At 37.7% G+C, this 72,089-nt stretch overlaps 1 long non-coding RNA gene across 4 annotated transcripts; it reads right to left on the minus strand.

Moving 5' to 3' along the window:
- Positions 1-11,659: 11,659 nt before the first annotated feature.
- On the minus strand, positions 11,660-43,464 carry LOC147336237 (uncharacterized). 4 transcript variants are annotated; one of them, XR_015128236.1, is made up of 7 exons: positions 43,377-43,464; positions 43,064-43,144; positions 41,357-41,538; positions 41,161-41,262; positions 40,846-41,006; positions 40,134-40,290; positions 11,660-13,938 (listed from the first exon to the last, which is right to left on the minus strand). It is a non-coding gene; the product is annotated as an uncharacterized LOC147336237 (long non-coding RNA). The 4 variants fall into 4 exon arrangements; XR_015128237.1 differs by having other exon boundaries at positions 40,846-41,234; XR_015128235.1 differs by having other exon boundaries at positions 40,134-40,285; positions 40,846-41,262.
- Positions 43,465-72,089: the final 28,625 nt, after the last annotated feature.

Below are 72,089 nucleotides of genomic sequence, written 5' to 3' on the forward strand. Positions count from 1 at the left end.
CGCCAAGACAATGCGTTTCTCACGGTTACATGCATTTGAATGGGAAACTCGCCCGAGACAAAGTATAGGTTTTCATTATGTGAATAATTTTAAAATCTTAGCTCAAACGGCTGCAAAACCTGTTTGCCCAGCACGGAGATATTGAGTTTTATAAGATAAAGCCATAAACATGTTTGTCTGAGACCTCTATCAAAAGTTACAGCGATTTATATGAAGTTGTTCAAAAACGCTTTCTTTCGCCAAGACAATGCGTTTCTCACGGTTACATGCATTTGAATGGGAAACTCGCCTGAAACAAAGTATAGGTTTTCATTATGTGAATAATTTTAAAATCTTAGCTCAAACGGCTGCAAAACCTGTTTGCCCAGCACGGAGATCAAAAGTTACAGCTATTTATATGAAGTTGTACAAAAACGCTTTCTTTCGCCAAGACAGTGCGTTTCTCACTGTTACATGCATTTGAATGGGGAACTCGACCGAAACTAAGTATAGGTTTTCATTATGTGTATAACTTGGAAATCTTAGCTCAAACAGCTGCAAATCCTATTTTCCCAGCACAGGGACCTTGAGTTCTATAAGATAAAGCCATAAACATGTTTGTCTGAGTCTTCTATCAAAAGTTACAGCTATTTATATGAAGTTGTACAAAAACGCTTTATTTCGCCAAGACAATGCGTTTCTCACTGTTACATGCATTTGAATGGGGAACTCGACCGAAACAAAGTATAGGTTTTCATTATGTGTATAACTTGGAAATCTTAGCTCAAACAGCTGCAAATCCTATTTTCCCAGCACAGGGACCTTGAGTTCTATAAGATAAAGCCATAAACACGTTTGTCTGAGTCTTCTATCAAAAGTTACAGCGATTTATATGAAGTTGTTCACAAACGCTTTCTTTCGCCAAGACAATGCGTTTCTCACGGTTACATGCATTTGAATGGGAAACTCGCCCGAGACAAAGTATAGGTTTTCATTATGTGAATAATTTTAAAATCTTAGCTCAAACGGCTGTAAAACCTGTTTGCCCAGCACGGAGATATTGAGTTTTATAAGATAAAGCCATAAACATGTTTGTCTGAGACCTCTATCAAAAGTTACAGCGATTTATATGAAGTTGTTCAAAAACGCTTTCTTTCGCCAAGACAATGCGTTTCTCACGGTTACATGCATTTGAATGGGAAACTCGCCTGAAACAAAGTATAGGTTTTCATTATGTGAATAATTTTAAAATCTTAGCTCAAACGGCTGCAAAACCTGTTTGCCCAGCACGGAGATATTGAGTTTTATAAGATAAAGCCATAAACATGTTTGTCTGAGTCTTCTATCAAAAGTTACAGCGATTTATATGAAGTTGTTCAAAAACGCTTTCTTTCGCCAAGACAATGCGTTTCTCACGGTTACATGCATTTGAATGGGAAACTCGCCTGAAACAAAGTATAGGTTTTCATTATGTGAATAATTTTAAAATCTTAGCTCAAACGGCTGCAAAACCTGTTTGCCCAGCATGGGGATATTGAGTTCTATAAGATAAAGCCATAAACATGTTTGTCTGAGACCTCTATCAAAAGTTACAGCGATTTATATGAAGTTGTTCAAAAACGCTTTCTTTCGCCAATACAATGCGTTTCTCACTGTTACATGCATTTGAATGGGGAACTCGACCGAAACAAAGTATAGGTTTTCATTATGTGTATAACTTGGAAATCTTAGCTCAAACAGCTGCAAATCCTGTTTTCCCAGCACAGGGACCTTGAGTTCTATAAGATAAAGCCATAAACATGTTTGTCTGAGTCTTCTATCAAAAGTTACAGCTATTTATATGAAGTTGTACAAAAACGCTTTATTTCGCCAAGACAATGCGTTTCTCACTGTTACATGCATTTGAATGGGGAACTCGACCGAAACAAAGTATAGGTTTTCATTATGTGAATAATTTTAAAATCTTAGCTCAAATGGCTTCAAAACCTGTTTGCCCAGCACGGAGATATTGAGTTTTATAAGATAAAGCCATAAACATGTGTGTCTGAGTCCTCTATCAAAAGTTACAGCGATTTATATGAAGTTGTTCAAAAACGCTTTATTTCGCCAAGACAGTGTGATTCTCACTGTTACATGCATTTGAATGGGAAACTCGCCTCAGACAAAGTATAGGTTTTCATTATGTGAATAATTTTAAAATCTTAGCTCAAACGGCTGCAAAACCTGTTTGCCCAGCACGGAGATATGGAGTTCTATAAGATAAAGCCATAAACATGTTTGTCTGAGTCTTCTATCAAAAGTTACAGCGATTTATATGAAGTTGTTCAAAAACGCTTTATTTCGCCAAGACAATGCGTTTCTCACTGTTACATGCATTTGAATGGGAAACTCGCCCCAGACAAAGTATAGGTTTTCATTATGTGAATAATTTTAAAATCTTAGCTCAAACAGCTGCAAATCCTGTTTTCCCAGCACAGGGACCTTGAGTTCTATAAGATAAAGCCATAAACATGTTTGTCTGAGTCTTCTATCAAAAGTTACAGCTATTTATATGAAGTTGTACAAAAACGCTTTATTTCGCCAAGACAATGCGTTTCTCACTGTTACATGCATTTGAATGGGGAACTCGCCCGAAACAAAGTATAGGTTTTCATTATGTGTATAACTTGGAAATCTTAGCTCAAACAGCTGCAAATCCTGTTTTCCCAGCACAGGGACCTTGAGTTCTATAAGATAAAGCCATAAACATGTTTGTCTGAGTCTTCTATCAAAAGTTACAGCTATTTATATGAAGTTGTACAAAAACGCTTTCTTTCGCCAAGACAGTGCGTTTCTCACTGTTACATGCATTTGAATGGGGAACTCGACCGAAACTAAGTATAGGTTTTCATTATGTGTATAACTTGAAAATCTTAGCTCAAACAGCTGCAAATCCTATTTTCCCAGCACAGGGACCTTGAGTTCTATAAGATAAAGCCATAAACATGTGTGTCTGAGTCTTCTATCAAAAGTTACAGCTATTTATATGAAGTTGTACAAAAACGCTTTATTTCGCCAAGACAATGCGTTTCTCACTGTTACATGCATTTGAATGGGGAACTCGACCGAAACAAAGTATAGGTTTTCATTATGTGTATAACTTGAAAATCTTAGCTCAAGCAGCTGCAAATCCTATTTTCCCAGCACAGGGACCTTGAGTTCTATAAGATAAAGCCATAAACATGTGTGTCTGAGTCTTCTATCAAAAGTTACAGCGATTTATATGAAGTTGTTCACAAACGCTTTCTTTCGCCAAGACAATGCGTTTCTCACGGTTACATGCATTTGAATGGGAAACTCGCCCGAGACAAAGTATAGGTTTTCATTATGTGAATAATTTTAAAATCTTAGCTCAAACGGCTGTAAAACCTGTTTGCCCAGCACGGAGATATTGAGTTTTATAAGATAAAGCCATAAACATGTTTGTCTGAGACCTCTATCAAAAGTTACAGCGATTTATATGAAGTTGTTCAAAAACGCTTTCTTTCGCCAAGACAATGCGTTTCTCACGGTTACATGCATTTGAATGGGAAACTCGCCTGAAACAAAGTATAGGTTTTCATTATGTGAATAATTTTAAAATCTTAGCTCAAACGGCTGCAAATCCTATTTTCCCAGCACAGGGACCTTGAGTTCTATAAGATAAAGCCATAAACATGTGTGTCTGAGTCTTCTATCAAAAGTTACAGCGATTTATATGAAGTTGTTCACAAACGCTTTCTTTCGCCAAGACAATGCGTTTCTCACGGTTACATGCATTTGAATGGGAAACTCGCCCGAGACAAAGTATAGGTTTTCATTATGTGAATAATTTTAAAATCTTAGCTCAAACGGCTGTAAAACCTGTTTGCCCAGCACGGAGATATTGAGTTTTATAAGATAAAGCCATAAACATGTTTGTCTGAGACCTCTATCAAAAGTTACAGCGATTTATATGAAGTTGTTCAAAAACGCTTTCTTTCGCCAAGACAATGCGTTTCTCACGGTTACATGCATTTGAATGGGAAACTCGCCTCAGACAAAGTATAGGTTTTCATTATGTGAATAATTTTAAAATCTTAGCTCAAACGGCTGCAAATCCTATTTTCCCAGCACAGGGACCTTGAGTTCTATAAGATAAAGCCATAAACATGTTTGTCTGAGTCTTCTATCAAAAGTTACAGCGATTTATATGAAGTTGTTCAAAAACGCTTTCTTTCGCCAAGACAATGCGTTTCTCACGGTTACATGCATTTGAATGGGAAACTCGCCTGAAACAAAGTATAGGTTTTCATTATGTGAATAATTTTAAAATCTTAGCTCAAACGGCTGCAAAACCTGTTTGCCCAGCATGGGGATATTGAGTTCTATAAGATAAAGCCATAAACATGTTTGTCTGAGACCTCTATCAAAAGTTACAGCGATTTATATGAAGTTGTTCAAAAACGCTTTCTTTCGCCAATACAATGCGTTTCTCACTGTTACATGCATTTGAATGGGGAACTCGACCGAAACAAAGTATAGGTTTTCATTATGTGTATAACTTGGAAATCTTAGCTCAAACAGCTGCAAATCCTGTTTTCCCAGCACAGGGACCTTGAGTTCTATAAGATAAAGCCATAAACATGTTTGTCTGAGTCTTCTATCAAAAGTTACAGCTATTTATATGAAGTTGTACAAAAACGCTTTCTTTCGCCAAGACAGTGCGTTTCTCACTGTTACATGCATTTGAATGGGGAACTCGACCGAAACTAAGTATAGGTTTTCATTATGTGTATAACTTGAAAATCTTAGCTCAAACAGCTGCAAATCCTATTTTCCCAGCACAGGGACCTTGAGTTCTATAAGATAAAGCCATAAACATGTGTGTCTGAGTCTTCTATCAAAAGTTACAGCTATTTATATGAAGTTGTACAAAAACGCTTTATTTCGCCAAGACAATGCGTTTCTCACTGTTACATGCATTTGAATGGGGAACTCGACCGAAACAAAGTATAGGTTTTCATTATGTGTATAACTTGAAAATCTTAGCTCAAACAGCTGCAAATCCTGTTTTCCCAGCACAGGGACCTTGAGTTCTATAAGATAAAGCCATAAACATGTGTTTTTGAGTCCTCTATCAAAAGTTACAGCGATTTATATGAAGTTGTTCAAAAACGCTTTCTTTCGCCAAGACAATGCGTTTCTCACGGTTACATGCATTTGAATGGGAAACTCGCCTCAGACAAAGTATAGGTTTTCATTATGTGAATAATTTTAAAATCTTAGCTCAAACGGCTGCAAAACCTGTTTGCCCAGCACGGAGATATTGAGTTTTATAAGATAAAGCCATAAACATGTGTTTCTGAGTCCTCTATCAAAAGTTACAGCGATTTATATGAAGTTGTACAAAAACGCTTTATTTCGCCAATACAATGCGTTTCTCACTGTTACATGCATTTGAATGGGAAACTCACCCGAGACAAAGTATAGGTTTTCATTATGTGAATAATTTTAAAATCTTAGCTCAAACGGCTGCAAAACCTGTTTGCCCAGCACGGAGATATTGAGTTTTATAAGATAAAGCCATAAACATGTGTGTCTGAGTCTTCTATCAAAAGTTACAGCGATTTATATGAAGTTGTTCAAAAACGCTTTATTTCGCCAATACAATGCGTTTCTCACTGTTACATGCATTTGAATGGGAAACTCACCCGAGACAAAGTATAGGTTTTCATTATGTGAATAATTTTAAAATCTTAGCTCAAACGGCTGCAAAACCTGTTTGCCCAGCACGGAGATATTGAGTTTTATAAGATAAAGCCATAAACATGTGTGTCTGAGTCTTCTATCAAAAGTTACAGCGATTTATATGAAGTTGTTCAAAAACGCTTTCTTTCGCCAAGACAATGCGTTTCTCACTGTTACATGCATTTGAATGGGAAACTCGCCCCAGACAAAGTATAGGTTTTCATTATGTGTATAACTTGGAAATCTTAGCTCAAACAGCTGCAAATCCTGTTTTCCCAGCACAGGGACCTTGAGTTCTATAAGATAAAGCCATAAACATGTTTGTCTGAGTCTTCTATCAAAAGTTACAGCTATTTATATGAAGTTGTACAAAAACGCTTTATTTCGCCAAGACAATGCGTTTCTCACTGTTACATGCATTTGAATGGGGAACTCGCCCGAAACAAAGTATAGGTTTTCATTATGTGTATAACTTGGAAATCTTAGCTCAAACAGCTGCAAATCCTGTTTTCCCAGCACAGGGACCTTGAGTTCTATAAGATAAAGCCATAAACATGTTTGTCTGAGTCTTCTATCAAAAGTTACAGCTATTTATATGAAGTTGTACAAAAACGCTTTCTTTCGCCAAGACAGTGCGTTTCTCACTGTTACATGCATTTGAATGGGGAACTCGACCGAAACTAAGTATAGGTTTTCATTATGTGTATAACTTGAAAATCTTAGCTCAAACAGCTGCAAATCCTATTTTCCCAGCACAGGGACCTTGAGTTCTATAAGATAAAGCCATAAACATGTTTGTCTGAGTCTTCTATCAAAAGTTACAGCTATTTATATGAAGTTGTACAAAAACGCTTTCTTTCGCCAAGACAGTGCGTTTCTCACTGTTACATGCATTTGAATGGGGAACTCGCCCGAAACAAAGTATAGGTTTTCATTATGTGTATAACTTGAAAAGCTTAGCTCAAATGGCTTCAAAACCTGTTTGCCCAGCACGGAGATATTGAGTTTTATAAGATAAAGCCATAAACATGTGTGTCTGAGTCCTCTATCAAAAGTTACAGCGATTTATATGAAGTTGTTCAAAAACGCTTTATTTCGCCAAGACAGTGTGTTTCTCACGGTTACATGCATTTGAATGGGGAACTCGCCTCAGACAAAGTATAGGTTTTCATTATGTGTATAACTTGAAAATCTTAGCTCAAACAGCTGCAAATCCTATTTTCCCAGCACAGGGACCTTGAGTTCTATAAGATAAAGCCATAAACATGTGTATCCGAGTCTTCTAGCAAAAGTTACAGCTATTTATATGAAGTTGTACAAAAACGCTTTCTTTCGCCAAGACAGTGCATTTCTCACTGTTACATGCATTTGAATGGGAAACTCGCCTGAAAAAAAGTATAGGTTTTCATTATGTGAATAATTTTAAAATCTTAGCTCAAATGGCTTCAAAACCTGTTTGCCCAGCACGGAGATATTGAGTTTTATAAGATAAAGCCATGAACATGTTTGTCTGAGTCTTCTATCAAAAGTTACAGCGATTTATATGAAGTTGTTCAAAAACGCTTTCTTTCGCCAAGACAATGCGTTTCTCACGGTTACATGCATTTGAATGGGAAACTCACCCGAGACAAAGTATAGGTTTTCATTATGTGAATAATTTTAAAATCTTAGCTCAAACGGCTGCAAAACCTGTTTGCCCAGCACGGAGATATTGAGTTTTATAAGATAAAGCCATAAACATGTGTGTCTGAGTCTTCTATCAAAAGTTACAGCGATTTATATGAAGTTGTTCAAAAACGCTTTCTTTCGCCAAGACAATGCGTTTCTCACTGTTACATGCATTTGAATGGGAAACTCGCCCCAGACAAAGTATAGGTTTTCATTATGTGAATAATTTTAAAATCTTAGCTCAAACGGCTGCAAAACCTGTTTGCCCAGCACGGAGATATTGAGTTTTATAAGATAAAGCCATGAACATGTTTGTCTGAGTCTTCTATCAAAAGTTACAGCGATTTATATGAAGTTGTTCAAAAACGCTTTATTTCGCCAAGACAATGCGTTTCTCACTGTTACATGCATTTGAATGGGGAACTCGACCGAAACAAAGTATAGGTTTTCATTATGTGTATAACTTGAAAATCTTAGCTCAAACAGCTACAAATCCTGTTTTCCCAGCACAGGAACCTTGAGTTCTATAAGATAAAGCCATAAACATGTGTGTCTGAGTCTTCTATCAAAAGTTACAGCGATTTATATGAAGTTGTTCAAAAACGCTTTCTTTCGCCAAGACAATGCGTTTCTCACGGTTACATGCATTTGAATGGGAAACTCGCCTCAGACAAAGTATAGGTTTTCATTATGTGAATAATTTTAAAATCTTAGCTCAAACGGCTGCAAAACCTGTTTGCCTAGCACGGAGATATTGAGTTTTATAAGATAAAGCCATAAACATGTGTGTCTGAGTCTTCTATCAAAAGTTACAGCGATTTATATGAAGTTGTTCAAAAACGCTTTCTTTCGCCAAGACAATGCGTTTCTCACTGTTACATGCATTTGAATGGGAAACTCGCCCCAGACAAAGTATAGGTTTTCATTATGTGAATAATTTTAAAATCTTAGCTCAAACGGCTGCAAAACCTGTTTGCCCAGCACAGGAACCTTGAGTTTTATAAGATAAAGCCATGAACATGTTTGTCTGAGTCTTCTATCAAAAGTTACAGCGATTTATATGAAGTTGTTCAAAAACGCTTTATTTCGCCAAGACAATGCGTTTCTCACTGTTACATGCATTTGAATGGGGAACTCGACCGAAACAAAGTATAGGTTTTCATTATGTGTATAACTTGAAAATCTTAGCTCAAACAGCTGCAAATCCTGTTTTCCCAGCACAGGAACCTTGAGTTCTATAAGATAAAGCCATAAACATGTGTATCCGAGTCTTCTATCAAAAGTTACAGCTATTTATATGAAGTTGTACAAAAACGCTTTATTTCGCCAAGACAGTGCGTTTCTCACTGTTACATGCATTTGAATGGGGAACTCGACCGAAACAAAGTATAGGTTTTCATTATGTGTATAACTTGAAAATCTTAGCTCAAATGGCTGCAAATCCTGTTTTCCCAGCACAGGGACCTTGAGTTCTTTAAGATAAAGCCATAAACATGTGTATCCGAGTCTTCTAGCAAAAGTTACAGCGATTTATATGAAGTTGTTCAAAAACGCTTTCTTTCGCCAAGACAATGCGTTTCTCACTGTTACATGCATTTGAATGGGGAACTCGACCGAAACAAAGTATAGGTTTTCATTATGTGTATAACTTGAAAATCTTAGCTCAAACAGCTGCAAAACCTGTTTTCCCAGCACGGGGACCTTGAGTTCTATAAGAAAAAGCCATAAACATGTGTATCCGAGTCTTCTATCAAAAGTTACAGCTATTTATATGAAGTTGTACAAAAACGCTTTATTTCGCCAAGACAGTGCGTTTCTCACTGTTACATGCATTTGAATGGGGAACTCGCCCGAAACAAAGTATAGGTTTTCATTATGTGTATAACTTGAAAATCTTAGCTCAAACAGCTGCAAAACCTTTTTGCCCAGCACGGGGACCTTGAGTTCTATAAGAAAAAGCCATAAACATGTGTATCCGAGTCTTCTAGCAAAAGTTACAGCGATTTATATGAAGTTGTTCAAAAACGCTTTCTTTCGCCAAGACAATGCGTTTCTCACTGTTACATGCATTTTGAATGGGAAACTCGCCTGAAAAAAAGTATAGGTTTTCATTATGTGAATAATTTTAAAATCTTAGCTCAAACGGCTGCAAAACCTGTTTGCCCAGCACGGAGATATTGAGTTTTATAAGATAAAGCCATGAACATGTTTGTCTGAGTCTTCTATCAAAAGTTACAGCGATTTATATGAAGTTGTTCAAAAACGCTTTCTTTCGCCAAGACAATGCGTTTCTCACTGTTACATGCATTTGAATGGGAAACTCACCCGAGACAAAGTATAGGTTTTCATTATGTGAATAATTTTAAAATCTTAGCTCAAACGGCTGCAAAACCTCTTTCTTTCGCCAAGACAATGCGTTTCTCACTGTTACATGCATTTGAATGGGAAACTCACCCGAGACAAAGTATAGGTTTTCATTATGTGAATAATTTTAAAATCTTAGCTCAAACGGCTGCAAAACCTGTTTGCCCAGCACGGAGATATTTAGTTTTATAAGATAAAGCCATAAACACGTTTGTCTGAGTCTTCTATCAAAAGTTACAGCGATTTATATGAAGAGGTTGAAAAACGCTTTATTTCGCCAAGACAGTGTGTTTCTCACTGTTACATGCATTTGAATGGGGAACTCGACCGAAACAAAGTATAGGTTTTCATTATGTGTATAACTTGAAAATCTTAGCTCAAACAGCTGCAAATCCTGTTTTCCCAGCACAGGGACCTTGAGTTCTATAAGATAAAGCCATAAACATGTTTGTCTGAGTCTTCTATCAAAAGTTCCAGCTATTTATATGAAGTTGTACAAAAACGCTTTATTTCGCCAAGACAATGCGTTTCTCACTGTTACATGCATTTGAATGGGGAACTCGACCGAAACAAAGTATAGGTTTTCATTATGTGTATAACTTGGAAATCTTAGCTCAAACAGCTGCAAATCCTGTTTTCCCAGCACAGGGACCTTGAGTTCTATAAGATAAAGCCATAAACATGTTTGTCTGAGTCTTCTATCAAAAGTTACAGCTATTTATATGAAGTTGTACAAAAACGTTTTCTTTCGCCAAGACAGTGCGTTTCTCACTGTTACATGCATTTGAATGGGGAACTCGACCGAAACTAAGTATAGGTTTTCATTATGTGTATAACTTGGAAATCTTAGCTCAAACAGCTGCAAATCCTGTTTTCCCAGCACAGGGACCTTGAGTTCTATAAGATAAAGCCATAAACATGTTTGTCTGAGTCTTCTATCAAAAGTTCCAGCTATTTATATGAAGTTGTACAAAAACGCTTTCTTTCGCCAAGACAATGCGTTTCTCACGGTTACATGCATTTGAATGGGAAACTCACCCGAGACAAAGTATAGGTTTTCATTATGTGAATAATTTTAAAATCTTAGCTCAAACGGCTGCAAAACCTGTTTGCCCAGCACGGAGATATTGAGTTTTATAAGATAAAGCCATAAACATGTGTGTCTGAGTCTTCTATCAAAAGTTACAGCGATTTATATGAAGTTGTTCAAAAACGCTTTCTTTCGCCAAGACAATGCGTTTCTCACTGTTACATGCATTTGAATGGGAAACTCGCCCCAGACAAAGTATAGGTTTTCATTATGTGAATAATTTTAAAATCTTAGCTCAAACGGCTGCAAAACCTGTTTGCCCAGCACAGGAACCTTGAGTTTTATAAGATAAAGCCATGAACATGTTTGTCTGAGTCTTCTATCAAAAGTTACAGCGATTTATATGAAGTTGTTCAAAAACGCTTTATTTCGCCAAGACAATGCGTTTCTCACTGTTACATGCATTTGAATGGGGAACTCGACCGAAACAAAGTATAGGTTTTCATTATGTGTATAACTTGAAAATCTTAGCTCAAACAGCTGCAAAACCTTTTTGCCCAGCACGGGGACCTTGAGTTCTATAAGAAAAAGCCATAAACATGTGTATCCGAGTCTTCTAGCAAAAGTTACAGCGATTTATATGAAGTTGTACGAAAATGCTTTCTTTCGCCAAGACAGTGTTTCTCACTGTTACATGCATTTGAATGGGAAACTCACCCGAGACAAAGTATAGGTTTTCATTATGTGAATAATTTTAAAATCTTAGCTCAAACGGCTGCAAAACCTGTTTGCCCAGCACGGAGATATTTAGTTTTATAAGATAAAGCCATAAACACGTTTGTCCGAGTCTTCTAGCAAAAGTTACAGCTATTTATATGAAGTTGTACAAAAACGCTTTCTTTCGCCAAGACAGTGCATTTCTCACTGTTACATGCATTTGAATGGGGAACTCGCCCGAAACAAAGTATAGGTTTTCATTATGTGTATAACTTGGAAATCTTAGCTCAAACAGCTGCAAAACCTGTTTTCCCAGTGATAGGTTTGTAGCTTGAACCCATCCGCTGGAACGTTGAAGACAATATAATTACACTGCTAAGCAAGACACAAATAGGCAAAGTTCTTCATGTTACTCGTGCGCCGTCCCTTCGCTTGACCCCAGTCGCTCTCGTCCGTCCTCCCGTAACACTGTCCTTTTATTGAGGTTACATGAATATGCATAGGTTCATTAACATACGACGTCTACATACAAACAAAGAGTACCTTGCCTGTGTGTGTGTGTGTGTGTGTGTGTTGCTGATCAAAGGGTCAAACATCCTTGGTCAGGAAGAGGGTAGACTAGACCCCCCCCGGTGAGGAAGTCCAGCAGTTCATCTAAACAGAAAAGCACTTAGACTAGAACAGACGTAGCTACGTTAATCCTACCATAAAACAATTAAGACAAGGTACGAACTTTCCCATGCTCCCAGGATATAGGTGTGCATTCTAGTGTGGAATACACACCAAGCCTCTGTAGCCTGTTAAAGATCACACAACTTATCACTACACAATTGATTATACACCTCTATGCATCTATGGTTAAATATTTCTAAGCATAAATAACAATCAACAATACAAACTCTAACATTCCCCCGTTTTTGACCTTTATGCTAGAAAGTTCCCAGTTATGCATACCTCATGTCTGACAGTTTCAATGCAAACATTTTTTTTACTCAGCATATGTCAAATCACCCTAAATTACTGTAAAAGTTACACAGTTTAATAAATGTATTAGCAGTTACCCCATTCATTGAGCTCATCTCATGGCAAACTGCATCTTACGAGCAACCAAAGAAATTGTTAATTTAATAGTGAAACTAAGAAAGTAACATTTTCAAAAACATCTCAGCTTGGTGATGCTTCCTCCGGGTGTGCAAATCACATGTCTCTCTGCAGAGTGGTTTGAGTTCTGCAGGGCGTCATGAATGTCTCTTCTAGTTGTTTCGTTGTCCATAGGACCAGAGTCCAAATGTATGTAGAATAAACATTCAAACATACCAGTTAGTTTTGTTGTTTGTCAACATGGGTCTCAGCTATTTCCAAAGCTGCAGACCTCTCAGCACTCTAGTTTTATGGCCTCCCATCACCTCACTTCAGGCCTTCATCCTGCGAGGGGGATATTTATGACTCCTTCATTGTCCACGCTCTGCAGAGAAACACCTCTGTGGAAAGGGTGCAGGGTTCAGTTGTCTTACAGCAGCCTTCAGAGTGTCATCGTATGCACAGTATAGTGGCACAGCATTAGGTGATGTTCATAGGAAACTGCTGTCATCACCACCATAGCTTCTGGTTCCTGTGCTTTCACAGAATCATGATGTCATCCTCGAACTCCTTCTGCGCTGTCGATGGAGCTTGGCACGCTCCCCTCATCCCACGAGTTTTCATGTTCCAACGCTGCTGAAGGTTTAAGGCAGAGCACGTCGTACACCTTAGTTGTCTTCCTCAGCGTCAATATTGAATCTTTCATTTTATTTAAAATCTCCTGGAAACTCAGTAGCACAGCTCTCTGTGTGATGTCTGCTGTGCTGAAGATGATCTCTGATCCTCCTGAAGCCTCTCTCCTGGCCTCAGCTCCCATCTTGTGGACGATCCTCTCCTCTATTTTGCAGGCAGTTTCATGGTCCTTGCTGTGGCTCCAAGGTCTGATCTCATGATGGGCCCCAACCAGCTTGACCTTTGACCTCAACCACTGCCTGGCTGTCAGCTATGCCTGGAATGGTTCACGCTTCTCACTGGGCCTCTGAAGATTTCTCAGGAGATTACTGCTGCACCTGTATTTCCTTGCTAAGAAGAAAAACTTCTATTTGGAGAGCATGTCAACAATCATCAAACCACATTCTTTAGTTCAGTGAACTTCACTTATAGGCCATCAAAGCCTCATCTGAACATGGGTGCACCACTTGCATAGGTTTAATACTTGTAAATAAACGGCTAATCACACAAATCACTGCAACAATAATAGTAAACATTGTTTAATGTTAATCCTTGCACTCCACCTCTTGACGCATGGACATTCCCATGCGTCAACTCACCAAACCTGGATCCCTGTCTTAAAGAAAAAGATCACGTCCCAGGCAACATCAGGGCATCTCCTCTGGAGTAGCTCCGTAACCCTGCAATAAAAGATGTTAGCGTGTGTTGCATATTAAGTTTGCTTAACACCTGGCTCTCCCAGGAGTTGTACAAAAACGCTTTATTTCGCCAAGACAATGCGTTTCTCACTGTTACATGCATTTGAATGGGGAACTCGACCGAAACAAAGTATAGGTTTTCATTATGTGTATAACTTGAAAATCTTAGCTCAAACAGCTGCAAATCCTGTTTTCCCAGCACGGGGACCTTGAGTTCTATAAGAAAAAGCCATAAACATGTGTATCCGAGTCTTCTATCAAAAGTTACAGCTATTTATATGAAGTTGTACAAAAACGCTTTCTTTCGCCAAGACAGTGCGTTTCTCACTGTTACATGCATTTGAATGGGAAACTCGACCGAGACAAAGTATAGGTTTTCATTATGTGTATAACTTGGAAATCTTAGCTCAAACAGCTGCAAATCCTGTTTTCCCAGCACGGGGACCTTGAGTTCTATAAGAAAAAGCCATAAACATGTGTATCCGAGTCTTCTATCAAAAGTTACAGCTATTTATATGAAGTTGTACAAAAACGCTTTCTTTCGCCAAGACAGTGCGTTTCTCACTGTTACATGCATTTGAATGGGGAACTCGCCTCAGACAAAGTATAGGTTTTCATTATGTGAATAATTTTAAAATCTTAGCTCAAACGGCTGCAAAACCTGTTTGCCCAGCACGGAGATATTGAGTTTTATAAGATAAAGCCATAAACATGTTTGTCTGAGTCTTCTATCAAAAGTTACAGCGATTTATATGAAGTTGTACGAAAATGCTTTCTTTCGCCAAGACAGTGTTTCTCACTGTTACATGCATTTGAATGGGAAACTCACCCGAGACAAAGTATAGGTTTTCATTATGTGAATAATTTTAAAATCTTAGCTCAAACGGCTGCAAAACCTGTTTGCCCAGCACGGAGATATTGAGTTTTATAAGATAAAGCCATGAACATGTTTGTCTGAGTCTTCTATCAAAAGTTACAGCGATTTATATGAAGTTGTTCAAAAACGCTTTCTTTCGCCAAGACAGTGCGTTTCTCACTGTTACATGCATTTGAATGGGAAACTCGCCTGAAACAAAGTATAGGTTTTCATTATGTGAATAATTTTAAAATCTTAGCTCAAACGGCTGCAAAACCTGTTTGCCCAGCACGGAGATATTGAGTTTTATAAGATAAAGCCATGAACATGTTTGTCTGAGTCTTCTATCAAAAGTTACAGCGATTTATATGAAGTTGTTCAAAAACGCTTTCTTTCGCCAAGACAGTGCGTTTCTCACTGTTACATGCATTTGAATGGGAAACTCGCCTCAGACAAAGTATAGGTTTTCATTATGTGAATAATTTTAAAATCTTAGCTCAAACGGCTGCAAAACCTGTTTGCCCAGCACGGAGATATTGAGTTTTATAAGATAAAGCCATAAACATGTTTGTCTGAGTCTTCTATCAAAAGTTACAGCGATTTATATGAAGTTGTACGAAAATGCTTTCTTTCGCCAAGACAGTGTTTCTCACTGTTACATGCATTTGAATGGGAAACTCACCCGAGACAAAGTATAGGTTTTCATTATGTGAATAATTTTAAAATCTTAGCTCAAACGGCTGCAAAACCTGTTTGCCCAGCACGGAGATATTGAGTTTTATAAGATAAAGCCATGAACATGTTTGTCTGAGTCTTCTATCAAAAGTTACAGCGATTTATATGAAGTTGTTCAAAAACGCTTTCTTTCGCCAAGACAATGCGTTTCTCACTGTTACATGCATTTGAATGGGAAACTCACCCGAGACAAAGTATAGGTTTTCATTATGTGAATAATTTTAAAATCTTAGCTCAAACGGCTGCAAAACCTCTTTCTTTCGCCAAGACAATGCGTTTCTCACTGTTACATGCATTTGAATGGGAAACTCGCCCCAGACAAAGTATAGGTTTTCATTATGTGAATAATTTTAAAATCTTAGCTCAAACGGCTGCAAAACCTCTTTCTTTCGCCAAGACAATGCGTTTCTCACTGTTACATGCATTTGAATGGGAAACTCGCCCGAGACAAAGTATAGGTTTTCATTATGTGAATAATTTTAAAATCTTAGCTCAAACGGCTGCAAAACCTGTTTGCCCAGCACGGAGATATTGAGTTTTATAAGATAAAGCCATAAACATGTGTGTCTGAGTCTTCTATCAAAAGTTACAGCGATTTATATGAAGTTGTTCAAAAACGCTTTCTTTCGCCAAGACAATGCGTTTCTCACTGTTACATGCATTTGAATGGGAAACTCACCCGAGACAAAGTATAGGTTTTCATTATGTGAATAATTTTAAAATCTTAGCTCAAATGGCTTCAAAACCTGTTTGCCCAGCACGGGGATATTGAGTTTTATAAGATAAAGCCATAAACATGTGTTTCTGAGTCCTCTATCAAAAGTTACAGCAATTTATATGAAGTTGTTCAAAAACGCTTTATTTCGCCAAGACAATGCGTTTCTCACTGTTACATGCATTTGAATGGGAAACTCGCCCGAGACAAAGTATAGGTTTTCATTATGTGAATAATTTTAAAATCTTAGCTCAAACGGCTGCAAAACCTGTTTGCCCAGCACGGAGATATTGAGTTTTATAAGATAAAGCCATAAACATGTTTGTCTGAGTCTTCTATCAAAAGTTACAGCGATTTATATGAAGTTGTTCAAAAACGCTTTCTTTCGCCAAGACAATGCGTTTCTCACTGTTACATGCATTTGAATGGGAAACTCACCCGAGACAAAGTATAGGTTTTCATTATGTGAATAATTTTAAAATCTTAGCTCAAACGGCTGCAAAACCTGTTTGCCCAGCACGGAGATATTGAGTTTTATAAGATAAAGCCATAAACATGTGTGTCTGAGTCTTCTATCAAAAGTTACAGCGATTTATATGAAGTTGTTCAAAAACGCTTTCTTTCGCCAAGACAATGCGTTTCTCACTGTTACATGCATTTGAATGGGGAACTCGCCTGAAAAAAAGTATAGGTTTTCATTATGTGAATAATTTTAAAATCTTAGCTCAAACGGCTGCAAAACCTGTTTGCCCAGCACGGAGATGTTGAGTTTTATAAGATAAAGCCATGAACATGTTTGTCTGAGTCTTCTATCAAAAGTTACAGCGATTTATATGAAGTTGTTCAAAAACGCTTTCTTTCGCCAAGACAATGCGTTTCTCACTGTTACATGCATTTGAATGGGAAACTCACCCGAGACAAAGTATAGGTTTTCATTATGTGAATAATTTTAAAATCTTAGCTCAAACGGCTGCAAAACCTCTTTCTTTCGCCAAGACAATGCGTTTCTCACTGTTACATGCATTTGAATGGGAAACTCGCCCCAGACAAAGTATAGGTTTTCATTATGTGAATAATTTTAAAATCTTAGCTCAAACGGCTGCAAAACCTCTTTCTTTCGCCAAGACAATGCGTTTCTCACTGTTACATGCATTTGAATGGGAAACTCGCCCGAGACAAAGTATAGGTTTTCATTATGTGAATAATTTTAAAATCTTAGCTCAAACGGCTGCAAAACCTGTTTGCCCAGCACGGAGATATTGAGTTTTATAAGATAAAGCCATAAACATGTGTGTCTGAGTCTTCTATCAAAAGTTACAGCGATTTATATGAAGTTGTTCAAAAACGCTTTCTTTCGCCAAGACAATGCGTTTCTCACTGTTACATGCATTTGAATGGGAAACTCACCCGAGACAAAGTATAGGTTTTCATTATGTGAATAATTTTAAAATCTTAGCTCAAATGGCTTCAAAACCTGTTTGCCCAGCACGGGGATATTGAGTTTTATAAGATAAAGCCATAAACATGTGTTTCTGAGTCCTCTATCAAAAGTTACAGCAATTTATATGAAGTTGTTCAAAAACGCTTTATTTCGCCAAGACAATGCGTTTCTCACTGTTACATGCATTTGAATGGGAAACTCGCCCGAGACAAAGTATAGGTTTTCATTATGTGAATAATTTTAAAATCTTAGCTCAAACGGCTGCAAAACCTGTTTGCCCAGCACGGAGATATTGAGTTTTATAAGATAAAGCCATAAACATGTTTGTCTGAGTCTTCTATCAAAAGTTACAGCGATTTATATGAAGTTGTTCAAAAACGCTTTCTTTCGCCAAGACAATGCGTTTCTCACTGTTACATGCATTTGAATGGGAAACTCACCCGAGACAAAGTATAGGTTTTCATTATGTGAATAATTTTAAAATCTTAGCTCAAACGGCTGCAAAACCTGTTTGCCCAGCACGGAGATATTGAGTTTTATAAGATAAAGCCATAAACATGTGTGTCTGAGTCTTCTATCAAAAGTTACAGCGATTTATATGAAGTTGTTCAAAAACGCTTTCTTTCGCCAAGACAATGCGTTTCTCACTGTTACATGCATTTGAATGGGAAACTCACCCGAGACAAAGTATAGGTTTTCATTATGTGAATAATTTTAAAATCTTAGCTCAAATGGCTTCAAAACCTGTTTGCCCAGCACGGGGATATTGAGTTTTATAAGATAAAGCCATAAACATGTGTTTCTGAGTCCTCTATCAAAAGTTACAGCAATTTATATGAAGTTGTTCAAAAACGCTTTATTTCGCCAAGACAATGCGTTTCTCACTGTTACATGCATTTGAATGGGAAACTCGCCCGAGACAAAGTATAGGTTTTCATTATGTGAATAATTTTAAAATCTTAGCTCAAACGGCTGCAAAACCTGTTTGCCCAGCACGGAGATATTGAGTTTTATAAGATAAAGCCATAAACATGTTTGTCTGAGTCTTCTATCAAAAGTTACAGCGATTTATATGAAGTTGTACGAAAATGCTTTCTTTCGCCAAGACAGTGTTTCTCACTGTTACATGCATTTGAATGGGAAACTCACCCGAGACAAAGTATAGGTTTTCATTATGTGAATAATTTTAAAATCTTAGCTCAAACGGCTGCAAAACCTGTTTGCCCAGCACGGAGATATTGAGTTTTATAAGATAAAGCCATGAACATGTTTGTCTGAGTCTTCTATCAAAAGTTACAGCGATTTATATGAAGTTGTTCAAAAACGCTTTCTTTCGCCAAGACAATGCGTTTCTCACTGTTACATGCATTTGAATGGGAAACTCACCCGAGACAAAGTATAGGTTTTCATTATGTGAATAATTTTAAAATCTTAGCTCAAACGGCTGCAAAACCTCTTTCTTTCGCCAAGACAATGCGTTTCTCACTGTTACATGCATTTGAATGGGAAACTCGCCCCAGACAAAGTATAGGTTTTCATTATGTGAATAATTTTAAAATCTTAGCTCAAACGGCTGCAAAACCTCTTTCTTTCGCCAAGACAATGCGTTTCTCACTGTTACATGCATTTGAATGGGAAACTCGCCCGAGACAAAGTATAGGTTTTCATTATGTGAATAATTTTAAAATCTTAGCTCAAACGGCTGCAAAACCTGTTTGCCCAGCACGGAGATATTGAGTTTTATAAGATAAAGCCATAAACATGTGTGTCTGAGTCTTCTATCAAAAGTTACAGCGATTTATATGAAGTTGTTCAAAAACGCTTTCTTTCGCCAAGACAATGCGTTTCTCACTGTTACATGCATTTGAATGGGAAACTCACCCGAGACAAAGTATAGGTTTTCATTATGTGAATAATTTTAAAATCTTAGCTCAAATGGCTTCAAAACCTGTTTGCCCAGCACGGGGATATTGAGTTTTATAAGATAAAGCCATAAACATGTGTTTCTGAGTCCTCTATCAAAAGTTACAGCAATTTATATGAAGTTGTTCAAAAACGCTTTATTTCGCCAAGACAATGCGTTTCTCACTGTTACATGCATTTGAATGGGAAACTCGCCCGAGACAAAGTATAGGTTTTCATTATGTGAATAATTTTAAAATCTTAGCTCAAACGGCTGCAAAACCTGTTTGCCCAGCACGGAGATATTGAGTTTTATAAGATAAAGCCATAAACATGTTTGTCTGAGTCTTCTATCAAAAGTTACAGCGATTTATATGAAGTTGTTCAAAAACGCTTTCTTTCGCCAAGACAATGCGTTTCTCACTGTTACATGCATTTGAATGGGAAACTCACCCGAGACAAAGTATAGGTTTTCATTATGTGAATAATTTTAAAATCTTAGCTCAAACGGCTGCAAAACCTGTTTGCCCAGCACGGAGATATTGAGTTTTATAAGATAAAGCCATAAACATGTGTGTCTGAGTCTTCTATCAAAAGTTACAGCGATTTATATGAAGTTGTTCAAAAACGCTTTCTTTCGCCAAGACAATGCGTTTCTCACTGTTACATGCATTTGAATGGGGAACTCGCCTGAAAAAAAGTATAGGTTTTCATTATGTGAATAATTTTAAAATCTTAGCTCAAACGGCTGCAAAACCTGTTTGCCCAGCACGGAGATGTTGAGTTTTATAAGATAAAGCCATGAACATGTTTGTCTGAGTCTTCTATCAAAAGTTACAGCGATTTATATGAAGTTGTTCAAAAACGCTTTCTTTCGCCAAGACAATGCGTTTCTCACTGTTACATGCATTTGAATGGGAAACTCACCCGAGACAAAGTATAGGTTTTCATTATGTGAATAATTTTAAAATCTTAGCTCAAACGGCTGCAAAACCTCTTTCTTTCGCCAAGACAATGCGTTTCTCACTGTTACATGCATTTGAATGGGAAACTCGCCCCAGACAAAGTATAGGTTTTCATTATGTGAATAATTTTAAAATCTTAGCTCAAACGGCTGCAAAACCTCTTTCTTTCGCCAAGACAATGCGTTTCTCACTGTTACATGCATTTGAATGGGAAACTCGCCCGAGACAAAGTATAGGTTTTCATTATGTGAATAATTTTAAAATCTTAGCTCAAACGGCTGCAAAACCTGTTTGCCCAGCACGGAGATATTGAGTTTTATAAGATAAAGCCATAAACATGTGTGTCTGAGTCTTCTATCAAAAGTTACAGCGATTTATATGAAGTTGTTCAAAAACGCTTTCTTTCGCCAAGACAATGCGTTTCTCACTGTTACATGCATTTGAATGGGAAACTCACCCGAGACAAAGTATAGGTTTTCATTATGTGAATAATTTTAAAATCTTAGCTCAAATGGCTTCAAAACCTGTTTGCCCAGCACGGGGATATTGAGTTTTATAAGATAAAGCCATAAACATGTGTTTCTGAGTCCTCTATCAAAAGTTACAGCAATTTATATGAAGTTGTTCAAAAACGCTTTATTTCGCCAAGACAATGCGTTTCTCACTGTTACATGCATTTGAATGGGAAACTCGCCCGAGACAAAGTATAGGTTTTCATTATGTGAATAATTTTAAAATCTTAGCTCAAACGGCTGCAAAACCTGTTTGCCCAGCACGGAGATATTGAGTTTTATAAGATAAAGCCATAAACATGTTTGTCTGAGTCTTCTATCAAAAGTTACAGCGATTTATATGAAGTTGTTCAAAAACGCTTTCTTTCGCCAAGACAATGCGTTTCTCACTGTTACATGCATTTGAATGGGAAACTCACCCGAGACAAAGTATAGGTTTTCATTATGTGAATAATTTTAAAATCTTAGCTCAAACGGCTGCAAAACCTGTTTGCCCAGCACGGAGATATTGAGTTTTATAAGATAAAGCCATAAACATGTGTGTCTGAGTCTTCTATCAAAAGTTACAGCGATTTATATGAAGTTGTTCAAAAACGCTTTCTTTCGCCAAGACAATGCGTTTCTCACTGTTACATGCATTTGAATGGGAAACTCACCCGAGACAAAGTATAGGTTTTCATTATGTGAATAATTTTAAAATCTTAGCTCAAACGGCTGCAAAACCTCTTTCTTTCGCCAAGACAATGCGTTTCTCACTGTTACATGCATTTGAATGGGAAACTCGCCCCAGACAAAGTATAGGTTTTCATTATGTGAATAATTTTAAAATCTTAGCTCAAACGGCTGCAAAACCTCTTTCTTTCGCCAAGACAATGCGTTTCTCACTGTTACATGCATTTGAATGGGAAACTCGCCCGAGACAAAGTATAGGTTTTCATTATGTGAATAATTTTAAAATCTTAGCTCAAACGGCTGCAAAACCTGTTTGCCCAGCACGGAGATATTGAGTTTTATAAGATAAAGCCATAAACATGTGTGTCTGAGTCTTCTATCAAAAGTTACAGCGATTTATATGAAGTTGTTCAAAAACGCTTTCTTTCGCCAAGACAATGCGTTTCTCACTGTTACATGCATTTGAATGGGAAACTCGCCCGAGACAAAGTATAGGTTTTCATTATGTGAATAATTTTAAAATCCTAGCTTAATCGGCTGCAAAACCTGTTTGCCCAGCACGGAGATATTGAGTTCTATAAGATAAAGCCATAAACATGTTTGTCTGAGTCCTCTATCAAAAGTTACAGCGATTTATATGAAGTTGTTCAAAAACGCTTTATTTCGCCAAGACAATGCATTTCTCACTGTTACATGCATTTGAATGGGAAACTCGCCCGAGACAAAGTATAGGTTTTCATTATGTGAATAATTTTAAAATCTTAGCTCAAACGGCTGCAAAACCTGTTTGCCCAGCACGGGGATATTGAGTTCTATAAGATAAAGCCATAAACATGTTTGTCTGAGTCCTCTATCAAAAGTTACAGCGATTTATATGAAGTTGTTCAAAAACGCTTTCTTTCGCCAAGACAATGCGTTTCTCACGGTTACATGCATTTGAATGGGAAACTCGCCTCAGACAAAGTATAGGTTTTCATTATGTGAATAATTTTAAAATCTTAGCTCAAACGGCTGCAAAACCTGTTTGCCCAGCACGGAGATATTGAGTTTTATAAGATAAAGCCATAAACATGTTTGTCTGAGTCTTCTATCAAAAGTTACAGCGATTTATATGAAGTTGTTCAAAAACGCTTTCTTTCGCCAAGACAATGCGTTTCTCACTGTTACATGCATTTGAATGGGAAACTCACCCGAGACAAAGTATAGGTTTTCATTATGTGAATAATTTTAAAATCTTAGCTCAAACGGCTGCAAAACCTGTTTGCCCAGCATGGAGATATTGAGTTTTATAAGATAAAGCCATAAACATGTGTGTCTGAGTCTTCTATCAAAAGTTACAGCGATTTATATGAAGTTGTTCAAAAACGCTTTCTTTCGCCAAGACAATGCGTTTCTCACGGTTACATGCATTTGAATGGGGAACTCGCCTCAGACAAAGTATAGGTTTTCATTATGTGAATAATTTTAAAATCTTAGCTCAAACGGCTGCAAAACCTGTTTGCCCAGCACGGAGATATTGAGTTTTATAAGATAAAGCCATAAACATGTTTGTCTGAGTCTTCTATCAAAAGTTACAGCGATTTATATGAAGTTGTTCAAAAACGCTTTCTTTCGCCAAGACAATGCGTTTCTCACTGTTACATGCATTTGAATGGGAAACTCACCCGAGACAAAGTATAGGTTTTCATTATGTGAATAATTTTAAAATCTTAGCTCAAACGGCTGCAAAACCTGTTTGCCCAGCATGGAGATATTGAGTTTTATAAGATAAAGCCATAAACATGTGTGTCTGAGTCTTCTATCAAAAGTTACAGCGATTTATATGAAGTTGTTCAAAAACGCTTTCTTTCGCCAAGACAATGCGTTTCTCACTGTTACATGCATTTGAATGGGAAACTCGCCTGAAAAAAAGTATAGGTTTTCATTATGTGAATAATTTTAAAATCTTAGCTCAAACGGCTGCAAAACCTGTTTGCCCAGCACGGAGATATTGAGTTTTATAAGATAAAGCCATGAACATGTTTGTCTGAGTCTTCTATCAAAAGTTACAGCGATTTATATGAAGTTGTTCAAAAACGCTTTATTTCGCCAAGACAATGCGTTTCTCACTGTTACATGCATTTGAATGGGAAACTCACCCGAGACAAAGTATAGGTTTTCATTATGTGAATAATTTTAAAATCTTAGCTCAAACGGCTGCAAAACCTCTTTCTTTCGCCAAGACAATGCGTTTCTCACTGTTACATGCATTTGAATGGGAAACTCGCCCCAGACAAAGTATAGGTTTTCATTATGTGAATAATTTTAAAATCTTAGCTCAAACGGCTGCAAAACCTGTTTGCCCAGCACGGAGATATTGAGTTTTATAAGATAAAGCCATAAACACGTGTGTCTGAGTCTTCTATCAAAAGTTACAGCGATTTATATGAAGTTGTTCAAAAACGCTTTCTTTCGCCAAGACAATGCGTTTCTCACTGTTACATGCATTTGAATGGGAAACTCACCCGAGACAAAGTATAGGTTTTCATTATGTGAATAATTTTAAAATCTTAGCTCAAACGGCTGCAAAACCTCTTTCTTTCGCCAAGACAATGCGTTTCTCACTGTTACATGCATTTGAATGGGAAACTCGCCCCAGACAAAGTATAGGTTTTCATTATGTGAATAATTTTAAAATCTTAGCTCAAACGGCTGCAAAACCTCTTTCTTTCGCCAAGACAATGCGTTTCTCACTGTTACATGCATTTGAATGGGAAACTTGCCCGAGACAAAGTATAGGTTTTCATTATGTGAATAATTTTAAAATCTTAGCTCAAACGGCTGCAAAACCTGTTTGCCCAGCACGGAGATATTGAGTTTTATAAGATAAAGCCATAAACATGTGTGTCTGAGTCTTCTATCAAAAGTTACAGCGATTTATATGAAGTTGTTCAAAAACGCTTTCTTTCGCCAAGACAATGCGTTTCTCACTGTTACATGCATTTGAATGGGAAACTCGCCCGAGACAAAGTATAGGTTTTCATTATGTGAATAATTTTAAAATCCTAGCTCAATCGGCTGCAAAACCTGTTTGCCCAGCACGGAGATATTGAGTTCTATAAGATAAAGCCATAAACATGTTTGTCTGAGTCTTCTATCAAAAGTTACAGTGATTTATATGAAGTTGTTCAAAAACGCTTTCTTTCGCCAAGACAATGCGTTTCTCACTGTTACATGCATTTGAATGGGAAACTCACCCGAGACAAAGTATAGGTTTTCATTATGTGAATAATTTTAAAATCTTAGCTCAAACGGCTGCAAAACCTCTTTCTTTCGCCAAGACAATGCGTTTCTCACTGTTACATGCATTTGAATGGGAAACTCGCCCCAGACAAAGTATAGGTTTTCATTATGTGAATAATTTTAAAATCTTAGCTCAAACGGCTGCAAAACCTCTTTCTTTCGCCAAGACAATGCGTTTCTCACTGTTACATGCATTTGAATGGGAAACTCGCCCCAGACAAAGTATAGGTTTTCATTATGTGAATAATTTTAAAATCTTAGCTCAAACGGCTGCAAAACCTGTTTGCCCAGCACGGAGATATTGAGTTCTATAAGATAAAGCCATAAACATGTTTGTCTGAGTCCTCTATCAAAAGTTACAGCGATTTATATGAAGTTGTTCAAAAACGCTTTCTTTCGCCAAGACAATGCGTTTCTCACGGTTACATGCATTTGAATGGGAAACTCGCCTCAGAAGAAGTATAGGTTTTCATTATGTGAATAATTTTAAAATCTTAGCTCAAACGGCTGCAAAACCTGTTTGCCCAGCACGGAGATATTGAGTTTTATAAGATAAAGCCATGAACATGTTTGTCTGAGTCTTCTATCAAAAGTTACAGCGATTTATATGAAGTTGTTCAAAAACGCTTTCTTTCGCCAAGACAATGCGTTTCTCACTGTTACATGCATTTGAATGGGAAACTCACCCGAGACAAAGTATAGGTTTTCATTATGTGAATAATTTTAAAATCTTAGCTCAAACGGCTGCAAAACCTGTTTGCCCAGCACGGAGATATTGAGTTTTATAAGATAAAGCCATAAACATGTGTGTCTGAGTCTTCTATCAAAAGTTACAGCGATTTATATGAAGTTGTTCAAAAACGCTTTCTTTCGCCAAGACAATGCGTTTCTCACTGTTACATGCATTTGAATGGGAAACTCACCCGAGACAAAGTATAGGTTTTCATTATGTGAATAATTTTAAAATCTTAGCTCAAACGGCTGCAAAACCTCTTTCTTTCGCCAAGACAATGCGTTTCTCACTGTTACATGCATTTGAATGGGAAACTCGCCCCAGACAAAGTATAGGTTTTCATTATGTGAATAATTTTAAAATCTTAGCTCAAACGGCTGCAAAACCTCTTTCTTTCGCCAAGACAATGCGTTTCTCACTGTTACATGCATTTGAATGGGAAACTCGCCCGAGACAAAGTATAGGTTTTCATTATGTGAATAATTTTAAAATCTTAGCTCAAACGGCTGCAAAACCTGTTTGCCCAGCACGGAGATATTGAGTTTTATAAGATAAAGCCATAAACATGTGTGTCTGAGTCTTCTATCAAAAGTTACAGCGATTTATATGAAGTTGTTCAAAAACGCTTTCTTTCGCCAAGACAATGCGTTTCTCACGGTTACATGCATTTGAATGGGAAACTCGCCTCAGACAAAGTATAGGTTTTCATTATGTGAATAATTTTAAAATCTTAGCTCAAACGGCTGCAAAACCTGTTTGCCCAGCACGGAGATATTGAGTTTTATAAGATAAAGCCATAAACATGTGTGTCTGAGTCTTCTATCAAAAGTTACAGCTATTTATATGAAGTTGTTCAAAAACGGTTTCTTTCGCCAAGACAATGCGTTTCTCACTGTTACATGCATTTGAATGGGAAACTCGCCTGAAAAAAAGTATAGGTTTTCATTATGTGAATAATTTTAAAATCTTAGCTCAAACGGCTGCAAAACCTGTTTGCCCAGCACGGAGATATTGAGTTTTATAAGATAAAGCCATGAACATGTGTGTCTGAGTCTTCTATCAAAAGTTACAGCGATTTATATGAAGTTGTTCAAAAACGCTTTCTTTCGCCAAGACAATGCGTTTCTCACTGTTACATGCATTTGAATGGGAAACTCGCCTGAAAAAAAGTATAGGTTTTCATTATGTGAATAATTTTAAAATCTTAGCTCAAACGGCTGCAAAACCTGTTTGCCCAGCACGGAGATATTGAGTTTTATAAGATAAAGCCATGAACATGTTTGTCTGAGTCTTCTATCAAAAGTTACAGCGATTTATATGAAGTTGTTCAAAAACGCTTTCTTTCGCCAAGACAATGCGTTTCTCACTGTTACATGCATTTGAATGGGAAACTCACCCGAGACAAAGTATAGGTTTTCATTATGTGAATAATTTTAAAATCTTAGCTCAAACTGCTGCAAAACCTGTTTGCCCAGCACGGAGATATTGAGTTTTATAAGATAAAGCCATAAACATGTGTGTCTGAGTCTTCTATCAAAAGTTACAGCGATTTATATGAAGTTGTTCAAAAACGCTTTCTTTCGCCAAGACAATGCGTTTCTCACTGTTACATGCATTTGAATGGGAAACTCGCCTGAAAAAAAGTATAGGTTTTCATTATGTGAATAATTTTAAAATCTTAGCTCAAACGGCTGCAAAACCTGTTTGCCCAGCACGGAGATATTGAGTTTTATAAGATAAAGCCATGAACATGTTTGTCTGAGTCTTCTATCAAAAGTTACAGCGATTTATATGAAGTTGTTCAAAAACGCTTTCTTTCGCCAAGACAATGCGTTTCTCACTGTTACATGCATTTGAATGGGAAACTCACCCGAGACAAAGTATAGGTTTTCATTATGTGAATAATTTTAAAATCTTAGCTCAAACGGCTGCAAAACCTGTTTGCCCAGCACGGAGATATTGAGTTTTATAAGATAAAGCCATGAACATGTTTGTCTGAGTCTTCTATCAAAAGTTACAGCGATTTATATGAAGTTGTTCAAAAACGCTTTCTTTCGCCAAGACAATGCGTTTCTCACTGTTACATGCATTTGAATGGGAAACTCACCCGAGACAAAGTATAGGTTTTCATTATGTGAATAATTTTAAAATCTTAGCTCAAACGGCTGCAAAACCTGTTTGCCCAGCACGGAGATATTGAGTTTTATAAGATAAAGCCATAAACATGTGTGTCTGAGTCTTCTATCAAAAGTTACAGCGATTTATATGAAGTTGTTCAAAAACGCTTTCTTTCGCCAAGACAATGCGTTTCTCACTGTTACATGCATTTGAATGGGAAACTCGCCCGAGACAAAGTATAGGTTTTCATTATGTGAATAATTTTAAAATCTTAGCTCAAACGGCTGCAAAACCTGTTTGCCCAGCACGGAGATATTGAGTTTTATAAGATAAAGCCATGAACATGTTTGTCTGAGTCTTCTATCAAAAGTTACAGCGATTTATATGAAGTTGTTCAAAAACGCTTTCTTTCGCCAAGACAATGCGTTTCTCACTGTTACATGCATTTGAATGGGAAACTCGCCCGAGACAAAGTATAGGTTTTCATTATGTGAATAATTTTAAAATCTTAGCTCAAACGGCTGCAAAACCTGTTTGCCCAGCACGGAGATATTGAGTTTTATAAGATAAAGCCATAAACATGTGTGTCTGAGTCTTCTATCAAAAGTTACAGCGATTTATATGAAGTTGTTCAAAAACGCTTTCTTTCGCCAAGACAATGCGTTTCTCACTGTTACATGCATTTGAATGGGAAACTCGCCTGAAAAAAAGTATAGGTTTTCATTATGTGAATAATTTTAAAATCTTAGCTCAAACGGCTGCAAAACCTGTTTGCCCAGCACGGAGATATTGAGTTTTATAAGATAAAGCCATGAACATGTTTGTCTGAGTCTTCTATCAAAAGTTACAGCGATTTATATGAAGTTGTTCAAAAACGCTTTCTTTCGCCAAGACAATGCGTTTCTCACTGTTACATGCATTTGAATGGGAAACTCACCCGAGACAAAGTATAGGTTTTCATTATGTGAATAATTTTAAAATCTTAGCTCAAACGGCTGCAAAACCTCTTTCTTTCGCCAAGACAATGCGTTTCTCACTGTTACATGCATTTGAATGGGAAACTCGCCCCAGACAAAGTATAGGTTTTCATTATGTGAATAATTTTAAAATCTTAGCTCAAACGGCTGCAAAACCTCTTTCTTTCGCCAAGACAATGCGTTTCTCACTGTTACATGCATTTGAATGGGAAACTCGCCCCAGACAAAGTATAGGTTTTCATTATGTGAATAATTTTAAAATCTTAGCTCAAACGGCTGCAAAACCTGTTTGCCCAGCACGGAGATATTGAGTTCTATAAGATAAAGCCATAAACATGTTTGTCTGAGTCCTCTATCAAAAGTTACAGCGATTTATATGAAGTTGTTCAAAAACGCTTTCTTTCGCCAAGACAATGCGTTTCTCACGGTTACATGCATTTGAATGGGAAACTCGCCTCAGAAGAAGTATAGGTTTTCATTATGTGAATAATTTTAAAATCTTAGCTCAAACGGCTGCAAAACCTGTTTGCCCAGCACGGAGATATTGAGTTTTATAAGATAAAGCCATGAACATGTTTGTCTGAGTCTTCTATCAAAAGTTACAGCGATTTATATGAAGTTGTTCAAAAACGCTTTCTTTCGCCAAGACAATGCGTTTCTCACTGTTACATGCATTTGAATGGGAAACTCACCCGAGACAAAGTATAGGTTTTCATTATGTGAATAATTTTAAAATCTTAGCTCAAACGGCTGCAAAACCTGTTTGCCCAGCACGGAGATATTGAGTTTTATAAGATAAAGCCATAAACATGTGTGTCTGAGTCTTCTATCAAAAGTTACAGCGATTTATATGAAGTTGTTCAAAAACGCTTTCTTTCGCCAAGACAATGCGTTTCTCACTGTTACATGCATTTGAATGGGAAACTCACCCGAGACAAAGTATAGGTTTTCATTATGTGAATAATTTTAAAATCTTAGCTCAAACGGCTGCAAAACCTCTTTCTTTCGCCAAGACAATGCGTTTCTCACTGTTACATGCATTTGAATGGGAAACTCGCCCCAGACAAAGTATAGGTTTTCATTATGTGAATAATTTTAAAATCTTAGCTCAAACGGCTGCAAAACCTCTTTCTTTCGCCAAGACAATGCGTTTCTCACTGTTACATGCATTTGAATGGGAAACTCGCCCGAGACAAAGTATAGGTTTTCATTATGTGAATAATTTTAAAATCTTAGCTCAAACGGCTGCAAAACCTGTTTGCCCAGCACGGAGATATTGAGTTTTATAAGATAAAGCCATAAACATGTGTGTCTGAGTCTTCTATCAAAAGTTACAGCTATTTATATGAAGTTGTTCAAAAACGGTTTCTTTCGCCAAGACAATGCGTTTCTCACTGTTACATGCATTTGAATGGGAAACTCGCCTGAAAAAAAGTATAGGTTTTCATTATGTGAATAATTTTAAAATCTTAGCTCAAACGGCTGCAAAACCTGTTTGCCCAGCACGGAGATATTGAGTTTTATAAGATAAAGCCATGAACATGTGTGTCTGAGTCTTCTATCAAAAGTTACAGCGATTTATATGAAGTTGTTCAAAAACGCTTTCTTTCGCCAAGACAATGCGTTTCTCACTGTTACATGCATTTGAATGGGAAACTCGCCTGAAAAAAAGTATAGGTTTTCATTATGTGAATAATTTTAAAATCTTAGCTCAAACGGCTGCAAAACCTGTTTGCCCAGCACGGAGATATTGAGTTTTATAAGATAAAGCCATGAACATGTTTGTCTGAGTCTTCTATCAAAAGTTACAGCGATTTATATGAAGTTGTTCAAAAACGCTTTCTTTCGCCAAGACAATGCGTTTCTCACTGTTACATGCATTTGAATGGGAAACTCACCCGAGACAAAGTATAGGTTTTCATTATGTGAATAATTTTAAAATCTTAGCTCAAACTGCTGCAAAACCTGTTTGCCCAGCACGGAGATATTGAGTTTTATAAGATAAAGCCATAAACATGTGTGTCTGAGTCTTCTATCAAAAGTTACAGCGATTTATATGAAGTTGTTCAAAAACGCTTTCTTTCGCCAAGACAATGCGTTTCTCACTGTTACATGCATTTGAATGGGAAACTCGCCTGAAAAAAAGTATAGGTTTTCATTATGTGAATAATTTTAAAATCTTAGCTCAAACGGCTGCAAAACCTGTTTGCCCAGCACGGAGATATTGAGTTTTATAAGATAAAGCCATGAACATGTTTGTCTGAGTCTTCTATCAAAAGTTACAGCGATTTATATGAAGTTGTTCAAAAACGCTTTCTTTCGCCAAGACAATGCGTTTCTCACTGTTACATGCATTTGAATGGGAAACTCACCCGAGACAAAGTATAGGTTTTCATTATGTGAATAATTTTAAAATCTTAGCTCAAACGGCTGCAAAACCTGTTTGCCCAGCACGGAGATATTGAGTTTTATAAGATAAAGCCATGAACATGTTTGTCTGAGTCTTCTATCAAAAGTTACAGCGATTTATATGAAGTTGTTCAAAAACGCTTTCTTTCGCCAAGACAATGCGTTTCTCACTGTTACATGCATTTGAATGGGAAACTCACCCGAGACAAAGTATAGGTTTTCATTATGTGAATAATTTTAAAATCTTAGCTCAAACGGCTGCAAAACCTGTTTGCCCAGCACGGAGATATTGAGTTTTATAAGATAAAGCCATAAACATGTGTGTCTGAGTCTTCTATCAAAAGTTACAGCGATTTATATGAAGTTGTTCAAAAACGCTTTCTTTCGCCAAGACAATGCGTTTCTCACTGTTACATGCATTTGAATGGGAAACTCGCCCGAGACAAAGTATAGGTTTTCATTATGTGAATAATTTTAAAATCTTAGCTCAAACGGCTGCAAAACCTGTTTGCCCAGCACGGAGATATTGAGTTTTATAAGATAAAGCCATGAACATGTTTGTCTGAGTCTTCTATCAAAAGTTACAGCGATTTATATGAAGTTGTTCAAAAACGCTTTCTTTCGCCAAGACAATGCGTTTCTCACTGTTACATGCATTTGAATGGGAAACTCGCCCGAGACAAAGTATAGGTTTTCATTATGTGAATAATTTTAAAATCTTAGCTCAAACGGCTGCAAAACCTGTTTGCCCAGCACGGAGATATTGAGTTTTATAAGATAAAGCCATAAACATGTGTGTCTGAGTCTTCTATCAAAAGTTACAGCGATTTATATGAAGTTGTTCAAAAACGCTTTCTTTCGCCAAGACAATGCGTTTCTCACTGTTACATGCATTTGAATGGGAAACTCGCCTGAAAAAAAGTATAGGTTTTCATTATGTGAATAATTTTAAAATCTTAGCTCAAACGGCTGCAAAACCTGTTTGCCCAGCACGGAGATATTGAGTTTTATAAGATAAAGCCATGAACATGTTTGTCTGAGTCTTCTATCAAAAGTTACAGCGATTTATATGAAGTTGTTCAAAAACGCTTTCTTTCGCCAAGACAATGCGTTTCTCACTGTTACATGCATTTGAATGGGAAACTCACCCGAGACAAAGTATAGGTTTTCATTATGTGAATAATTTTAAAATCTTAGCTCAAACGGCTGCAAAACCTCTTTCTTTCGCCAAGACAATGCGTTTCTCACTGTTACATGCATTTGAATGGGAAACTCGCCCCAGACAAAGTATAGGTTTTCATTATGTGAATAATTTTAAAATCTTAGCTCAAACGGCTGCAAAACCTCTTTCTTTCGCCAAGACAATGCGTTTCTCACTGTTACATGCATTTGAATGGGAAACTCGCCCCAGACAAAGTATAGGTTTTCATTATGTGAATAATTTTAAAATCTTAGCTCAAACGGCTGCAAAACCTGTTTGCCCAGCACGGAGATATTGAGTTCTATAAGATAAAGCCATAAACATGTTTGTCTGAGTCCTCTATCAAAAGTTACAGCGATTTATATGAAGTTGTTCAAAAACGCTTTCTTTCGCCAAGACAATGCGTTTCTCACGGTTACATGCATTTGAATGGGAAACTCGCCTCAGAAGAAGTATAGGTTTTCATTATGTGAATAATTTTAAAATCTTAGCTCAAACGGCTGCAAAACCTGTTTGCCCAGCACGGAGATATTGAGTTTTATAAGATAAAGCCATGAACATGTTTGTCTGAGTCTTCTATCAAAAGTTACAGCGATTTATATGAAGTTGTTCAAAAACGCTTTCTTTCGCCAAGACAATGCGTTTCTCACTGTTACATGCATTTGAATGGGAAACTCACCCGAGACAAAGTATAGGTTTTCATTATGTGAATAATTTTAAAATCTTAGCTCAAACGGCTGCAAAACCTGTTTGCCCAGCACGGAGATATTGAGTTTTATAAGATAAAGCCATAAACATGTGTGTCTGAGTCTTCTATCAAAAGTTACAGCGATTTATATGAAGTTGTTCAAAAACGCTTTCTTTCGCCAAGACAATGCGTTTCTCACTGTTACATGCATTTGAATGGGAAACTCACCCGAGACAAAGTATAGGTTTTCATTATGTGAATAATTTTAAAATCTTAGCTCAAACGGCTGCAAAACCTCTTTCTTTCGCCAAGACAATGCGTTTCTCACTGTTACATGCATTTGAATGGGAAACTCGCCCCAGACAAAGTATAGGTTTTCATTATGTGAATAATTTTAAAATCTTAGCTCAAACGGCTGCAAAACCTCTTTCTTTCGCCAAGACAATGCGTTTCTCACTGTTACATGCATTTGAATGGGAAACTCGCCCGAGACAAAGTATAGGTTTTCATTATGTGAATAATTTTAAAATCTTAGCTCAAACGGCTGCAAAACCTGTTTGCCCAGCACGGAGATATTGAGTTTTATAAGATAAAGCCATAAACATGTGTGTCTGAGTCTTCTATCAAAAGTTACAGCGATTTATATGAAGTTGTTCAAAAACGCTTTCTTTCGCCAAGACAATGCGTTTCTCACGGTTACATGCATTTGAATGGGAAACTCGCCTCAGACAAAGTATAGGTTTTCATTATGTGAATAATTTTAAAATCTTAGCTCAAACGGCTGCAAAACCTGTTTGCCCAGCACGGAGATATTGAGTTTTATAAGATAAAGCCATAAACATGTGTGTCTGAGTCTTCTATCAAAAGTTACAGCTATTTATATGAAGTTGTTCAAAAACGGTTTCTTTCGCCAAGACAATGCGTTTCTCACTGTTACATGCATTTGAATGGGAAACTCGCCTGAAAAAAAGTATAGGTTTTCATTATGTGAATAATTTTAAAATCTTAGCTCAAACGGCTGCAAAACCTGTTTGCCCAGCACGGAGATATTGAGTTTTATAAGATAAAGCCATGAACATGTGTGTCTGAGTCTTCTATCAAAAGTTACAGCGATTTATATGAAGTTGTTCAAAAACGCTTTCTTTCGCCAAGACAATGCGTTTCTCACTGTTACATGCATTTGAATGGGAAACTCGCCTGAAAAAAAGTATAGGTTTTCATTATGTGAATAATTTTAAAATCTTAGCTCAAACGGCTGCAAAACCTGTTTGCCCAGCACGGAGATATTGAGTTTTATAAGATAAAGCCATGAACATGTTTGTCTGAGTCTTCTATCAAAAGTTACAGCGATTTATATGAAGTTGTTCAAAAACGCTTTCTTTCGCCAAGACAATGCGTTTCTCACTGTTACATGCATTTGAATGGGAAACTCACCCGAGACAAAGTATAGGTTTTCATTATGTGAATAATTTTAAAATCTTAGCTCAAACTGCTGCAAAACCTGTTTGCCCAGCACGGAGATATTGAGTTTTATAAGATAAAGCCATAAACATGTGTGTCTGAGTCTTCTATCAAAAGTTACAGCGATTTATATGAAGTTGTTCAAAAACGCTTTCTTTCGCCAAGACAATGCGTTTCTCACTGTTACATGCATTTGAATGGGAAACTCGCCTGAAAAAAAGTATAGGTTTTCATTATGTGAATAATTTTAAAATCTTAGCTCAAACGGCTGCAAAACCTGTTTGCCCAGCACGGAGATATTGAGTTTTATAAGATAAAGCCATGAACATGTTTGTCTGAGTCTTCTATCAAAAGTTACAGCGATTTATATGAAGTTGTTCAAAAACGCTTTCTTTCGCCAAGACAATGCGTTTCTCACTGTTACATGCATTTGAATGGGAAACTCACCCGAGACAAAGTATAGGTTTTCATTATGTGAATAATTTTAAAATCTTAGCTCAAACGGCTGCAAAACCTGTTTGCCCAGCACGGAGATATTGAGTTTTATAAGATAAAGCCATGAACATGTTTGTCTGAGTCTTCTATCAAAAGTTACAGCGATTTATATGAAGTTGTTCAAAAACGCTTTCTTTCGCCAAGACAATGCGTTTCTCACTGTTACATGCATTTGAATGGGAAACTCACCCGAGACAAAGTATAGGTTTTCATTATGTGAATAATTTTAAAATCTTAGCTCAAACGGCTGCAAAACCTGTTTGCCCAGCACGGAGATATTGAGTTTTATAAGATAAAGCCATAAACATGTGTGTCTGAGTCTTCTATCAAAAGTTACAGCGATTTATATGAAGTTGTTCAAAAACGCTTTCTTTCGCCAAGACAATGCGTTTCTCACTGTTACATGCATTTGAATGGGAAACTCGCCCGAGACAAAGTATAGGTTTTCATTATGTGAATAATTTTAAAATCTTAGCTCAAACGGCTGCAAAACCTGTTTGCCCAGCACGGAGATATTGAGTTTTATAAGATAAAGCCATGAACATGTTTGTCTGAGTCTTCTATCAAAAGTTACAGCGATTTATATGAAGTTGTTCAAAAACGCTTTCTTTCGCCAAGACAATGCGTTTCTCACTGTTACATGCATTTGAATGGGAAACTCGCCCGAGACAAAGTATAGGTTTTCATTATGTGAATAATTTTAAAATCTTAGCTCAAACGGCTGCAAAACCTGTTTGCCCAGCACGGAGATATTGAGTTTTATAAGATAAAGCCATGAACATGTTTGTCTGAGTCTTCTATCAAAAGTTACAGCGATTTATATGAAGTTGTTCAAAAACGCTTTCTTTCGCCAAGACAATGCGTTTCTCACTGTTACATGCATTTGAATGGGAAACTCGCCCGAGACAAAGTATAGGTTTTCATTATGTGAATAATTTTAAAATCTTAGCTCAAACGGCTGCAAAACCTGTTTGCCCAGCACGGAGATATTGAGTTTTATAAGATAAAGCCATGAACATGTTTGTCTGAGTCTTCTATCAAAAGTTACAGCGATTTATATGAAGTTGTTCAAAAACGCTTTCTTTCGCCAAGACAATGCGTTTCTCACTGTTACATGCATTTGAATGGGAAACTCACCCGAGACAAAGTATAGGTTTTCATTATGTGAATAATTTTAAAATCTTAGCTCAAACGGCTGCAAAACCTGTTTGCCCAGCACGGAGATATTGAGTTTTATAAGATAAAGCCATGAACATGTTTGTCTGAGTCTTCTATCAAAAGTTACAGCGATTTATATGAAGTTGTTCAAAAACGCTTTCTTTCGCCAAGACAATGCGTTTCTCACTGTTACATGCATTTGAATGGGAAACTCACCCGAGACAAAGTATAGGTTTTCATTATGTGAATAATTTTAAAATCTTAGCTCAAACGGCTGCAAAACCTGTTTGCCCAGCACGGAGATATTGAGTTTTATAAGATAAAGCCATAAACATGTGTGTCTGAGTCTTCTATCAAAAGTTACAGCGATTTATATGAAGTTGTTCAAAAACGCTTTCTTTCGCCAAGACAATGCGTTTCTCACTGTTACATGCATTTGAATGGGAAACTCGCCTGAAAAAAAGTATAGGTTTTCATTATGTGAATAATTTTAAAATCTTAGCTCAAACGGCTGCAAAACCTGTTTGCCCAGCACGGAGATATTGAGTTTTATAAGATAAAGCCATGAACATGTTTGTCTGAGTCTTCTATCAAAAGTTACAGCGATTTATATGAAGTTGTTCAAAAACGCTTTCTTTCGCCAAGACAATGCGTTTCTCACTGTTACATGCATTTGAATGGGAAACTCACCCGAGACAAAGTATAGGTTTTCATTATGTGAATAATTTTAAAATCTTAGCTCAAACGGCTGCAAAACCTGTTTGCCCAGCACGGAGATATTGAGTTTTATAAGATAAAGCCATAAACATGTTTGTCTGAGTCTTCTATCAAAAGTTACAGCGATTTATATGAAGTTGTTCAAAAACGCTTTCTTTCGCCAAGACAATGCGTTTCTCACTGTTACATGCATTTGAATGGGAAACTCGCCTGAAAAAAAGTATAGGTTTTCATTATGTGAATAATTTTAAAATCTTAACTCAAACGGCTGCAAAACCTGTTTGCCCAGCACGGAGATATTGAATTTTATAAGATAAAGCCATGAACATGTTTGTCTGAGTCTTCTATCAAAAGTTACAGCGATTTATATGAAGTTGTTCAAAAACGCTTTCTTTCGCCAAGACAATGCGTTTCTCACTGTTACATGCATTTGAATGGGAAACTCACCCGAGACAAAGTATAGGTTTTCATTATGTGAATAATTTTAAAATCTTAGCTCAAACGGCTGCAAAACCTGTTTGCCCAGCACGGAGATATTGAGTTTTATAAGATAAAGCCATGAACATGTTTGTCTGAGTCTTCTATCAAAAGTTACAGCGATTTATATGAAGTTGTTCAAAAACGCTTTATTTCGCCAAGACAATGCGTTTCTCACTGTTACATGCATTTGAATGGGAAACTCGCCCGAGACAAAGTATAGGTTTTCATTATGTGAATAATTTTTAAATCTTAGCTCAATCGGCTGCAAAACCTGTTTGCCCAGCACGGAGATATTGAGTTTTATAAGATAAAGCCATGAACATGTTTGTCTGAGACCTCTATCAAAAGTTACAGCGATTTATATGAAGTTGTTCAAAAACGCTTTCTTTCGCCAAGACAGTGTGTTTCTCACTGTTACATGCATTTGAATGGGAAACTCGCCTGAAACAAAGTATAGGTTTTCATTATGTGAATAATTTTAAAATCTTAGCTCAAACGGCTGCAAAACCTGTTTGCCCAGCACGGAGATATTGAGTTTTATAAGATAAAGCCATGAACATGTTTGTCTGAGTCTTCTATCAAAAGTTACAGCGATTTATATGAAGTTGTTCAAAAACGCTTTCTTTCGCCAAGACAATGCGTTTCTCACTGTTACATGCATTTGAATGGGAAACTCGCCTGAAACAAAGTATAGGTTTTCATTATGTGAATAAATTTAAAATCTTAGCTCAAACGGCTGCAAAACCTGTTTGCCCAGCACGGAGATATTGAGTTTTATAAGATAAAGCCATGAACATGTTTGTCTGAGTCTTCTATCAAAAGTTACAGCGATTTATATGAAGTTGTTCAAAAACGCTTTCTTTCGCCAAGACAATGCGTTTCTCACTGTTACATGCATTTGAATGGGAAACTCACCCGAGACAAAGTATAGGTTTTCATTATGTGAATAATTTTAAAATCTTAGCTCAAACGGCTGCAAAACCTGTTTGCCCAGCACGGGGATATTGAGTTCTATAAGATAAAGCCATAAACATGTTTGTCTGAGTCTTCTATCAAAAGTTACAGCGATTTATATGAAGTTGTTCAAAAACGCTTTCTTTCGCCAAGACAATGCGTTTCTCACGGTTACATGCATTTGAATGGGAAACTCGCCTCAGACAAAGTATAGGTTTTCATTATGTGAATAATTTTAAAATCTTAGCTCAAACGGCTGCAAAACCTGTTTGCCCAGCACGGAGATATTGAGTTTTATAAGATAAAGCCATAAACATGTTTGTCTGAGTCTTCTATCAAAAGTTACAGCGATTTATATGAAGTTGTTCAAAAACGCTTTCTTTCGCCAAGACAATGCGTTTCTCACTGTTACATGCATTTGAATGGGAAACTCGCCTGAAACAAAGTATAGGTTTTCATTATGTGAATAATTTTTAAATCTTAGCTCAAACGGCTGCAAAACCTGTTTGCCCAGCATGGAGATATTGAGTTTTATAAGATAAAGCCATAAACATGTGTGTCTGAGTCTTCTATCAAAAGTTACAGCGATTTATATGAAGTTGTTCAAAAACGCTTTCTTTCGCCAAGACAATGCGTTTCTCACTGTTACATGCATTTGAATGGGAAACTCGCCTGAAAAAAAGTATAGGTTTTCATTATGTGAATAATTTTAAAATCTTAGCTCAAACGGCTGCAAAACCTGTTTGCCCAGCACGGAGATATTGAGTTTTATAAGATAAAGCCATGAACATGTTTGTCTGAGTCTTCTATCAAAAGTTACAGCGATTTATATGAAGTTGTTCAAAAACGCTTTCTTTCGCCAAGACAATGCGTTTCTCACTGTTACATGCATTTGAATGGGAAACTCGCCTGAAACAAAGTATAGGTTTTCATTATGTGAATAATTTTAAAATCTTAACTCAAACGGCTGCAAAACCTGTTTGCACAGCACGGGGATATTGAGTTCTATAAGATAAAGCCATAAACATGTTTGTCTGAGACCTCTATCAAAAGTTACAGCGATTTATATGAAGTTGTTCAAAAACGCTTTATTTCGCCAAGACAGTGTGTTTCTCACTGTTACATGCATTTGAATGGGAAACTCGCCTGAAACAAAGTATAGGTTTTCATTATGTGAATAATTTTAAAATCTTAGCTCAAACGGCTGCAAAACCTGTTTGCCCAGCACGGAGATATTGAGTTTTATAAGATAAAGCCATAAACATGTGTGTCTGAGACCTCTATCAAAAGTTACAGCGATTTATATGAAGTTGTTCAAAAACGCTTTATTTCGCCAAGACAATGCGTTTCTCACTGTTACATGCATTTGAATGGGAAACTCGCCTGAAAAAAAGTATAGGTTTTCATTATGTGAATAATTTTAAAATCTTAGCTCAAACGGCTGCAAAACCTGTTTGCCCAGCACGGAGATATTGAGTTTTATAAGATAAAGCCATAAACATGTGTGTCTGAGTCTTCTATCAAAAGTTACAGCGATTTATATGAATTTGTTCAAAAACGCTTTCTTTCGCCAAGACAATGCGTTTCTCACTGTTACAAGCACATATTTTCTCTGCTTTGTCTAACCTCTGCAGAGCCTCTGTCAAGAAAAACATATCTGTAAGCATAAAACAAATATACATTTCATAACACGTCACTGGACAAACCTCGGTCAGTTGATTTCCTCTGTGCAGTGCAGACGAACATCAGTCAGCAAGTCAAGGCTGTGAGATGGACTGGTGTCCTTTGTGACTCTGCTGGTTCTTCTGAGGAAACACCACCGTCTCTCCACACCGTCACCATCTGTGAGCACAAACTGCTGCTCTGCCAGCATGTAGGAATCACATATCACACACACAGGGGTGAAGAAACATTAGAGCTCAACTTTGGATACTTTAGATCTAAACAGATCAAACTAGCTCTTAGTTTCAACAATCAGTGAGCAGACAAACAATGATACCATACTGATTCTATATGAATACAATATGGTATTTTCAATACAGGTGTCAAATTAATTTATTAAAACTAATACAGATATATGTATATATATTTTTTTTTGATAAATTCGTTTGCTAAATTATAAGAATATATATATATTTTTTTTCATTTAACTATTGCAACTGAAAGAAATTAAATATTGAACAAAAATATATTGTCACATTCTGAGCATGCTCAGCATGCTGAAAGACTTGAAGTTGCTACAGATTTTAAGAAGTGATAATTATAGGGAAAAAACTTCTCTTTTTCTTCTGTTTAATCAAACATTTGATGCCTTAGATGTCTCAGTCCTATAGCATTCTGCAACTACAACTAAGCTGAAGCTTGGATTTGGCTGCAGGTGCCCCTGTACATCCTTCTCAGCAGCACACATGTGGGTACCATTTAATCACACTTCTTCCTGAGCTTTGCTTCATCACAAGACCAAAGGTGGCATCCCGTGTCACAGTCTTATCATCATCCAGAAGAAACATTTGAAGAAACATCATGGAGAAGAAACATTTACGTGCCTCCTGGTTTTGCTTTCTGATCCTGCAAAAAGACTGAGGACAACAAAGCCCAGAGAACACGAGATACACAACATCCAACATTCAGACTCAACAGCCTCCATAAATGAAGAGCACCAGGTTGGTTCAGTTATAGTAGATATGAGCATACTTCACATTACTGGGTATGAATAATAATCAAGAGACAAACTTTGAAGATGCAGAGCATGATGTCCCATCATCAGACTGTAAACAAACATCCACCAGGCTTCTTTGTTGGATCTCCTATCAGGGATCAGTAGCGTGTATTAACCTGTGGATCAGCAGTCACTGAAATATTACTGTTTCAGATAAGAAATCTAGCACATAAAAGCCAGGGTAGGAGGGATCTCTGCAAACTGACTTACCTCTGCAAGTGTGAAGCTCAACAAAAATCTGACTCTCCAGTCACTGACAAACAAAAACCTCCAGCTGGGAGATAGAAAACGCTGTCTGGGTCTTGCTGGATGTTGCTGGTCAGAGTCCACACATTAGCAGAGTGCTTCTTGGTCCCACTGACCCATGTGGACAGTGACTGTGGAGAACTGTTCTGGAAAACATAAAAGAGAATTAAAATAACAAAAAGCCAAAGAGGATTTCCACAAAGACTATCTTGGAATCAGCAATCAAAAAAAACACTGGTTCATATTTCAATTAAATATGAACAGATTCCTTAAATGTACGCAGTTCAGATCTGATTTAATTTAATTTCCTTCACACAGCACATTCGTCCAGGCTGACAGGTAAACATAGAATTAATCTCAGGTAACATGACTCATAGTAGAGATTCAGTAAGAAAGATTGCAGGCTCTAATATTATTACCACACAATCCAAGGACACACCAACAGCTCAGATTTCTAGAACTATTTAAACAAATGTCTTTTGAATATTCAATTCAGTGGGGTGGGGGGTGTCGTGGAATTTTTTAAATAAAGTCTGCAACACAGAAAGAGCTGTGATCAAGCTATTTATTACTGCGCACAGGAGAGCAAACACACATCAAACATTACAGTTCAGTCATGTCAGCTCTGCCACAGAAGTTGTGCTCCTACTCCTTTATGCATTCCAAGGAAGAGGGAGGAAGTTACAAACTGATCCTACCACACTTCACGTGTCTCGCTATGAAACCTAACGGATCAGTGGTTATGCTGTTTTGTGCCCTTGGCCTTATCAGCACCTGTAAAGGGAGTTGTTTTCTCAAACTGCTGAAGTAAGTTCATCTAGTTTTAGAACCTTTCACTGAACAGTCTATAACAGTGTCATAAGCACTTAAATACTTTAAATGAGAATAACAGAAAATTTCTATTACAGGAGCTAGAGCCTGTCCCAGTAGTCATAGGTAGAGCACACCTGGACAGGTCACCAGTCTGTCAGAGGACTAACACGGATGCAGCCTGACTCAATCCTAAATGTTCAGCACACAGAGACACAGAGGTGCTGTTTAAAGTTTAGTGTTAACTTGAGTCACTGATCATTTGCAGTATTACAGAGTCTGGCAGTCTTTGCATGATGTCCACGTCACTGTACGTTTCTAGCTGACTCTCAGGTGTGACAGGTGTGCCAGCAGGAAAGAGTAATAATAGCCTGCATCCTGAGGTTTTTCATGCAGGATTAAAGGAGCCAGGCTTTGTTCACACAGCTAGGATTGTATTTTACATTGACCCTGGGTCAGTATAAGTATCATACAGTTTAAACGAAGCACTGAAACTTGCACATATTTATTACAGATGCACTGAAGCTAATCGAGATATTTGCTGTCAATCTGTGGCTGCGATTAAACAGTTTACTGGAAACTTTATTAACTAGTAACTTCGTCAGTCATAACAGAAGCTAATATTTCTGTGCTAACATCGTTTAAACAGTAACAGCTTTACTCCAATATAAGCTAACGTTTACACCGTAACTTTAAGCTAGCACCATAAAGACGGTAAAACACGTAATAACATCTACAAATGCATCTTAAAGCTGTTATATTAGCACTCGGTGTATTACTAACATAAGCACATTAACATTATTGACACTCGCTGACTTTTAATAGTCGTTCTATAAATGCTGTCCGTTTAAACGGTCTTACCTGTAAACACTGCTGTATCCACCGGATTCCAGCCAGAGTGAATTCTGGAGTCTTCCCACGCTCCTGTTAGTGATCCTCCATCTGGATGGATGATAACAACCTTCTGAACAATCTAGCAGGAGCTGGTCCATATCTATGGGACTGATTTGTGCTAATAACGCCCAATTGTATGGACTGATAACAGCCGAAGCGGGTGAATAAAGTCACCCAGTCGCTAGCTGTGCCATTACCCAATATACACCAGCACAATATTAGGCACAGCACCACGATAGACATTTTCAGTGGTTTTGAATGCAGGACATGGTTATCTTACCTTGTAAAATGCATGACAATAAAACAGCTAACCACCATAAAATGGTATTGTGTGTGTATGTGCATGTGTGTGCGTGTGTGTGTGTGTGAGAGAGAGAGGGGGGGGGGGGGAGAGATCAAAGGCGTGCGTTTATGTTTTTTCTTGATCAAGAGTGTGCCTCCTCTCTCTTATTGGATATGGTGTAGCATGTTTATTCAGGTGCACCTTTGAAGTCTATGAGAATACTTTGCAGCCTGGTCTGAGTGGTCATTTCTGCACAGACACAATGAAGCGTGCACTCAGTTTAGAGGAGGCTGTTGCTGCAGTTTTGCACTCTCCACAAGCAGTGGAGATACTTCTGACAGCGAAGAAGAATTTTTGCCAGGCACCGAGGAGCTTTGCAGCTCATGTGCGGAGGAGGAGAAGGAGAAGGAGGAAGAAGAGCAGGAGGAAGAGACAAGACTGGAGGATGGCCAGTGGAGATCTAAAAATGGAGAAATCATGTGGCAACCCACACATGAAGAGGTCCTGCCATTTTTTCCTCCTCCCATTTTAACCCCAGGACCAACCCATTATGCAATTCATAGGATCAGCAGCCCTGTGTGCACTTTCCATCTTTTTTTTGCAGAGGACATTATGCAGCTAATCCTGCATTTCACCAACCTGCAGGGCAACAGGTCAGTAAAAGACTGGAAGGACATAGATGAGGAGGAGTTGCAGGCTTACATGGGGCTTGTGATGCTGGCTGGCCTGTACAGGTCTCACATGAAACGACAACAAGCCTGTGGGATGGGGAGACAGGGCTCTTCTGTTTCCTGCTACCATGTCAAAAAAAAAGATTTGAGCAAATTAATCGGGCAGTAAGATTCGATAATCGTCTCTCCCGTCCAGGTCGCTACAAGGGGGATATGGCTGTGGTTTCCTACATCCCCAAGCAAAGAAAAAATGTTGTCTTATTGGGCACCAGGCACCGTGAGCTACAAGTCCAGGACTCTGGGAAGAGAAAGCCCCACATCATCCTGGATTATAACAAATCCAAAGGGGCTGTGGATCATCTGGACCAGGTAAGAACAATTATAAGTCATTTATTTGCCAAATTGTTTATCGTTTCTCATTGTCATAACTGATAAAGTCAGATAATGTGATTATGATAGTTTTGATATGAGATGATAGTTTTAGAATATGAGAGTTTTGATAGTTACAGATAGGAGGGGGGCCCACAGGCGGAAGGATCTATGAAGTTAATGAAAAAACTCTTTATTTCACCATGTTAGTGCGTTACTCGCTATTACATGCATTTGAATGGAGTTCTCGCCAGACGCAAAGTATAAGTTTTCATTATGTGAATAACTTGAAAATCTTAGCTCAAACAGCTTTAAAACCTGTTTCCCCGGAACGGGGATATTGAGTTCTATAAGATAAAGCCATAAACATGCGCGAAAGAAAGCGTTTTTCATCAACTTCATAGATCTTGCTGTAACTTTTGATAGAAGACTCACAAACACATATTTATGGCTTTATCTTATACACTTCAATATCCCCATGCTGGGAAAAAGGGTTTTGCAACTGTTTGACCTAAGATTTTCAATTTATTCACATAATGAAAACCTATACTTTGTTTCGGTCGCATTCCCCATTCAAATGCATGTAACAGTGAGAAACGCATTGTCTTGGCGAAAGAAAGCGTTTTTGGACAACTTCATATAAATAGCTGTAACTTTTGATAGAAGACTCGGATACACATGTTTATGGCTTTAACTTATACAACTCAAGGTCCCCGTGCTGGGAAAAAAGGTTTTGCAGCTGTTTGAGCTAAGATTTCCAAGTTATTCACATAATGAAAACCTATACTTTGTGTCGGTCGAGTTCCCCATTCAAATGCATGTAACAGTGAGAAACGCATTGTCTTGGCGAAAGAAAGCGTTTTTGGACAACTTCATATAAATAGCTGTAACTTTTGATAGAAGACTTGGATACACATGTTTATGGCTTTAACTTATAGAACTCAAGGTCCCCGTGCTGGGAAAAATGGTTTTGCAGCTGTTTGAGCTAAGATTTCCAAGTTATTCACATAATGAAAACCTATACTTTGTTTCAGGCGAGTTTCCCATTCAAATGCATGTAACTGTGAGAAACACACTGTCTTGGCGAAATAAAGCGTTTTTGTACAACTTCATAGATCTTGCTGTAACTTTTGATAGAAGACTCAGACAAACATGTTTATGGCTTTATCTTATAGAACTCAATATCCCCGTGCTGGGCAAACAGGTTTTGCAGCCGTTTGAGCTAAGATTTTCAACTTATTCACATAATGAAAACCTATACTTTGTTTCGGGCGAGTTCCCCATTCAAATGCATGTAACAGTGAGAAACGCATTGTCTTGGCAAAAGAAAGCGTTTTTGTACAACTTCATATAAATTAGCTGTAACTTTTGATCGAAGACTCGGATACACATGTTTATGGCTTTATCTTATAAAACTAAATATCTCCGTGCTGGGAAAAAAGGTTTTGCAGCTGTTTGAGCTAAGATTTCCAAATTATTCACATAATGAAAACCTATACTTTGTGTCGGTCGAGTTCCCCATTCAAATGCATGTAACAGTGAGAAACGCATTGTCTTGGCGAAAGAAAGCGTTTTTGGACAACTTCATATAAATAGCTGTAACTTTTGATACACATGTTTATGGCTTTAAGGTATAGAACTCAAGGTCCCCGAGCTGGGAAAACAGGTTTTGCAGCTGTTTGAGCTAAGATTTCCAAGTTATTCACATAATGAAAACCTATACTTTGTTTCGGTCGAGTTCCCCATTCAAATGCATGTAACAGTGAGAAACGCACTGTCTTGGCGAAAGAAAGCGTTTTTGTACAACTTCATATAAATCAATGTAACTTTTGATAGGAGACTCGGATACACATGTTTATGGATTTAACTTATAGAACTCAAGGTCCCCGTGCTGGGCAAACAGGTTTTGCAGCTGTTTGAGCTAAGATTTCCAAGTTATTCACATAATGAAAACCTATACTTTGTTTCGGTCGAGTTCCCCATTCAAATGCATGTAACAGTGAGAAACGCACTGTCTTGGCGAAAGAAAGCGTTTTTGTACAACTTCATATAAATCAATGTAACTTTTGATAGGAGACTCGGATACACATGTTTATGGCTTTATCTTATAGAACTCAAGGTCCCCGTGCTGGGAACACAGGTTTTGAAACTGTTTGAGCTAAGATTTCCAAGTTATTCACATAATGAAAACCTATACTTTGTTTCGGTCGAGTTCCCCATTCAAATGCATGTAACAGTGAGAAACGCACTGTCTTGGCGAAAGAAAGCGTTTTTGTACAACTTCATATAAATCAATGTAACTTTTGATAGGAGACTCGGATACACATGTTTATGGCTTTATCTTATAGAACTCAAGGTCCCCGTGCTGGGAACACAGGTTTTGAAACTGTTTGAGCTAAGATTTCCAAGTTATTCACATAATGAAAACCTATACTTTGTTTCGGTCGAGTTCCCCATTCAAATGCATGTAACAGTGAGAAACGCACTGTCTTGGCGAAAGAAAGCGTTTTTGTACAACTTCATATAAATCAATGTAACTTTTGATAGGAGACTCGGATACACATGTTTATGGCTTTATCTTATAGAACTCAAGGTCCCCGTGCTGGGAAAAAAGGTTTTGCAACTGTTTGAGCTAAGATTTCCAAGTTATTCACATAATGAAAACCTATACTTTGTTTCGGTCGAGTTCCCCATTCAAATGCATGTAACAGTGAGAAACGCACTGTCTTGGCGAAAGAAAGCGTTTTTGTACAACTTCATATAAATCAATGTAACTTTTGATAGGAGACTCGGATACACATGTTTATGGCTTTATCTTATAGAACTCAAGGTCCCCGTGCTGGGAACACAGGTTTTGCAACTGTTTGAGCTAAGATTTCCAAGTTATTCACATAATGAAAACCTATACTTTGTGTCGGTCGAGTTCCCCATTCAAATGCATGTAACAGTGAGAAACGCACTGTCTTGGCGAAAGAAAGCGTTTTTGTACAACTTCATATAAATCAATGTAACTTTTGATAGGAGACTCGGATACACATGTTTATGGCTTTAACTTATAGAACTCAAGGTCCCCGTGCTGGGCAAACAGGTTTTGCAACTGTTTGAGCTAAGATTTCCAAGTTATTCACATAATGAAAACCTATACTTTGTTTCGGTCGAGTTCCCCATTCAAATGCATGTAACAGTGAGAAACGCACTGTCTTGGCGAAAGAAAGCGTTTTTGTACAACTTCATATAAATCAATGTAACTTTTGATAGGAGACTCGGATACACATGTTTATGGCTTTAACTTATAGAACTCAAGGTCCCCGTGCTGGGCAAACAGGTTTTGCAACTGTTTGAGCTAAGATTTCCAAGTTATTCACATAATGAAAACCTATACTTTGTTTCGGTCGAGTTCCCCATTCAAATGCATGTAACAGTGAGAAACGCACTGTCTTGGCGAAAGAAAGCGTTTTTGTACAACTTCATATGAATAGCTGTAACTTTTGATAGAAGACTCAGACAAACATGTTTACGGCTTTAACTTATAGAACTCTAGGTCCCCGTGCTGGGAAAACAGGTTTTGCAGCTGTTTGAGCTAAGATTTCCAAGTTATTCACATAATGAAAACCTATACTTTGTTTCGGTCGAGTTCCCCATTCAAATGCATGTAACAGTGAGAAACGCACTGTCTTGGCGAAAGAAAGCGTTTTTGTACAACTTCATATAAATCAATGTAACTTTTGATAGGAGACTCGGATACACATGTTTATGGCTTTAACTTATAGAACTCAAGGTCCCCGTGTTGGGCAAACAGGTTTTGCAGCTGTTTGAGCTAAGATTTCCAAGTTATTCACATAATGAAAACCTATACTTTGTGTCGGTCGAGTTCCCCATTCAAATGCATGTAACAGTGAGAAACGCACTGTCTTGGCGAAAGAAAGCGTTTTTGTACAACTTCATATAAATCGCTGTAACTTTTGATAGGAGACTCGGATACACATGTTTATGGCTTTAACTTATAGAACTCAAGGTCCCCGTGCTGGGCAAACAGGTTTTGCAACTGTTTGACCTAAGATTTTCAATTTATTCACATAATGAAAACCTATACTTTGTTTCGGGCGAGTGCCCCATTCAAATGCATGTAACAGTGAGAAACGCACTGTCTTGGCGAAAGAAAGCGTTTTTGTACAACTTCATATAAATCAATGTAACTTTTGATAGGAGACTCGGATACACATGTTTATGGCTTTATCTTATAGAACTCAAGGTCCCCGTGCTGGGAACACAGGTTTTGCAACTGTTTGACCTAAGATTTTCAATTTATTCACATAATGAAAACCTATACTTTGTGTCGGTCGAGTTCCCCATTCAAATGCATGTAACAGTGAGAAACGCACTGTCTTGGCGAAAGAAAGCGTTTTTGTACAACTTCATATAAATCAATGTAACTTTTGATAGGAGACTCGGATACACATGTTTATGGCTTTAACTTATAGAACTCAAGGTCCCCGTGCTGGGCAAACAGGTTTTGCAACTGTTTGAGCTAAGATTTCCAAGTTATTCACATAATGAAAACCTATACTTTGTTTCGGTCGAGTTCCCCATTCAAATGCATGTAACAGTGAGAAACGCACTGTCTTGGCGAAAGAAAGCGTTTTTGTACAACTTCATATGAATAGCTGTAACTTTTGATAGAAGACTCAGACAAACATGTTTATGGCTTTAACTTATAGAACTCTAGGTCCCCGTGCTGGGAAAACAGGTTTTGCAGCTGTTTGAGCTAAGATTTCCAAGTTATTCACATAATGAAAACCTATACTTTGTTTCGGTCGAGTTCCCCATTCAAATGCATGTAACAGTGAGAAACGCACTGTCTTGGCGAAAGAAAGCGTTTTTGTACAACTTCATATAAATCAATGTAACTTTTGATAGGAGACTCGGATACACATGTTTATGGATTTAACTTATAGAACTCAAGGTCCCCGTGCTGGGCAAACAGGTTTTGCAGCTGTTTGAGCTAAGATTTCCAAGTTATTCACATAATGAAAACCTATACTTTGTTTCGGTCGAGTTCCCCATTCAAATGCATGTAACAGTGAGAAACGCACTGTCTTGGCGAAAGAAAGCGTTTTTGTACAACTTCATATAAATCAATGTAACTTTTGATAGGAGACTCGGATACACATGTTTATGGCTTTATCTTATAGAACTCAAGGTCCCCGTGCTGGGAACACAGGTTTTGAAACTGTTTGAGCTAAGATTTCCAAGTTATTCACATAATGAAAACCTATACTTTGTTTCGGTCGAGTTCCCCATTCAAATGCATGTAACAGTGAGAAACGCACTGTCTTGGCGAAAGAAAGCGTTTTTGTACAACTTCATATAAATCAATGTAACTTTTGATAGGAGACTCGGATACACATGTTTATGGATTTAACTTATAGAACTCAAGGTCCCCGTGCTGGGCAAACAGGTTTTGCAGCTGTTTGAGCTAAGATTTCCAAGTTATTCACATAATGAAAACCTATACTTTGTTTCGGTCGAGTTCCCCATTCAAATGCATGTAACAGTGAGAAACGCACTGTCTTGGCGAAAGAAAGCGTTTTTGTACAACTTCATATAAATCAATGTAACTTTTGATAGGAGACTCGGATACACATGTTTATGGCTTTATCTTATAGAACTCAAGGTCCCCGTGCTGGGAACACAGGTTTTGAAACTGTTTGAGCTAAGATTTCCAAGTTATTCACATAATGAAAACCTATACTTTGTTTCGGTCGAGTTCCCCATTCAAATGCATGTAACAGTGAGAAACGCACTGTCTTGGCGAAAGAAAGCGTTTTTGTACAACTTCATATAAATCAATGTAACTTTTGATAGGAGACTCGGATACACATGTTTATGGCTTTATCTTATAGAACTCAAGGTCCCCGTGCTGGGAACACAGGTTTTGAAACTGTTTGAGCTAAGATTTCCAAGTTATTCACATAATGAAAACCTATACTTTGTTTCGGTCGAGTTCCCCATTCAAATGCATGTAACAGTGAGAAACGCACTGTCTTGGCGAAAGAAAGCGTTTTTGTACAACTTCATATAAATCAATGTAACTTTTGATAGGAGACTCGGATACACATGTTTATGGCTTTATCTTATAGAACTCAAGGTCCCCGTGCTGGGAAAAAAGGTTTTGCAACTGTTTGAGCTAAGATTTCCAAGTTATTCACATAATGAAAACCTATACTTTGTTTCGGTCGAGTTCCCCATTCAAATGCATGTAACAGTGAGAAACGCACTGTCTTGGCGAAAGAAAGCGTTTTTGTACAACTTCATATAAATCAATGTAACTTTTGATAGGAGACTCGGATACACATGTTTATGGCTTTATCTTATAGAACTCAAGGTCCCCGTGCTGGGAACACAGGTTTTGCAACTGTTTGAGCTAAGATTTCCAAGTTATTCACATAATGAAAACCTATACTTTGTGTCGGTCGAGTTCCCCATTCAAATGCATGTAACAGTGAGAAACGCACTGTCTTGGCGAAAGAAAGCGTTTTTGTACAACTTCATATAAATCAATGTAACTTTTGATAGGAGACTCGGATACACATGTTTGTGGCTTTATCTTATAGAACTCAAGGTCCCCGTGCTGGGAACACAGGTTTTGCAGCTGTTTGAGCTAAGATTTCCAAGTTATTCACATAATGAAAACCTATACTTTGTGTCGGTCGAGTTCCCCATTCAAATGCATGTAACAGTGAGAAACGCACTGTCTTGGCGAAAGAAAGCGTTTTTGTACAACTTCATATAAATCAATGTAACTTTTGATAGGAGACTCGGATACACATGTTTATGGCTTTAACTTATAGAACTCAAGGTCCCCGTGCTGGGCAAACAGGTTTTGCAACTGTTTGAGCTAAGATTTCCAAGTTATTCACATAATGAAAACCTATACTTTGTTTCGGTCGAGTTCCCCATTCAAATGCATGTAACAGTGAGAAACGCACTGTCTTGGCGAAAGAAAGCGTTTTTGTACAACTTCATATAAATCAATGTAACTTTTGATAGGAGACTCGGATACACATGTTTATGGCTTTAACTTATAGAACTCAAGGTCCCCGTGCTGGGCAAACAGGTTTTGCAACTGTTTGAGCTAAGATTTCCAAGTTATTCACATAATGAAAACCTATACTTTGTTTCGGTCGAGTTCCCCATTCAAATGCATGTAACAGTGAGAAACGCACTGTCTTGGCGAAAGAAAGCGTTTTTGTACAACTTCATATAAATCAATGTAACTTTTGATAGGAGACTCGGATACACATGTTTATGGATTTAACTTATAGAACTCAAGGTCCCCGTGCTGGGCAAACAGGTTTTGCAGCTGTTTGAGCTAAGATTTCCAAGTTATTCACATAATGAAAACCTATACTTTGTTTCGGTCGAGTTCCCCATTCAAATGCATGTAACAGTGAGAAACGCACTGTCTTGGCGAAAGAACGCGTTTTTGTACAACTTCATATAAATCAATGTAACTTTTGATAGGAGACTCGGATACACATGTTTATGGCTTTATCTTATAGAACTCAAGGTCCCCGTGCTGGGAACACAGGTTTTGAAACTGTTTGAGCTAAGATTTCCAAGTTATTCACATAATGAAAACCTATACTTTGTTTCGGTCGAGTTCCCCATTCAAATGCATGTAACAGTGAGAAACGCACTGTCTTGGCGAAAGAAAGCGTTTTTGTACAACTTCATATAAATCAATGTAACTTTTGATAGGAGACTCGGATACACATGTTTATGGCTTTATCTTATAGAACTCAAGGTCCCCGTGCTGGGAACACAGGTTTTGCAACTGTTTGACCTAAGATTTTCAATTTATTCACATAATGAAAACCTATACTTTGTTTCGGTCGAGTTCCCCATTCAAATGCATGTAACAGTGAGAAACGCACTGTCTTGGCGAAAGAAAGCGTTTTTGTACAACTTCATATAAATCAATGTAACTTTTGATAGGAGACTCGGATACACATGTTTATGGCTTTATCTTATAGAACTCAAGGTCCCCGTGCTGGGAACACAGGTTTTGCAACTGTTTGAGCTAAGATTTCCAAGTTATTCACATAATGAAAACCTATACTTTGTGTCGGTCGAGTTCCCCATTCAAATGCATGTAACAGTGAGAAACGCACTGTCTTGGCGAAAGAAAGCGTTTTTGTACAACTTCATATAAATCAATGTAACTTTTGATAGGAGACTCGGATACACATGTTTGTGGCTTTATCTTATAGAACTCAAGGTCCCCGTGCTGGGAACACAGGTTTTGCAGCTGTTTGAGCTAAGATTTCCAAGTTATTCACATAATGAAAACCTATACTTTGTGTCGGTCGAGTTCCCCATTCAAATGCATGTAACAGTGAGAAACGCACTGTCTTGGCGAAAGAAAGCGTTTTTGTACAACTTCATATAAATCAATGTAACTTTTGATAGGAGACTCGGATACACATGTTTATGGCTTTAACTTATAGAACTCAAGGTCCCCGTGCTGGGCAAACAGGTTTTGCAACTGTTTGAGCTAAGATTTCCAAGTTATTCACATAATGAAAACCTATACTTTGTTTCGGTCGAGTTCCCCATTCAAATGCATGTAACAGTGAGAAACGCACTGTCTTGGCGAAAGAAAGCGTTTTTGTACAACTTCATATGAATAGCTGTAACTTTTGATAGAAGACTCAGACAAACATGTTTATGGCTTTAACTTATAGAACTCTAGGTCCCCGTGCTGGGAAAACAGGTTTTGCAGCTGTTTGAGCTAAGATTTCCAAGTTATTCACATAATGAAAACCTATACTTTGTTTCGGTCGAGTTCCCCATTCAAATGCATGTAACAGTGAGAAACGCACTGTCTTGGCGAAAGAAAGCGTTTTTGTACAACTTCATATAAATCAATGTAACTTTTGATAGGAGACTCGGATACACATGTTTATGGATTTAACTTATAGAACTCAAGGTCCCCGTGCTGGGCAAACAGGTTTTGCAGCTGTTTGAGCTAAGATTTCCAAGTTATTCACATAATGAAAACCTATACTTTGTTTCGGTCGAGTTCCCCATTCAAATGCATGTAACAGTGAGAAACGCACTGTCTTGGCGAAAGAAAGCGTTTTTGTACAACTTCATATAAATCAATGTAACTTTTGATAGGAGACTCGGATACACATGTTTATGGCTTTATCTTATAGAACTCAAGGTCCCCGTGCTGGGAACACAGGTTTTGAAACTGTTTGAGCTAAGATTTCCAAGTTATTCACATAATGAAAACCTATACTTTGTTTCGGTCGAGTTCCCCATTCAAATGCATGTAACAGTGAGAAACGCACTGTCTTGGCGAAAGAAAGCGTTTTTGTACAACTTCATATAAATCAATGTAACTTTTGATAGGAGACTCGGATACACATGTTTATGGCTTTATCTTATAGAACTCAAGGTCCCCGTGCTGGGAACACAGGTTTTGAAACTGTTTGAGCTAAGATTTCCAAGTTATTCACATAATGAAAACCTATACTTTGTTTCGGTCGAGTTCCCCATTCAAATGCATGTAACAGTGAGAAACGCACTGTCTTGGCGAAAGAAAGCGTTTTTGTACAACTTCATATAAATCAATGTAACTTTTGATAGGAGACTCGGATACACATGTTTATGGCTTTATCTTATAGAACTCAAGGTCCCCGTGCTGGGAAAAAAGGTTTTGCAACTGTTTGAGCTAAGATTTCCAAGTTATTCACATAATGAAAACCTATACTTTGTTTCGGTCGAGTTCCCCATTCAAATGCATGTAACAGTGAGAAACGCACTGTCTTGGCGAAAGAAAGCGTTTTTGTACAACTTCATATAAATCAATGTAACTTTTGATAGGAGACTCGGATACACATGTTTATGGCTTTATCTTATAGAACTCAAGGTCCCCGTGCTGGGAACACAGGTTTTGCAACTGTTTGAGCTAAGATTTCCAAGTTATTCACATAATGAAAACCTATACTTTGTGTCGGTCGAGTTCCCCATTCAAATGCATGTAACAGTGAGAAACGCACTGTCTTGGCGAAAGAAAGCGTTTTTGTACAACTTCATATAAATCAATGTAACTTTTGATAGGAGACTCGGATACACATGTTTATGGCTTTAACTTATAGAACTCAAGGTCCCCGTGCTGGGCAAACAGGTTTTGCAACTGTTTGAGCTAAGATTTCCAAGTTATTCACATAATGAAAACCTATACTTTGTTTCGGTCGAGTTCCCCATTCAAATGCATGTAACAGTGAGAAACGCACTGTCTTGGCGAAAGAAAGCGTTTTTGTACAACTTCATATAAATCAATGTAACTTTTGATAGGAGACTCGGATACACATGTTTATGGCTTTAACTTATAGAACTCAAGGTCCCCGTGCTGGGCAAACAGGTTTTGCAACTGTTTGAGCTAAGATTTCCAAGTTATTCACATAATGAAAACCTATACTTTGTTTCGGTCGAGTTCCCCATTCAAATGCATGTAACAGTGAGAAACGCACTGTCTTGGCGAAAGAAAGCGTTTTTGTACAACTTCATATGAATAGCTGTAACTTTTGATAGAAGACTCAGACAAACATGTTTACGGCTTTAACTTATAGAACTCTAGGTCCCCGTGCTGGGAAAACAGGTTTTGCAGCTGTTTGAGCTAAGATTTCCAAGTTATTCACATAATGAAAACCTATACTTTGTTTCGGTCGAGTTCCCCATTCAAATGCATGTAACAGTGAGAAACGCACTGTCTTGGCGAAAGAAAGCGTTTTTGTACAACTTCATATAAATCAATGTAACTTTTGATAGGAGACTCGGATACACATGTTTATGGCTTTAACTTATAGAACTCAAGGTCCCCGTGTTGGGCAAACAGGTTTTGCAGCTGTTTGAGCTAAGATTTCCAAGTTATTCACATAATGAAAACCTATACTTTGTGTCGGTCGAGTTCCCCATTCAAATGCATGTAACAGTGAGAAACGCACTGTCTTGGCGAAAGAAAGCGTTTTTGTACAACTTCATATAAATCGCTGTAACTTTTGATAGGAGACTCGGATACACATGTTTATGGCTTTAACTTATAGAACTCAAGGTCCCCGTGCTGGGCAAACAGGTTTTGCAACTGTTTGACCTAAGATTTTCAATTTATTCACATAATGAAAACCTATACTTTGTTTCGGGCGAGTGCCCCATTCAAATGCATGTAACAGTGAGAAACGCACTGTCTTGGCGAAAGAAAGCGTTTTTGTACAACTTCATATAAATCAATGTAACTTTTGATAGGAGACTCGGATACACATGTTTATGGCTTTATCTTATAGAACTCAAGGTCCCCGTGCTGGGAACACAGGTTTTGCAACTGTTTGACCTAAGATTTTCAATTTATTCACATAATGAAAACCTATACTTTGTGTCGGTCGAGTTCCCCATTCAAATGCATGTAACAGTGAGAAACGCACTGTCTTGGCGAAAGAAAGCGTTTTTGTACAACTTCATATAAATCAATGTAACTTTTGATAGGAGACTCGGATACACATGTTTATGGCTTTAACTTATAGAACTCAAGGTCCCCGTGCTGGGCAAACAGGTTTTGCAACTGTTTGAGCTAAGATTTCCAAGTTATTCACATAATGAAAACCTATACTTTGTTTCGGTCGAGTTCCCCATTCAAATGCATGTAACAGTGAGAAACGCACTGTCTTGGCGAAAGAAAGCGTTTTTGTACAACTTCATATGAATAGCTGTAACTTTTGATAGAAGACTCAGACAAACATGTTTATGGCTTTAACTTATAGAACTCTAGGTCCCCGTGCTGGGAAAACAGGTTTTGCAGCTGTTTGAGCTAAGATTTCCAAGTTATTCACATAATGAAAACCTATACTTTGTTTCGGTCGAGTTCCCCATTCAAATGCATGTAACAGTGAGAAACGCACTGTCTTGGCGAAAGAAAGCGTTTTTGTACAACTTCATATAAATCAATGTAACTTTTGATAGGAGACTCGGATACACATGTTTATGGATTTAACTTATAGAACTCAAGGTCCCCGTGCTGGGCAAACAGGTTTTGCAGCTGTTTGAGCTAAGATTTCCAAGTTATTCACATAATGAAAACCTATACTTTGTTTCGGTCGAGTTCCCCATTCAAATGCATGTAACAGTGAGAAACGCACTGTCTTGGCGAAAGAAAGCGTTTTTGTACAACTTCATATGAATAGCTGTAACTTTTGATAGAAGACTCAGACAAACATGTTTACGGCTTTAACTTATAGAACTCTAGGTCCCCGTGCTGGGAAAACAGGTTTTGCAGCTGTTTGAGCTAAGATTTCCAAGTTATTCACATAATGAAAACCTATACTTTGTTTCGGTCGAGTTCCCCATTCAAATGCATGTAACAGTGAGAAACGCACTGTCTTGGCGAAAGAACGCGTTTTTGTACAACTTCATATAAATCAATGTAACTTTTGATAGGAGACTCGGATACACATGTTTATGGCTTTATCTTATAGAACTCAAGGTCCCCGTGCTGGGAACACAGGTTTTGAAACTGTTTGAGCTAAGATTTCCAAGTTATTCACATAATGAAAACCTATACTTTGTTTCGGTCGAGTTCCCCATTCAAATGCATGTAACAGTGAGAAACGCACTGTCTTGGCGAAAGAAAGCGTTTTTGTACAACTTCATATAAATCAATGTAACTTTTGATAGGAGACTCGGATACACATGTTTATGGCTTTATCTTATAGAACTCAAGGTCCCCGTGCTGGGAACACAGGTTTTGAAACTGTTTGAGCTAAGATTTCCAAGTTATTCACATAATGAAAACCTATACTTTGTTTCGGTCGAGTTCCCCATTCAAATGCATGTAACAGTGAGAAACGCACTGTCTTGGCGAAAGAAAGCGTTTTTGTACAACTTCATATAAATCAATGTAACTTTTGATAGGAGACTCGGATACACATGTTTATGGCTTTATCTTATAAAACTCAAGGTCCCCGTGCTGGGAACACAGGTTTTGCAACTGTTTGAGCTAAGATTTCCAAGTTATTCACATAATGAAAACCTATACTTTGTGTCGGTCGAGTTCCCCATTCAAATGCATGTAACCGTGAGAAACGCACTGTCTTGGCGAAAGAAAGCGTTTTTGTACAACTTCATATAAATCAATGTAACTTTTGATAGGAGACTCGGATACACATGTTTGTGGCTTTATCTTATAGAACTCAAGGTCCCCGTGCTGGGAACACAGGTTTTGCAGCTGTTTGAGCTAAGATTTCCAAGTTATTCACATAATGAAAACCTATACTTTGTGTCGGTCGAGTTCCCCATTCAAATGCATGTAACAGTGAGAAACGCACTGTCTTGGCGAAAGAAAGCGTTTTTGTACAACTTCATATAAATCAATGTAACTTTTGATAGGAGACTCGGATACACATGTTTATGGCTTTAACTTATAGAACTCAAGGTCCCCGTGCTGGGCAAACAGGTTTTGCAACTGTTTGAGCTAAGATTTCCAAGTTATTCACATAATGAAAACCTATACTTTGTTTCGGTCGAGTTCCCCATTCAAATGCATGTAACAGTGAGAAACGCACTGTCTTGGCGAAAGAAAGCGTTTTTGTACAACTTCATATAAATCAATGTAACTTTTGATAGGAGACTCGGATACACATGTTTATGGCTTTAACTTATAGAACTCAAGGTCCCCGTGCTGGGCAAACAGGTTTTGCAACTGTTTGAGCTAAGATTTCCAAGTTATTCACATAATGAAAACCTATACTTTGTTTCGGTCGAGTTCCCCATTCAAATGCATGTAACAGTGAGAAACGCACTGTCTTGGCGAAAGAAAGCGTTTTTGTACAACTTCATATAAATCAATGTAACTTTTGATAGGAGACTCGGATACACATGTTTATGGATTTAACTTATAGAACTCAAGGTCCCCGTGCTGGGCAAACAGGTTTTGCAGCTGTTTGAGCTAAGATTTCCAAGTTATTCACATAATGAAAACCTATACTTTGTTTCGGTCGAGTTCCCCATTCAAATGCATGTAACAGTGAGAAACGCACTGTCTTGGCGAAAGAACGCGTTTTTGTACAACTTCATATAAATCAATGTAACTTTTGATAGGAGACTCGGATACACATGTTTATGGCTTTATCTTATAGAACTCAAGGTCCCCGTGCTGGGAACACAGGTTTTGAAACTGTTTGAGCTAAGATTTCCAAGTTATTCACATAATGAAAACCTATACTTTGTTTCGGTCGAGTTCCCCATTCAAATGCATGTAACAGTGAGAAACGCACTGTCTTGGCGAAAGAAAGCGTTTTTGTACAACTTCATATAAATCAATGTAACTTTTGATAGGAGACTCGGATACACATGTTTATGGCTTTATCTTATAGAACTCAAGGTCCCCGTGCTGGGAACACAGGTTTTGCAACTGTTTGACCTAAGATTTTCAATTTATTCACATAATGAAAACCTATACTTTGTTTCGGTCGAGTTCCCCATTCAAATGCATGTAACAGTGAGAAACGCACTGTCTTGGCGAAAGAAAGCGTTTTTGTACAACTTCATATAAATCAATGTAACTTTTGATAGGAGACTCGGATACACATGTTTATGGCTTTATCTTATAGAACTCAAGGTCCCCGTGCTGGGAACACAGGTTTTGCAACTGTTTGAGCTAAGATTTCCAAGTTATTCACATAATGAAAACCTATACTTTGTGTCGGTCGAGTTCCCCATTCAAATGCATGTAACAGTGAGAAACGCACTGTCTTGGCGAAAGAAAGCGTTTTTGTACAACTTCATATAAATCAATGTAACTTTTGATAGGAGACTCGGATACACATGTTTGTGGCTTTATCTTATAGAACTCAAGGTCCCCGTGCTGGGAACACAGGTTTTGCAGCTGTTTGAGCTAAGATTTCCAAGTTATTCACATAATGAAAACCTATACTTTGTGTCGGTCGAGTTCCCCATTCAAATGCATGTAACAGTGAGAAACGCACTGTCTTGGCGAAAGAAAGCGTTTTTGTACAACTTCATATAAATCAATGTAACTTTTGATAGGAGACTCGGATACACATGTTTATGGCTTTAACTTATAGAACTCAAGGTCCCCGTGCTGGGCAAACAGGTTTTGCAACTGTTTGAGCTAAGATTTCCAAGTTATTCACATAATGAAAACCTATACTTTGTTTCGGTCGAGTTCCCCATTCAAATGCATGTAACAGTGAGAAACGCACTGTCTTGGCGAAAGAAAGCGTTTTTGTACAACTTCATATGAATAGCTGTAACTTTTGATAGAAGACTCAGACAAACATGTTTATGGCTTTAACTTATAGAACTCTAGGTCCCCGTGCTGGGAAAACAGGTTTTGCAGCTGTTTGAGCTAAGATTTCCAAGTTATTCACATAATGAAAACCTATACTTTGTTTCGGTCGAGTTCCCCATTCAAATGCATGTAACAGTGAGAAACGCACTGTCTTGGCGAAAGAAAGCGTTTTTGTACAACTTCATATAAATCAATGTAACTTTTGATAGGAGACTCGGATACACATGTTTATGGATTTAACTTATAGAACTCAAGGTCCCCGTGCTGGGCAAACAGGTTTTGCAGCTGTTTGAGCTAAGATTTCCAAGTTATTCACATAATGAAAACCTATACTTTGTTTCGGTCGAGTTCCCCATTCAAATGCATGTAACAGTGAGAAACGCACTGTCTTGGCGAAAGAAAGCGTTTTTGTACAACTTCATATAAATCAATGTAACTTTTGATAGGAGACTCGGATACACATGTTTATGGCTTTATCTTATAGAACTCAAGGTCCCCGTGCTGGGAACACAGGTTTTGAAACTGTTTGAGCTAAGATTTCCAAGTTATTCACATAATGAAAACCTATACTTTGTTTCGGTCGAGTTCCCCATTCAAATGCATGTAACAGTGAGAAACGCACTGTCTTGGCGAAAGAAAGCGTTTTTGTACAACTTCATATAAATCAATGTAACTTTTGATAGGAGACTCGGATACACATGTTTATGGCTTTATCTTATAGAACTCAAGGTCCCCGTGCTGGGAACACAGGTTTTGAAACTGTTTGAGCTAAGATTTCCAAGTTATTCACATAATGAAAACCTATACTTTGTTTCGGTCGAGTTCCCCATTCAAATGCATGTAACAGTGAGAAACGCACTGTCTTGGCGAAAGAAAGCGTTTTTGTACAACTTCATATAAATCAATGTAACTTTTGATAGGAGACTCGGATACACATGTTTATGGCTTTATCTTATAGAACTCAAGGTCCCCGTGCTGGGAAAAAAGGTTTTGCAACTGTTTGAGCTAAGATTTCCAAGTTATTCACATAATGAAAACCTATACTTTGTTTCGGTCGAGTTCCCCATTCAAATGCATGTAACAGTGAGAAACGCACTGTCTTGGCGAAAGAAAGCGTTTTTGTACAACTTCATATAAATCAATGTAACTTTTGATAGGAGACTCGGATACACATGTTTATGGCTTTATCTTATAGAACTCAAGGTCCCCGTGCTGGGAACACAGGTTTTGCAACTGTTTGAGCTAAGATTTCCAAGTTATTCACATAATGAAAACCTATACTTTGTGTCGGTCGAGTTCCCCATTCAAATGCATGTAACAGTGAGAAACGCACTGTCTTGGCGAAAGAAAGCGTTTTTGTACAACTTCATATAAATCAATGTAACTTTTGATAGGAGACTCGGATACACATGTTTATGGCTTTAACTTATAGAACTCAAGGTCCCCGTGCTGGGCAAACAGGTTTTGCAACTGTTTGAGCTAAGATTTCCAAGTTATTCACATAATGAAAACCTATACTTTGTTTCGGTCGAGTTCCCCATTCAAATGCATGTAACAGTGAGAAACGCACTGTCTTGGCGAAAGAAAGCGTTTTTGTACAACTTCATATAAATCAATGTAACTTTTGATAGGAGACTCGGATACACATGTTTATGGCTTTAACTTATAGAACTCAAGGTCCCCGTGCTGGGCAAACAGGTTTTGCAACTGTTTGAGCTAAGATTTCCAAGTTATTCACATAATGAAAACCTATACTTTGTTTCGGTCGAGTTCCCCATTCAAATGCATGTAACAGTGAGAAACGCACTGTCTTGGCGAAAGAAAGCGTTTTTGTACAACTTCATATGAATAGCTGTAACTTTTGATAGAAGACTCAGACAAACATGTTTACGGCTTTAACTTATAGAACTCTAGGTCCCCGTGCTGGGAAAACAGGTTTTGCAGCTGTTTGAGCTAAGATTTCCAAGTTATTCACATAATGAAAACCTATACTTTGTTTCGGTCGAGTTCCCCATTCAAATGCATGTAACAGTGAGAAACGCACTGTCTTGGCGAAAGAAAGCGTTTTTGTACAACTTCATATAAATCAATGTAACTTTTGATAGGAGACTCGGATACACATGTTTATGGCTTTAACTTATAGAACTCAAGGTCCCCGTGTTGGGCAAACAGGTTTTGCAGCTGTTTGAGCTAAGATTTCCAAGTTATTCACATAATGAAAACCTATACTTTGTGTCGGTCGAGTTCCCCATTCAAATGCATGTAACAGTGAGAAACGCACTGTCTTGGCGAAAGAAAGCGTTTTTGTACAACTTCATATAAATCGCTGTAACTTTTGATAGGAGACTCGGATACACATGTTTATGGCTTTAACTTATAGAACTCAAGGTCCCCGTGCTGGGCAAACAGGTTTTGCAACTGTTTGACCTAAGATTTTCAATTTATTCACATAATGAAAACCTATACTTTGTTTCGGGCGAGTGCCCCATTCAAATGCATGTAACAGTGAGAAACGCACTGTCTTGGCGAAAGAAAGCGTTTTTGTACAACTTCATATAAATCAATGTAACTTTTGATAGGAGACTCGGATACACATGTTTATGGCTTTATCTTATAGAACTCAAGGTCCCCGTGCTGGGAACACAGGTTTTGCAACTGTTTGACCTAAGATTTTCAATTTATTCACATAATGAAAACCTATACTTTGTGTCGGTCGAGTTCCCCATTCAAATGCATGTAACAGTGAGAAACGCACTGTCTTGGCGAAAGAAAGCGTTTTTGTACAACTTCATATAAATCAATGTAACTTTTGATAGGAGACTCGGATACACATGTTTATGGCTTTAACTTATAGAACTCAAGGTCCCCGTGCTGGGCAAACAGGTTTTGCAACTGTTTGAGCTAAGATTTCCAAGTTATTCACATAATGAAAACCTATACTTTGTTTCGGTCGAGTTCCCCATTCAAATGCATGTAACAGTGAGAAACGCACTGTCTTGGCGAAAGAAAGCGTTTTTGTACAACTTCATATGAATAGCTGTAACTTTTGATAGAAGACTCAGACAAACATGTTTATGGCTTTAACTTATAGAACTCTAGGTCCCCGTGCTGGGAAAACAGGTTTTGCAGCTGTTTGAGCTAAGATTTCCAAGTTATTCACATAATGAAAACCTATACTTTGTTTCGGTCGAGTTCCCCATTCAAATGCATGTAACAGTGAGAAACGCACTGTCTTGGCGAAAGAAAGCGTTTTTGTACAACTTCATATAAATCAATGTAACTTTTGATAGGAGACTCGGATACACATGTTTATGGATTTAACTTATAGAACTCAAGGTCCCCGTGCTGGGCAAACAGGTTTTGCAGCTGTTTGAGCTAAGATTTCCAAGTTATTCACATAATGAAAACCTATACTTTGTTTCGGTCGAGTTCCCCATTCAAATGCATGTAACAGTGAGAAACGCACTGTCTTGGCGAAAGAAAGCGTTTTTGTACAACTTCATATGAATAGCTGTAACTTTTGATAGAAGACTCAGACAAACATGTTTACGGCTTTAACTTATAGAACTCTAGGTCCCCGTGCTGGGAAAACAGGTTTTGCAGCTGTTTGAGCTAAGATTTCCAAGTTATTCACATAATGAAAACCTATACTTTGTTTCGGTCGAGTTCCCCATTCAAATGCATGTAACAGTGAGAAACGCACTGTCTTGGCGAAAGAACGCGTTTTTGAACAACTTCATATAAATCAATGTAACTTTTGATAGGAGACTCGGATACACATGTTTATGGCTTTATCTTATAGAACTCAAGGTCCCCGTGCTGGGAACACAGGTTTTGAAACTGTTTGAGCTAAGATTTCCAAGTTATTCACATAATGAAAACCTATACTTTGTTTCGGTCGAGTTCCCCATTCAAATGCATGTAACAGTGAGAAACGCACTGTCTTGGCGAAAGAAAGCGTTTTTGTACAACTTCATATAAATCAATGTAACTTTTGATAGGAGACTCGGATACACATGTTTATGGCTTTATCTTATAGAACTCAAGGTCCCCGTGCTGGGAACACAGGTTTTGAAACTGTTTGAGCTAAGATTTCCAAGTTATTCACATAATGAAAACCTATACTTTGTTTCGGTCGAGTTCCCCATTCAAATGCATGTAACAGTGAGAAACGCACTGTCTTGGCGAAAGAAAGCGTTTTTGTACAACTTCATATAAATCAATGTATCTTTTGATAGGAGACTCGGATACACATGTTTATGGCTTTATCTTATAGAACTCAAGGTCCCCGTGTTGGGAAAAAAGGTTTTGCAACTGTTTGAGCTAAGATTTCCAAGTTATTCACATAATGAAAACCTATACTTTGTTTCGGTCGAGTTCCCCATTCAAATGCATGTAACAGTGAGAAACGCACTGTCTTGGCGAAAGAAAGCGTTTTTGTACAACTTCATATAAATCAATGTAACTTTTGATAGGAGACTCGGATACACATGTTTATGGCTTTATCTTATAGAACTCAAGGTCCCCGTGCTGGGAACACAGGTTTTGCAACTGTTTGAGCTAAGATTTCCAAGTTATTCACATAATGAAAACCTATACTTTGTGTCGGTCGAGTTCCCCATTCAAATGCATGTAACAGTGAGAAACGCACTGTCTTGGCGAAAGAAAGCGTTTTTGTACAACTTCATATAAATCAATGTAACTTTTGATAGGAGACTCGGATACACATGTTTGTGGCTTTATCTTATAGAACTCAAGGTCCCCGTGCTGGGAACACAGGTTTTGCAGCTGTTTGAGCTAAGATTTCCAAGTTATTCACATAATGAAAACCTATACTTTGTGTCGGTCGAGTTCCCCATTCAAATGCATGTAACAGTGAGAAACGCACTGTCTTGGCGAAAGAAAGCGTTTTTGTACAACTTCATATAAATCAATGTAACTTTTGATAGGAGACTCGGATACACATGTTTATGGCTTTAACTTATAGAACTCAAGGTCCCCGTGCTGGGCAAACAGGTTTTGCAACTGTTTGAGCTAAGATTTCCAAGTTATTCACATAATGAAAACCTATACTTTGTTTCGGTCGAGTTCCCCATTCAAATGCATGTAACAGTGAGAAACGCACTGTCTTGGCGAAAGAAAGCGTTTTTGTACAACTTCATATGAATAGCTGTAACTTTTGATAGAAGACTCAGACAAACATGTTTACGGCTTTAACTTATAGAACTCTAGGTCCCCGTGCTGGGAAAACAGGTTTTGCAGCTGTTTGAGCTAAGATTTCCAAGTTATTCACATAATGAAAACCTATACTTTGTTTCGGTCGAGTTCCCCATTCAAATGCATGTAACAGTGAGAAACGCACTGTCTTGGCGAAAGAACGCGTTTTTGTACAACTTCATATAAATCAATGTAACTTTTGATAGGAGACTCGGATACACATGTTTATGGCTTTATCTTATAGAACTCAAGGTCCCCGTGCTGGGAACACAGGTTTTGAAACTGTTTGAGCTAAGATTTCCAAGTTATTCACATAATGAAAACCTATACTTTGTTTCGGTCGAGTTCCCCATTCAAATGCATGTAACAGTGAGAAACGCACTGTCTTGGCGAAAGAAAGCGTTTTTGTACAACTTCATATAAATCAATGTAACTTTTGATAGGAGACTCGGATACACATGTTTATGGCTTTATCTTATAGAACTCAAGGTCCCCGTGCTGGGAACACAGGTTTTGAAACTGTTTGAGCTAAGATTTCCAAGTTATTCACATAATGAAAACCTATACTTTGTTTCGGTCGAGTTCCCCATTCAAATGCATGTAACAGTGAGAAACGCACTGTCTTGGCGAAAGAAAGCGTTTTTGTACAACTTCATATAAATCAATGTAACTTTTGATAGGAGACTCGGATACACATGTTTATGGCTTTATCTTATAGAACTCAAGGTCCCCGTGTTGGGAAAAAAGGTTTTGCAACTGTTTGAGCTAAGATTTCCAAGTTATTCACATAATGAAAACCTATACTTTGTTTCGGTCGAGTTCCCCATTCAAATGCATGTAACAGTGAGAAACGCACTGTCTTGGCGAAAGAAAGCGTTTTTGTACAACTTCATATAAATCAATGTAACTTTTGATAGGAGACTCGGATACACATGTTTATGGCTTTATCTTATAGAACTCAAGGTCCCCGTGCTGGGAACACAGGTTTTGCAACTGTTTGAGCTAAGATTTCCAAGTTATTCACATAATGAAAACCTATACTTTGTGTCGGTCGAGTTCCACATTCAAATGCATGTAACAGTGAGAAACGCACTGTCTTGGCGAAAGAAAGCGTTTTTGTACAACTTCATATAAATCAATGTAACTTTTGATAGGAGACTCGGATACACATGTTTATGGATTTAACTTATAGAACTCAAGGTCCCCGTGCTGGGCAAACAGGTTTTGCAGCTGTTTGAGCTAAGATTTCCAAGTTATTCACATAATGAAAACCTATACTTTGTTTCGGTCGAGTTCCCCATTCAAATGCATGTAACAGTGAGAAACGCACTGTCTTGGCGAAAGAAAGCGTTTTTGTACAACTTCATATAAATCAATGTAACTTTTGATAGGAGACTCGGATACACATGTTTATGGCTTTATCTTATAGAACTCAAGGTCCCCGTGCTGGGAACACAGGTTTTGAAACTGTTTGAGCTAAGATTTCCAAGTTATTCACATAATGAAAACCTATACTTTGTTTCGGTCGAGTTCCCCATTCAAATGCATGTAACAGTGAGAAACGCACTGTCTTGGCGAAAGAAAGCGTTTTTGTACAACTTCATATAAATCAATGTAACTTTTGATAGGAGACTCGGATACACATGTTTATGGCTTTATCTTATAGAACTCAAGGTCCCCGTGCTGGGAACACAGGTTTTGAAACTGTTTGAGCTAAGATTTCCAAGTTATTCACATAATGAAAACCTATACTTTGTTTCGGTCGAGTTCCCCATTCAAATGCATGTAACCGTGAGAAACGCACTGTCTTGGCGAAAGAAAGCGTTTTTGTACAACTTCATATAAATCAATGTAACTTTTGATAGGAGACTCGGATACACATGTTTATGGCTTTATCTTATAGAACTCAAGGTCCCCGTGCTGGGAAAAAAGGTTTTGCAACTGTTTGAGCTAAGATTTCCAAGTTATTCACATAATGAAAACCTATACTTTGTTTCGGTCGAGTTCCCCATTCAAATGCATGTAACAGTGAGAAACGCACTGTCTTGGCGAAAGAAAGCGTTTTTGTACAACTTCATATAAATCAATGTAACTTTTGATAGGAGACTCGGATACACATGTTTATGGCTTTATCTTATAGAACTCAAGGTCCCTGTGCTGGGAACACAGGTTTTGCAACTGTTTGAGCTAAGATTTCCAAGTTATTCACATAATGAAAACCTATACTTTGTGTCGGTCGAGTTCCCCATTCAAATGCATGTAACAGTGAGAAACGCACTGTCTTGGCGAAAGAAAGCGTTTTTGTACAACTTCATATAAATCAATGTAACTTTTGATAGGAGACTCGGATACACATGTTTATGGCTTTAACTTATAGAACTCAAGGTCCCCGTGCTGGGCAAACAGGTTTTGCAACTGTTTGAGCTAAGATTTCCAAGTTATTCACATAATGAAAACCTATACTTTGTTTCGGTCGAGTTCCCCATTCAAATGCATGTAACAGTGAGAAACGCACTGTCTTGGCGAAAGAAAGCGTTTTTGTACAACTTCATATGAATAGCTGTAACTTTTGATAGAAGACTCAGACAAACATGTTTACGGCTTTAACTTATAGAACTCTAGGTCCCCGTGCTGGGAAAACAGGTTTTGCAGCTGTTTGAGCTAAGATTTCCAAGTTATTCACATAATGAAAACCTATACTTTGTTTCGGTCGAGTTCCCCATTCAAATGCATGTAACAGTGAGAAACGCACTGTCTTGGCGAAAGAACGCGTTTTTGTACAACTTCATATAAATCAATGTAACTTTTGATAGGAGACTCGGATACACATGTTTATGGCTTTATCTTATAGAACTCAAGGTCCCCGTGCTGGGAACACAGGTTTTGAAACTGTTTGAGCTAAGATTTCCAAGTTATTCACATAATGAAAACCTATACTTTGTTTCGGTCGAGTTCCCCATTCAAATGCATGTAACAGTGAGAAACGCACTGTCTTGGCGAAAGAAAGCGTTTTTGTACAACTTCATATAAATCAATGTAACTTTTGATAGGAGACTCGGATACACATGTTTATGGCTTTATCTTATAGAACTCAAGGTCCCCGTGTTGGGAAAAAAGGTTTTGCAACTGTTTGAGCTAAGATTTCCAAGTTATTCACATAATGAAAACCTATACTTTGTTTCGGTCGAGTTCCCCATTCAAATGCATGTAACAGTGAGAAACGCACTGTCTTGGCGAAAGAAAGCGTTTTTGTACAACTTCATATAAATCAATGTAACTTTTGATAGGAGACTCGGATACACATGTTTATGGCTTTATCTTATAGAACTCAAGGTCCCCGTGCTGGGAACACAGGTTTTGCAACTGTTTGAGCTAAGATTTCCAAGTTATTCACATAATGAAAACCTATACTTTGTGTCGGTCGAGTTCCACATTCAAATGCATGTAACAGTGAGAAACGCACTGTCTTGGCGAAAGAAAGCGTTTTTGTACAACTTCATATAAATCAATGTAACTTTTGATAGGAGACTCGGATACACATGTTTATGGATTTAACTTATAGAACTCAAGGTCCCCGTGCTGGGCAAACAGGTTTTGCAGCTGTTTGAGCTAAGATTTCCAAGTTATTCACATAATGAAAACCTATACTTTGTTTCGGTCGAGTTCCCCATTCAAATGCATGTAACAGTGAGAAACGCACTGTCTTGGCGAAAGAAAGCGTTTTTGTACAACTTCATATAAATCAATGTAACTTTTGATAGGAGACTCGGATACACATGTTTATGGCTTTATCTTATAGAACTCAAGGTCCCCGTGCTGGGAACACAGGTTTTGAAACTGTTTGAGCTAAGATTTCCAAGTTATTCACATAATGAAAACCTATACTTTGTTTCGGTCGAGTTCCCCATTCAAATGCATGTAACAGTGAGAAACGCACTGTCTTGGCGAAAGAAAGCGTTTTTGTACAACTTCATATAAATCAATGTAACTTTTGATAGGAGACTCGGATACACATGTTTATGGCTTTATCTTATAGAACTCAAGGTCCCCGTGCTGGGAACACAGGTTTTGAAACTGTTTGAGCTAAGATTTCCAAGTTATTCACATAATGAAAACCTATACTTTGTTTCGGTCGAGTTCCCCATTCAAATGCATGTAACCGTGAGAAACGCACTGTCTTGGCGAAAGAAAGCGTTTTTGTACAACTTCATATAAATCAATGTAACTTTTGATAGGAGACTCGGATACACATGTTTATGGCTTTATCTTATAGAACTCAAGGTCCCCGTGCTGGGAAAAAAGGTTTTGCAACTGTTTGAGCTAAGATTTCCAAGTTATTCACATAATGAAAACCTATACTTTGTTTCGGTCGAGTTCCCCATTCAAATGCATGTAACAGTGAGAAACGCACTGTCTTGGCGAAAGAAAGCGTTTTTGTACAACTTCATATAAATCAATGTAACTTTTGATAGGAGACTCGGATACACATGTTTATGGCTTTATCTTATAGAACTCAAGGTCCCTGTGCTGGGAACACAGGTTTTGCAACTGTTTGAGCTAAGATTTCCAAGTTATTCACATAATGAAAACCTATACTTTGTGTCGGTCGAGTTCCCCATTCAAATGCATGTAACAGTGAGAAACGCACTGTCTTGGCGAAAGAAAGCGTTTTTGTACAACTTCATATAAATCAATGTAACTTTTGATAGGAGACTCGGATACACATGTTTATGGCTTTAACTTATAGAACTCAAGGTCCCCGTGCTGGGCAAACAGGTTTTGCAACTGTTTGAGCTAAGATTTCCAAGTTATTCACATAATGAAAACCTATACTTTGTTTCGGTCGAGTTCCCCATTCAAATGCATGTAACAGTGAGAAACGCACTGTCTTGGCGAAAGAAAGCGTTTTTGTACAACTTCATATGAATAGCTGTAACTTTTGATAGAAGACTCAGACAAACATGTTTACGGCTTTAACTTATAGAACTCTAGGTCCCCGTGCTGGGAAAACAGGTTTTGCAGCTGTTTGAGCTAAGATTTCCAAGTTATTCACATAATGAAAACCTATACTTTGTTTCGGTCGAGTTCCCCATTCAAATGCATGTAACAGTGAGAAACGCACTGTCTTGGCGAAAGAACGCGTTTTTGTACAACTTCATATAAATCAATGTAACTTTTGATAGGAGACTCGGATACACATGTTTATGGCTTTATCTTATAGAACTCAAGGTCCCCGTGCTGGGAACACAGGTTTTGAAACTGTTTGAGCTAAGATTTCCAAGTTATTCACATAATGAAAACCTATACTTTGTTTCGGTCGAGTTCCCCATTCAAATGCATGTAACAGTGAGAAACGCACTGTCTTGGCGAAAGAAAGCGTTTTTGTACAACTTCATATAAATCAATGTAACTTTTGATAGGAGACTCGGATACACATGTTTATGGCTTTATCTTATAGAACTCAAGGTCCCCGTGCTGGGAACACAGGTTTTGAAACTGTTTGAGCTAAGATTTCCAAGTTATTCACATAATGAAAACCTATACTTTGTTTCGGTCGAGTTCCCCATTCAAATGCATGTAACAGTGAGAAACGCACTGTCTTGGCGAAAGAAAGCGTTTTTGTACAACTTCATATAAATCAATGTAACTTTTGATAGGAGACTCGGATACACATGTTTATGGCTTTATCTTATAGAACTCAAGGTCCCCGTGTTGGGAAAAAAGGTTTTGCAACTGTTTGAGCTAAGATTTCCAAGTTATTCACATAATGAAAACCTATACTTTGTTTCGGTCGAGTTCCCCATTCAAATGCATGTAACAGTGAGAAACGCACTGTCTTGGCGAAAGAAAGCGTTTTTGTACAACTTCATATAAATCAATGTAACTTTTGATAGGAGACTCGGATACACATGTTTATGGCTTTATCTTATAGAACTCAAGGTCCCCGTGCTGGGAACACAGGTTTTGCAACTGTTTGAGCTAAGATTTCCAAGTTATTCACATAATGAAAACCTATACTTTGTGTCGGTCGAGTTCCACATTCAAATGCATGTAACAGTGAGAAACGCACTGTCTTGGCGAAAGAAAGCGTTTTTGTACAACTTCATATAAATCAATGTAACTTTTGATAGGAGACTCGGATACACATGTTTGTGGCTTTATCTTATAGAACTCAAGGTCCCCGTGCTGGGAACACAGGTTTTGCAGCTGTTTGAGCTAAGATTTCCAAGTTATTCACATAATGAAAACCTATACTTTGTGTCGGTCGAGTTCCCCATTCAAATGCATGTAACAGTGAGAAACGCATTGTCTTGGCGAAAGAAAGCGTTTTTGTACAACTTCATATAAATCAATGTAACTTTTGATAGGAGACTCGGATACACATGTTTATGGCTTTAACTCATAGAACTCAAGGTCCCCGTGCTGGGCAAACAGGTTTTGCAACTGTTTGAGCTAAGATTTCCAAGTTATTCACATAATGAAAACCTATACTTTGTTTCGGTCGAGTTCCCCATTCAAATGCATGTAACAGTGAGAAACGCACTGTCTTGGCGAAAGAAAGCGTTTTTGTACAACTTCATATGAATAGCTGTAACTTTTGATAGAAGACTCAGACAAACATGTTTATGGCTTTAACTTATAGAACTCTAGGTCCCCGTGCTGGGAAAACAGGTTTTGCAGCTGTTTGAGCTAAGATTTCCAAGTTATTCACATAATGAAAACCTATACTTTGTTTCGGTCGAGTTCCCCATTCAAATGCATGTAACAGTGAGAAACGCACTGTCTTGGCGAAAGAAAGCGTTTTTGTACAACTTCATATAAATCAATGTAACTTTTGATAGGAGACTCGGATACACATGTTTATGGATTTAACTTATAGAACTCAAGGTCCCCGTGCTGGGCAAACAGGTTTTGCAGCTGTTTGAGCTAAGATTTCCAAGTTATTCACATAATGAAAACCTATACTTTGTTTCGGTCGAGTTCCCCATTCAAATGCATGTAACAGTGAGAAACGCACTGTCTTGGCGAAAGAAAGCGTTTTTGTACAACTTCATATAAATCAATGTAACTTTTGATAGG

The sequence above is a fragment of the Aulonocara sp. 'chitande type north' Nkhata Bay genome, linkage group LG3, assembly GCF_057382095.1.
Source record: "Aulonocara sp. 'chitande type north' Nkhata Bay isolate Kocher_YH1m ecotype deep benthic linkage group LG3, A_spYH_male_GT1.1, whole genome shotgun sequence".
In the NCBI taxonomy this organism is placed as follows: Eukaryota; Metazoa; Chordata; class Actinopteri; order Cichliformes; family Cichlidae; genus Aulonocara; species Aulonocara sp. 'chitande type north' Nkhata Bay.